The sequence below is a fragment of the Anopheles marshallii genome, chromosome 3, assembly GCF_943734725.1.
Source record: "Anopheles marshallii chromosome 3, idAnoMarsDA_429_01, whole genome shotgun sequence".
NCBI lineage: Eukaryota > Metazoa > Arthropoda > Insecta > Diptera > Culicidae > Anopheles > Anopheles marshallii.
The window spans coordinates 8,876,051-8,948,139 of NC_071327.1; the positions used below are offsets into that span (position 1 = coordinate 8,876,051).

The 72,089-nt window shown below is 43.1% G+C and overlaps 3 protein-coding genes across 3 annotated transcripts in view; 1 reads left to right on the forward strand and 2 right to left on the reverse strand.

The window, feature by feature from the left end:
• Positions 1-234: 234 nt before the first annotated feature.
• Positions 235-40,865, reverse strand: LOC128713502 (bromodomain-containing protein DDB_G0280777). The gene is made up of 4 exons (XM_053808362.1): positions 39,663-40,865; positions 9,226-9,363; positions 1,604-1,809; positions 235-385 (listed from the first exon to the last, which is right to left on the reverse strand). Exons 1-4 carry the CDS (start codon positions 40,863-40,865, stop codon positions 235-237), a joined length of 1,698 nt encoding a protein of 565 aa, XP_053664337.1.
• Positions 40,866-47,537: 6,672 nt separating this feature from the next.
• Positions 47,538-72,089, reverse strand: part of LOC128713381 (dedicator of cytokinesis protein 9) — a 67,933-nt gene continuing 43,381 nt past the window's right edge. Inside the window, exons 2-12 of the mRNA XM_053808239.1 lie at positions 58,227-58,343; positions 57,839-58,149; positions 56,673-57,561; positions 52,884-53,574; positions 52,558-52,811; positions 52,152-52,490; positions 48,714-51,830; positions 48,496-48,642; positions 48,217-48,427; positions 47,856-48,150; positions 47,538-47,775 (exon numbers count right to left, since the gene is read on the reverse strand). Of these exons, the coding sequence (XP_053664214.1) occupies positions 47,538-47,775; positions 47,856-48,150; positions 48,217-48,427; positions 48,496-48,642; positions 48,714-51,830; positions 52,152-52,490; positions 52,558-52,811; positions 52,884-53,574; positions 56,673-57,561; positions 57,839-58,149; positions 58,227-58,343 (6,609 nt within the window). The remainder of the gene's footprint in view (positions 47,776-47,855; positions 48,151-48,216; positions 48,428-48,495; positions 48,643-48,713; positions 51,831-52,151; positions 52,491-52,557; positions 52,812-52,883; positions 53,575-56,672; positions 57,562-57,838; positions 58,150-58,226; positions 58,344-72,089) is intronic.
• LOC128713382 (UBX domain-containing protein 7) lies at positions 54,744-56,363 on the forward strand. The gene is made up of 2 exons (XM_053808240.1): positions 54,744-55,854; positions 56,038-56,363. Exons 1-2 carry the CDS (start codon positions 54,744-54,746, stop codon positions 56,361-56,363), a joined length of 1,437 nt encoding a protein of 478 aa, XP_053664215.1.

Genomic DNA, 72,089 nt, shown 5'->3' on the forward strand with positions numbered 1-72,089 from the left:
ATGGTAGCTTGATCGTTCATCTCTGACTGCGGGGACATTGCTTGCGGGTGGACAAGTGAACAAAACGAAGGACCGCTAGCGGCATCCCTACATGGCTGAGCTCGTTACTCGAACGTCCCCAGTTCATCAGACGACGCTGGTTAGCTCCTGTAGGGTGCTTGTGGCATGCTGGTACTTCTGCTGCTGGCCAGCAATCGACAACCGGACCACAACCTCACGTGGATGGCGGGAGCGTCAAGCCGCACCGCACGGCAGGTTGCCGCCGGCGTTCGCATTCGAGTTCATGCCGCACGCCTTTAGCTCGGTAAAGATCTCGGTGAAGAAGCCCGGTTCGGCATTGATGCGCAGCATGTTCGATGATAGCCGGTTCACGATCAGCAAACATCTACGAATGGAAAATAAAAAGAGAACGGTTATAACCCATGCTGCAAATATTACATTGCAATTTAAGATTTGTCAGAACTCTTTTTGGATGGTAAATGGTCTTGGTAAACCCTGATCAAATTACAAAACTCAAGTTCGAAATCAGACAGAACAGGACATGAATGTTACATGGTTCTATAATTAAAAACAGAATTCCTGCAAACCTACGTACATGCATGTCATGTACTTCAAAGCTGACACTATCTGGAAAAGCTTCACACGTGTTTTGGACGGGCCGAGGCGTCACGTCAGTATAAATCAAGCTTGCACACCAATGTTCATCATGGTGTCGGATGAGGCCGAATCCATGCGAATCGAACCATCATGCAATGGGGAACTCATTTTTTCCTGCTGTCCAAATAAATCCATCAGAGTCGGTTGAGTGGATCAAATTGGACACGTCTGTTTTTTTTTAGTATTGTTTTGGGAGATCGTTCATTTTATTCGAATTCGAGTTTTTATGGTTGAAAAAAAGTGTTTTTTTTGTGTTTTTGGATGATTGGGCCTTGAAATGAATTATTGAAATAAAGTACAATTTGTGGAAACTAATTTGATATAAGAAGAAATTGTAAAAACGTTAAAGATTAAATATTTTCCATGAATTCCTCGAAATAATTCAAATTATATTATGTAGATTAGATTTAATACATCCTTCAGAAGAAGCCATTTTATCTGCTTCATACTATTTACATGCACTTTAATTGATTTTGCTTACATCATCAATTAAATTTTAAATTGAACACACTTCCGCAGCCGAAAGGAAATAAATTTCATTCGCAAAAATTACCAATAAATAACTCCTACCTTACCGGAGACAGGGAATTAGCATGGAAAAATATCACTCTTCCTTGCGCCGTTTTCGAAAATCTTCAGTTTTCCATTCGACTTCGCAAAAATTACGACACCCAAACAGTATCACTTCGGGCAACGGGAACGGTATGAGTGAATTATGCCTGCGTCGTAAGTATCGTTCACTTCCGCCATGTTCAAGGTACGGAAGAGGAATCTGCCGACTGGTACCGTCCGCTGATCCGCTCAGCTTTATGCTTCATGATGAATGGCCCACGAAGGGTGGGCAAATTTTCCATCCATTGGAAGGGGAGGGTCTCTATATTGGGGAAGGGGTAGCACACTGCCCAACGTCACCCGTTCCGGTATGATGACAATTTTTCGCACTTACCTGTCCCAAAATTTATCCTTCGAGTCCTCCACTAGGAACGGTTTCAACGGGTAGCTTATTTCATTTCCCATGTACGAGTAGGAAAGGTACAGGCAGGTAAGGACGGCCGCTTGGAGCTCCGCTTCCTTCGTTTCCTCCCCATCGACCAGCTCGCGGACGAGCATGTAGACGAACACCACGTTTGCCGGGTTGATGAAGGCAACATCCTGTGTGGGAAGAAAAGATAGCACCGGAACAAAGAGGAACGTTGAGAATTGATTTAATCGTACCAATACCGTATACACCCATAGACACACACACACACATGCATGGTTTATAAATATTGTCTCTATTTATATTTCATTTATCTTGAAAAACTGTCAAGCAGCCATCAAGATTCGGGAGGAAGGATTATTTGTGTACCGGGAAGCTTTGATACCGAGCTGAAAAGCCGCAAAGTAAATATTTGAATCGCTACTCGTGTACGAAACACTGAATTGCGCTTAAGGCGAAAGGATTGTTGTAATTCGTCACAAGTTGACCTTGGCTTCCAGTTTTAGAGTTTAAGTTTAATGTGCGTCATGATTACATTCTTCACAAAACAGTTTCTTTTTGAAAAAATATGATAATTGTGTTATGTTTTTTTCCAGTGTGAATGTGGTCCACTTCCCATAATTGGACAATTGTCGGCGTGGTTATCCAAGCTATTAAACATTCAGAGAATCGGACATCAGACGATGAGTTCGTACTGCAGGTTCAACTAACGATTACTAAGTACTTGGATTTGTATTTATGATTCTTCTTTCTTTGCCAGGACAATTCTAGATTTCTTTGACTTGATTTACTCGTAGCTGGATAGCCAGTCCTGCGTATCAATTTATCTAACAAAAGTCCCCCTGTAATTGACGATGAATATTCTACAGTGTAGAACAACTAAATTTAAATTTTCTTCGAATTTTGTTCAGAAATCTAACGCTAGTCTGTTACAGGGTTTTTGAGAACTATATTGACAAATTCAGCGAGATGTTGTTTTGTACTATGCCAATACCATTAAAAACAAACTAGATCATTTAATTGAGTACATACAGCCGATTGTGATGTAATGGGTTAAGTTGCTACCTTCATTAAGATCAAAGTATGCGTTTTTTTTAACACGGATCTTTTTACAGACAAACATTACACCAATACATAATGGTCTGATAGAAAATAGCCGTTTTAGCGTAGAGTGCCACCCCTCCTGAGTTCGTTAAGTGACCACAGAAAGAAAGCAGATCTTCTCAATTATTATCCGAAATTAATCGGAGAGGTAGCTAAAGCAAAGCGGACAAATTCGCAAACTTATCTTTTAATAAGTCTTTAATTTTAATTGACAGGCTGTCATAAGAAGTGCATTTAGCAAAACATGTGGAATAAATTTGGGTTTGGATTTGTTTGTTTGAACTGATTATTTAAACTGATTAACATTTTGAGTGTCACATTGTTTGAAACTAATCACATCGATGTGCAAAATTACGTCCACAACACTACGAAAACCCTCAAACCTGGGGCATCTACATAAACATATTTGACAGAAATCTAAACATTTTCATGCAAATTGACCGATGCGATTCTCCATTTAGTTTATACAACCATGGGTGGAAAAGAGATCAGAAATTTGAAATTTTGTGTTGTCGATTTGTGCAAAGTGTTAAAGGTACAATGTCGTCCCAGTTTCGGTACAAAACTCTGGAACACCGATTGTTTAATCTCCCCCGTTTCCACCCGTTCGAATCAATCCCGTCGGCAAAGGTAACCTCAAAACCTCAAACATGCAACCTGCATTTAGATGCATCTGTTGTGACAGCCGGCGCCTGTGCGATTCGTTCTTATCAATGGCGATAAACCGGCCCGGTGCGGAAAGTAAATGATTGTAGCACGACGGTGTGTGTATCATGCCCGAATGCAAATGCAGAAATCTATTTTATCCAAAACCGTCAACACCGTAGCGCAGCGGTGGTTCGTTAGCTTCCCGTAATAACAGCGTTGCATACGATCGTCCCCGCGAAGGTAGCGAAGGGAAAAACGGTAGACAAACGGATTTAGATTGCAAATCCCGTGCCTTCCCGCACCACTTGTCTCTGCGGCACTGCGATATCGAAAACGTTCATCCTGTGTGCGATAGTGCTGTAATTTATTCATACGAGAACGGATTCAGGTCGTCCCGGTGGTCGTGTCCGTCTGGCAGCGATTTGGAGATTGGTTCCCTGTTTTTTTTTTGTTCGTTTGTTACATTCAACCGAGCGTACCGAGCGTTGATTTTTCAAATACATAGAGGGTTCGGTTTTTTCCCCAGTTCGCGCTGAAAACGTCACCAGCCTTTGTCCGGGCGCTGGTTGGTGGCGCGATAAGCAATTCATTTGGCTGGCATGCACCGTACCGGGGACATGTGTGTCACTTCCAAACAGATCGTAAACTCACACACTCGTGTGGCGGTTTTTACCGCTTGTTGGTAAAAAGGGGACCGAAGAAGGGAAGTTAAGAATCCCGCGGTAAGGATACTTCGTCGGTGGATGAGTTATTTAACTTTGGGCAGGTTGTCAAGAGCAATGCCACCTTCACCATCATCGCCACAGTCAGGTGCAGCTCCTGCACATCGTAATACATGGCATACTTCGTGGTTTCGTTTGAATATGGATAAAAATACTCCACTGTGCACGTCTGTCATCCGTCTGACAACGGTGAAATAAAACAATAAAAGGAAATATTAAGAAGACCATTCATAATTGCAAAAAGTGAACAAACAATGGCTTGAAGTTGAATGCGGATTCAGAAAAGAGAAAGTAAATCAAATATCATTAGCATCATTTCCCGTGCATAATTTCTTGAAAACTTTTCCCAACCAAGCACATGGTTGTCGAGTTAGAAGCAAATAAAGTGGAGCCTAAACTTTTAAAAACAACTTCCGTTTTTTTTTTTGTTCGTAAAGAACGTTCGAGCCATATTGCTTACGAAACGATTTTATATGTTTTATTCATATAAACATATAAACATAACATATTTTTTACATCTTTTATTTATTTATTTATTTAATTACTAATGTAGATAAGAATTTATAAACAAAAGCAATTATTGTTTCTGTTTAAAAAAAGCCGAAAATCGTGCGATTTACTTTTATAAAAACAATGCAAAAATGTTAAATTTAGTACAGTACTTATATTTGATTTATAATCGATCAATATGAAGGTGGTGGAATGAAATAAGCCAAGATGTTGGTAAGTCAACTGATAAACTCTTTAAAATTAGGAGAAATAACTAAGACAAAGAGAATATTTTCTAATCTCATACAAAAACCTAAAAAGGCACATTACTTCCGTTTAATAATATTTTTTGTCCATTTCGTTGTCTGATTGTTGGTTCTTACTTTAAGGAGCAGATCCTTGACTTAACACCAATCTGCAAGGTGCAAAGAAATTCGAAAGAACAGAAAAGGAAGCACATTAAGAATGGGAATTAAAATCGATGAAAATAAACAAAATACTGGAGATTCTTTAAATTTCCTTTCATTGATTCTATATTCTCCACTTGTTGGTTATCGGCAGCACTGCTTTTACTTATCAATTCTTATCCCGAGAAGAGGTAGAACAAACGGTTGCGTCTACTTAAATTGTATACCTTATTTGTTTTATCGTGAAGGCTTGCAAAGTCGTACCGGTGGCATAAATCTTTGCACGGAACCGCTTGACGCCGGTAAGCAGCAGACGTTAAATACACCACGAGATGAAGCGATAGTCCGATCAATATTGATTTTACCCACGATAACTCCACCATCGCGAAGGCTTCCTAGCCTTCGGTAAGCGATTATCGAGCAGTCTCGAGCTTAAACTTGATTCTCTTTCGCTTAAGTCGAGCGGCACACACTCAGCGGTGCGATGATTGAAGGAAGCCCAATAATCGAAAGATTTTCAGCAGTTACGCGCGTAATCGGATTTTGAGCAGAGTTTCATTGGTCAGACGGTGTAGTAAAAAAAACAAACCCTCATAATAATAAGCCGGCACAGAGCAAACAGAAATTTATAGTGTGGATTTTTCCGGCAGGAAGGACAACTTTTACGATTATTTCGTTCTTACAGGAAAGTGCATAAAAATCGCAGATTTCCGCTGAGTTGATAGGGGAAACTTTTTGTTGGGTAATCACTTGCAAGTTTCCACGCTACGATCACCTTGTCGATAGAGTCGAAAATGACCATTATTCGGTTGGTTGGCATTAGTACGGTAGTTTATTTGGTCGATCGTCCACCGATATAGGACGCCGTTGTCATATTTTCCCAACCCCCGTGTGTTGGCCCACAGCCAATGGAAATGCATTAATCACGATGACCGCTGGCCTGTGTACGTTGGTTTGAGTTACATTAAATCAACTTTCCTGGTGCAACAAAAAAAAAGCGTAAGATAGCACCAATATGAGGAAGGAAGCAGAAACTATTTTTCTTCCTGTATCGAGATAAATCAACAGCCCGGAGCAAAATGCGCTATATTTCGAGGCTAAACCACGACCCATAGAATGTGGGAAACAGGAACCGGCCACCAATACATATCGCCCCATCACATTAGGATGTCGGATGGAAAAAGTTCTCCATACCGCCGGTGTAATGAAAGCCGACCCGGAGGGCCATATTTTACCGGACTTTATTTATCTCTTGGGTCACAAAAACTAATTTCCAACCAGTCCACGATCCACGATGGGCGTTGGTGTGTGGTTGTACGAATCGTAGCATAGCTGGAAAAGGTTGTGTAAGATAATAATTTGTTTTAAAAATATGTTTGCTATTATTGCAATAATAGCATCGCATGATGAAAAACTACAAACGAATCAAACACACCGACTCATTCGCTGAAGGCAAACCAAAGGTACAAAACAACCCTGAACTAATGTTTATCACAATTGGAAAATCCGGTTGATGGACATTGATAAAGGTTGCGGTTCAGGGATAAATGGTTGGAAAGCATTATTAAACCTTCTTATCGCAAAACATTTTGACCCCCTTCCCACCCCACCCCACCGCCACCGCGAAACAGCTCCATTCAGCCTCGGTCCTGGTCATATTTTACTTCGTCACCCCAAAAGTTGGTCGCGACGATCCTTTTCCATGTTTTTGTTTTGCGCTTCAACCACGCGTGAACCGATGGGTGCCTGCTGTCGGAAAAGTTTCTGCGGCCTTGTACCGTAAATGGACGTACAAGAAGTACATGCGAAACACGCGCGCCACCCCCCGTCGCCGCCAAGCCGTGGTGTGAAATTCAAATTTTAACAACAGTGGCCGAGAAAAAAGAGCTCATTAAATTTTCAACAAGGATCTGATTCACGCCAGCCCGGCGGAGCGTACGGGAAGTACGGAAAGTCGCAAAATTAACCATTCGAAATCAAGCGGTTTAGTGGAACTGCGTGCCACGGGACGGGGTTGGCTCGTGGAGCAGGACGAAGAACGAGGGAGGGAGGACACATTTCTCAGCGTTGAAAGAGGCGATTCAAGTAAGCTTTATGATTGCCATAAAAAGCGACCCGCCGGCATTGCAGCCGGGCCGGGTTTTAGTCCTTCCGAAAAATGCTTCCACCACTCACAAAATTAGGACAAAACGCACTGAACCAGCGTTTTCGTGAAAGGATTTCGGGATGTGGGAGAACGGGAGGAGAGAAAATCGCGAACGAAAATAAAATCACTCTACCAGTTCTGGCATTGGAAGGCTTCGCTCGCTGACGTCGAAGCCTCGAACCGGTGGCAGATGAGAACAATCTCGTCGCGATCCCGTTTTGATGACTATCGTGTGGCAGTGATTTGTCGCTCACAAGCACCTGTTCATTTTTAGTGGTATGACCCTTTTGCTTTTTCCATTTCCCCACGTGGGCAGATGGAATTTGAGCAGCAGCAGTAGCCATTTTTTTTTTTGACATCATAGTAGGCTCCAATGTGGCGACCCTTTATTTTCTCAGGTGTCACATCCGACTGTGTCGTCACATTCCGGTGACTGCTGACTGGTGAGAAGAAAGACCGAGGGTGCTAGGTCCGGGATGCATGGTGGTCGGATGACTGAGAGCTTGGCCGACGTTTCCCTGTCTGACAGGTCAAGCAGCAACATTTAATTGGATGCCACATTTTTTAAGCAAAAACGGCCAAAGGGCCACGTTTAACCTACTTTTATGCTTAGAACGAGGCCTGTAGAGATTTAACAGACCGTGTGGCCGAGTAGTCCAAGGCCATTGAGCTAATGGGAAGCGTGGCTTCGTTTCCAAGTAGAGCATGGAACAGCTCGACGACTCCTAATCTCCAAGGCTAATGATGAGTTAATTTATAAATAAATAAAATGAAATGTTACAAGCAGCGTTAAAATTAACGAACTGGAATGAGCTGGAATTGGAAGTAATTTTCTAACTGAGAATCCTGAGGCTCAACCGCCATTATTTGTTATAACAAAAGATAACATTTAGCATTCATTAGCGGCAAACAAAGATTTTGAAGAGTACATCCGAGATCAATTTTGAGAATATGAAGATAATGATTTATATTTTATAAAGTTTATAGTATTGGAAAGAAAGAAACTTCAATAAATACCCTGCAAGCATACTTGTGCATCATTATAATCGGCAAGAGATGATCCGGTTTATGTTTTTTCCAATAACCAACAAACTCCATTCGCCGACAAAGCTAATGCTGAGCTGCTGAACTATCTGGCAAACTGCATCGCAGGACTAGCCAAACTTTGGAACCTTCTATCCCGGGCACCTTCTTGTTAGCCCTTGCGCTACAACAATGTTTGTAATTAATTTGATCATTAGTAGATTTATGACTACTCCAGGCAAGCCATGCTAGATCCCGGTGGCACACTGTTAAGCTATTTTTGAAGCAAAGTTATCGCTGAAAAGTTTTCGCGCGAAACGAAGGTGGAAACTTTATCTTCTATTTGCACGGTTTGGTTGTACGGTGTGAAGGACGGAGCATAAAACAAGAGGCAAACGGGGTGGGTGTTGGGACTAATTTTAGTTTCCTCACTGCTGCAAATCGCCATACTCTCCCACTCATAAGATAAGCGGCAGAAGGGAGCAAACAAGAAGCAGTGGCGAAAGATGGTTTTGTGTGTTGGATTACACGCGTTAATCAAAGTGTAGTGGTTTGTTCTTCGTTGTCGACAGAAAACAAAAAACCCCGTCACTACTAAGAAGTTAATGCCGGCAGCTCGTGACGACAGTTTTGATTAGCAGGATCCAATTTCGGTGTCACCATCATCACCCTGCAGCTAAAAGTAGCACCACTCAAGGGTCCAAGCCTTTGATCGAGCTCATTAATTCCGTGCGCTTACGACAAAATCGGAAGCAACCTGCGTGCTCCGGAGGGTCCCATTTCGACCGGGGGTATCATTATAACTGCAAATTAAATCCAACAAGCTGGCCTTTACGTGCAGTGCAGCTGTTGATAAATATCTATCGAACGGATTCAAATGGTATTTTCGTCACCTGGATCAGCACGACAAAAGGCCACGAAACAAAAGTCACGACTAACGGCCGCGGTGTACGATGCGCTGTTTGCTGCTCTGGCACACTCCGTTTCTTGGTGACCCAACGGCCACGGACCCAAACTAAACCTACATAGCTGAGGGCTGAGCGTACGTACCTGCCATCCTTGAAGCAGTAAACTTCTGTCGACGGCCCGCAGCCACATCACCGCGTCGCCGGCCTGGAAGTCGCGCAGCTTACGGCATCGGTCGTGCAGGAACATTCCTAAACACTTTAGCAGCTCTGACGTGGACGCCTGTAATTAGGAAGGGGCACAGATGGAAAAGCGAGATTAGATCATTGGTAAGCCATTGACGTCTCTGTTTGGTGGAAATTCAAATACAACACCTAGGGAACGGTGAATGGAATTGCTGTAAATGGATTTGATGTTAAGATTATAACAATTTTCTTGGTGTATGGAAATAAAAAATTCGATTTGGACAGACCACCACTAGAGAATTTGGTTCTACATAATCGATTTATTGGATCTTCAACATGCGAAGTTCTATATTTAGGATCTTTGCTGGGATTTTCAACCTGCTATGTCCAATACCTGGACCTTTTTAACCGTCCTATCCTGTACCTTCTTCTCAATGATCAAAGAATTTTATTATTCGTCTTAAATTTCAAACATGAAATGGCGGAATTCTTGTGAAATAACATTGTGCTGGTGGAAGTTCTGGAATGATCCTTTTATGAAAGAAGAAAAGTTAAAGGTTAATGGTGGAAGAAGCGACTTTCCAGTGTATTTGGATGCACATTAACGTATTTTTGGTAAAAACAAAAGATGGGGGCTTGTAAAACTACAAAATATCGAATAATTTCCAACCACCACCACCAACTCTCGACGGAAATAAATAAAGAATAAGAAAACTATTAATAAAATGCTATTTAATTTAATTTAATTTGGATAATAAACAAAACCAATGTGTCTACTGCACTTCCGGCACACAAGTACCAGTTCGCCGGTCCTTAAACGTCAAAACAACAAACCCCAAACCCAAGTCACCTGGAGAGCGTGTGCAAGTGATGAAGAATTCAATCAACACTGGGGCACCAAATGTCACCGACTACTCGATGCAACTTTTTCAGCGAAGCGAAAACTCCCTCCGGATGTACCGCAGACACCCTTGTGTGTATGTGCGCTAGCAAATGCGTAGCAGTTTGCTGTCACTTCAACCGATGGTTCCGCGTTGCTAGTGCAGAACACAACCCAATTCATTTTGTGTCACGACTGTCGTCATGCAGCGTGTCGTTGATGGACAAACAGGGAAGTAGCACAACGCGAAGAATGGGAAAGTGACCAAAACAAAACAAAAAAGGAATTGAGCACAATGCATAGAAGCGAAGTTCACCCCTTTGGCTCGATTATGTTGCGAAAAACGAAAAAGTTACGAGGAAAAACTTTTGTCATTCCATTTTCTGTTCCATCCTTCCATTCCGCTATTGGGTGGTGTAGGTGTTCCGTACTGGGAATGCATGAAAATGCAACTCACGAACGTTTGCTTTCTTCTGGGAGTGTGAACATTGAGTGCGGAAAATGTTATTTCTATCTTCCGAAGATCTTCCCCCGTGCATCAGACATATTGAAAAACGAGCAAATATCATGATGAGTTGGTTGTTGGAGGCGTTGTCACACGCTAAAATGGACACTTTTAGCCGATGCGGACGGTGCCGGGGCGGTCAATTTAATCACGGTACATAATTTATCGCAGCTCTGCCATTTTAAAAGCTTATTGATATTTGCATGATGGAATTAAATTTCAGCAGAATTGAATGATAAATTGGCTTGGAACTATAACCAACTGCAAAATGGATGGGTCGGTTATACAAGAGTAAAGAATATTGATTTGTTTCAAATATAAAGTTTGCTTGAGGCAGTTTAGTTTCCTTGGCTTAATGTACTTAACTGATACAATTTTCCAAAAATGTTCGTCTATATTGGAATAATATACTTGACTTTGTTCAAACACCTGGAAGTTCCTTCAAAGGTCAACATTTCGTTACTTCTATCACAACTAGTTCAATGAGTCCAGCACAGAGAAGAGGATTTGACACTTGGCAGTATCTTGTGTCTTTGTCTATTATCTTCTTTAACTAATCGTGATGGCAGAAGCGACTGCTAAGGTATCGAACCGAGATGGCAAAAGGAGCTTTATTTATCGCAATGTTGCTCTTGAAAGCTTTTTCCATTATTCGGTAAGATAAGGACTCGTACAAATTGGTACAAACAAATAGTACAAACCACTCTATTTGGGCGGAATTGTGTGGAAAACCGTTCGTTTTTTTTTGTTAAATTCCAATTTTCCTAAGGCTTTACTATTACGACTAAGAGAATCGCCGTGAGCTGGTACAGTGACTTGCGCCACATACCGTCACACCTAATAATCTTATTTTAAATTGATGCCTCCAGGGGTTACGCAGTGCTGTGGACGATGTACAATTTCACACTGGTCATGGTTCGTCGAAAAAACGTGGTCCAATTTTTCCATTTCAATGTAACGGTACGAAACGGCTCTTCCCCCGTCGCGTTCGAAGTTACCGAGCTGACAAAATAATCTAATTCTATTTAAAAATGCGAAGGGATTAAAATAGCGTTCGCCAAAAAAAAAAAGTTTTAAAATGAATTCGAAAAAAAAACGCCGACCACGGTGTGGTGCCGCGTGCAAATAACGAACCCGGTAAGGCATGTTTTGAATGGGGGTGCAAGAAAACGGTGTGGAATGGACACGGTACACGAGATAAGTGCCAGGAGCTAATGATGCTGTTGAGTGCATGCCGCAGGCAGGGATATTTTTATCGGCTTCACAATTTTCCATTAGATGCTCAAACTGGGCAAGAACAAAACATTGTAACGTTCTTTCCAGTCGCTGAGAGCGAAATTACTGTACGGTAGAAGTTTGTCCTTGCTTCGGCTCTTTCGCCTTCTATCGTTGGTGTTCGAAGCTGTTCGGTATGGGCAAGTTCCTTCCCGGTATACTTTACCATCTAATAACTCCAATCCGATCGGAACATGTTGGGCTAAGCAGAATCGGGTGTAATTAAGCTCTTACAAGCACGGAAAGGACCCACTGCCAAGCCAAGATGCCGTGGCGATAAGCTACATCCAGTGCCGTTTTACTGTCGCCATCGTAATGTCTTTGGCGTTATTATCGTGCGATGCGAACGGAACCGACGCCAACGTCAATATATTGCGCTCAGGCGAAGGTCAAGCAGAATTGTGACGCAAATCGATCACAATTTCTTGCGCGTATCGCTGCTCGCGTCTTAATTCCGCACCGGCTGGCACGTTAGTAAAGTGGCCGAACCATATGCGACATTTCCGGATTCTGAACGAACCGAACCGACCGGAAAGAGTGGTCACCGTTTTCCAAACCATAAAATTAATATCGATTATTATGAAACGCTTCATAGGTGGCCTAAGGGTTGGTCTGGGGACGGGGCAAAGTCGGAGCGGTTCGGGTTTAGTTGACGCAAACAACCGTGAATCGATAAAGAATTTATTGAACCGAACGTTTGCTTACCGGCTGGGTGAGGTTATGTAATCCAAGAGCTTGTATTCTTACTTCAACCGAGACGTTGAAAAAAACATAAGGAAAATTAGATTTAAAAATGGAAAGTTTGATAAAAATAGAACAGATTTTCAGGTTAATATTTAAATAGATTTGAAGTTCGTTTGGCTCCTTAATTTATGATATGTTTGTTTATTTGTTTCGTGGGATAGATCTTTATCACCGTAATGTAATTGACTACTTCTTGAAAATATATTTAAAAAAAAAAATGATTTGCAAAAATTTTATTGTTGTTGTACACAAGCGGTAGGATATGCAATTTTGGAAAATATGCTGAAATCTCATCCGGACCAATCCCTCAGCAGCACGGACTGACTATCCGGCTACGTGGTAACATTAAATCTAGTAGGCCAGAAATGGCTGGCATAAGGTTATAAAAGCTCCTTACGCTAAGAAGAGAGAGATAATGTATCTGTCTCTTACTCATCTCAGTAACCTGCTCCTTCATGACTTAAATACCTGTGAGTAGCTTTAATTACAAATGAGTTTTAAAAACTCTTTGACGAGATTCGATTTGATGAGATTAGAATTGACAGACTCATTAGAGACTCATTGACAACTCACTACGGTACATCACTAACAGGAATGTCTATTCGGTTATAACAATATGGCCTTACAATGTTTTAAAAATATATAAAAATGATTCTGATTTAAACAATTAATTGTGTTTCGAAAGTCTTAGAACACAAAGTTGCATTATATCCGGTCCGGTACGACATTTTTCTAGCTTAAGGAACATTTGTACGTCAATTTTGTGTAATGCAGCATAGCCTAGCTGCTACCTTTTTTTCGCCTTGCCTTGTTGAAAATTGATACATAATTCAAATCCTTTCGGTGAAAAATAAAATTCATTCAAACCCACCCCAAATTAGTACACGACGAAACCAAGACAAAGGATAAGGATTCGAGGTCCTGCAATAAATCAAAGTAACACTCTTTCATAGTTCCCCAGCGGTGCGCGTTCGGCCGATTTGAAGCGCTTTTCACCCATTTGTTTTGCCAACCTTTCGGTGCCGTGCCTCCACCAGCTTTTTCTGTTCGGTGTATCTTTTTACCTTTCCTGCTGCTCTATCTCGCACCCAACAGCGATGTATCACGATCTTTTCCCCACGGCCTACGACATAATATTCCCTCGGGATACCAGCGCAGGCCCCCACGTACGCAACACCTTTTGACAAAAGCTTGGTCGAATTGAAACATTAAAATGATTTATTCTCAAGGGCACGACAAACAGCAGCGGCCGTTGCTTCTGCGAGAGCATCCATTGTTTTGGTTGAAGCTTCAGCTCGGTTGGTTTTTCTTTTCGATTTCCGTCATGTTTGTCGCTTACTCCGGTACAAAACGGTTTCGTGCGACGATGTTGGCGTTTGCTGCGGGACGTGATTTATTGCTTATTGATGTCGTGCTGGGGCATCGCTGTTTGTCTGGTTCGTTTATTTTTCGATCGATTCGAAACACTCCCCAGCCACGGCGCGTGTCCGTCCGTGTCGCGTACGTACGGGAGATGCTTCTTACAGGACATTGGTCACGGTTGAAATGTCCATCGATCATCGTACGCCCATCACGCGCGAACCGGATCCGTTCGCGAATGATCAAGAGTTTTCATTATTATTTCACAAAAATTGGGAAATTTGATTTATTTGCCCATGTTTTACACGTACGCAGGCCAATAAAACGCGCGAGCAGCGGCCACTTCGTCAATCGTACCAATAAACACCCACAGTAGTCCACCGCGCGCGAGAGTGAAATTCAATTGTTAAGCGACGTTTCATAACGTGCACACGACGCCTTTCTGTGCCCGGCAGTGTGGGAGCGTTTATGATTCGTTCGTTTGTGTGCCCACGGAAGGACGGACATACGGACATGTGATGTGTGTCGACCAGCGTCAACGTGGGTTGGTGTTTCAGCTTGTAGCTCCACAAATGCAATCACATTACTCTCTTCCGGTGAAGAGATCAAAGGAAAGTGCATGGTGGGTCGGTCGGTGTGTGTGTACGTGAAGGGTTCTAATAAAGTTAATTGATCTAAAATAGATGCTTGGGCGTGGGAATCCATCAGTCGATCAGTTTTATTATTCCGTAATTAATGATTCGTGTTTTGTTTGATGCTAAATTGAATATTAAATTTGATTGAGAATTCAATATTTTTCGATCATTTTTAGCAAATTAGAATTTTCAATAGTTGCAGAGGAATGACTTTGGGAGGAAATGGAATAAAATGCTTTTGGGAAAGTATTGTGCTAAGCTCGGTTTCAGCTCAGTAACAGTTTGCTTCAAACGCTCGCTAGAGTGCTTAAGCACTCTCACATGGATCAGATAAAGCAGCTCCACATCAATCCACTTTGTCATTCTTTCACTGTCAAAGAACGCAACGGCAAGACAGCTGAAACACGACGAAAGGGAAAATCCAACGATGAAGCAAAACCCTCCGACACGTGTACGGTGATGTAAGATAGCGCGCGGAACGATCTTCATTTCGTTCATTGCAAAAGTTTCCCCGCCCGGACATGGAAAATGCCACATTCATTTCTTGCGAGCGCGAGAAAAAACTTTTACCACTTTTGCGCAACGGTGCGCAACGTTTTCGCGGGGAAAAGTGGGAAAAAATAGCACTTGGCAGACACGTTGCTTTTCAGTCGGCAAAGGAATATTTTTCGTTTGCTTCGCTTAGGTGGAAATCGCCATCTTGTTGAGTCGCGAGTACGGTACCGCCGGGAACAAAAGCGTGTGGAAGCTCCAGTATTTGGATTATTGTGTGGTTTCATATTTTTAAAAGCTTGCACTCAAATAGTTTTTTTCCCCTTGGCGTGGAAAGAACATCGTTACAGTTTTTCCGGGATTGCTGGACACAGCTGGTGGGATGAATGGCGTGTGTGAAATTGTGGCAAGCGATAGCTATCTGTGTTGCGAAATTGTACGTGTTAGCTGTGAAAAAAAGATCTCCATTTTCTTCTCTGGGGCGGTTTGGACTTCTTCGTATTCATTATCGTCAGCGCCACCTGTACCGATCGTGTTGGAAATAATTAATTTCTCCATCTACCTGAGGGAAAATAGTGACTATTTCCACCGAAAACATCCCACCTGGATAGCAATGCGGTTGTACGGTTTCAGCAAAAATTTATCAATCTCGAAAACCCACTTGTAAGTGACCACCTCCATGTGGAACTCCAACGAACTTACAGGTTGGAAAAGTCATCGCACTCGAATTGTGGACGATTTCCTTTTTTTTGGGGAACTAAATTTAATTAGTGAAGATGAAACGCCCGGTACACCCCCCCCACGCTGGACCATTTTCATGCGCCATATATTCCATTAGCAGCTTACAGGGAAACGAGCGAATTTGATCTTCATCCTTACTCGGCGGCAACCCGAAACGCCCATTACAACCGATTCGATTTATCACTCAAATTCAGAACTTTGCTGTGGCTTGGGTTTCCGGCCCACGGCGCGCACAATAATTTGTCTTGTGGGCTGTTGTTCTCGTTCGCCTTGCTGCGATTCAAGGTACTGATTTGAGTGATTAATCATGTGTCTTCTCTGTGGCGGGTAATGATCGCATAAATTTGAGGGATTGATAAATTATTTGAACTTTTTATGTTTTATTATGCCCGGTCAGGCTTAAAACTGTGGCTCTCGTGCGTAGAGGTGAGTTCTCAGCCAGTCAAGTACATTCAAAGTTATCAAAAATCACAGACAACTAACCTTTAGGTATGGTCGAGGGCATGATAAAGATTACAGACTTCAATAAGAAGAGAGATTTTTGTAACAATAAGTTTGTCTCTAATGTTCCAAAATTTCTTAAGGTCTAATTCTTTCCAGTCTAATACTTTTACTACAGTTATTAATTTCTACGTTAAATTTTTCACTTAAAATTGAAATCCATTGTCGCGTTGTTCGTATGCATGTAAGCAAAATATTGTTTTACATGAAGAATGTGTTTAAAAACTGAATATTGATTCCCTGTTTATTCATTGCCATTTGGTCGTGTTACAGGCACGAGTGGCAAAAACAAAAAGGCATGCCCGCAACTTCACTGCCTATCTATATGATAATCCCGCTTATTGTGTGCGGTATGCTACCGACGAGGTGTGCAACCGTTCCCAGTGCTTTTAAATTGAAATTTATTTACAAAATACGTTCATTTTCTCGTCACGGTACGCGGCACGTACACCACCGGGGAGGCGCACACTGCGGGAGACGCCCGGGTGTTTTCAGATTGTAGTGTCTGGTCTTCGCCCCGAAAAAGATGTTAAGCCGACATTTATCATTTTGCTTTCCAGATTCAGCAAGCATAAATAACGACAGACGGTCCTGGTCGGTGCGAAAGGAACCGTCTCACTTGGATCCGTTTCATCGTTTCCACACATTGGCGTGCCGAACTCCTGTTTGGCGCAGCGGGAGGGGGTTTTCCGTTGCCGTTTCTTTTCTGTGGGACCCTTGGCGCTTAAAACAGTGCTCACATGATTAAAGAAACATTACAGCGGGAGGCATAATCGTTTGCACTTAGATAGGGGATGGGATGAACACGGCACTAGGAATGCTGCTTTAATGATACCACGGGAACACTGGAAAACACTGGAGAGAGGGTATTTCTCTTTCTTCGCCGCTTAACAAGTATTTAGAATGATTTATTGAAGAAAAAATACCTGTTAAATATAAGTATTATGTTAATTCTGTTAAAAAAAAGATCTGAGGATTCATGATATAACCGGAAATTAATAAATCTACAATCGATTGATTAGAATTTGTCGAAGTACTGTAATATATAAAAATGTTCATAAAGGAAACTTAACTTCGTTTGAGAAATTTGTGAAAAAGTGAACCGTATTCCAGGAGTTAAACTACGAGTACCTGATACTATATAAGAGAATTCACATTTAAACTTGTGAAACATAAATTATCAACGTAACTTAGCCAACACAATTTAATTACTTTGTTCTGGTAATTAAAAACAAGTAGAATTATATTTGAAAGTCGTAGATAAGTCGAAAGATATTTTCATCAATGATTCATTGTCACTTCAATAAGCACGATTACATTGATTGTCGTTCGGAAATGACAGCAATTATCGGGCGCCATTTATTTGACATTTGACATTTCATCGTTGACTGAACAACCTCGGCTGAGAGGAAGTGTCATTGTACGTCTAATGATTACACCAACAATGAGTATTATGTTGATGAACACTTCTATAATAAAGTTTTGTTTGTGAAAACATCATACACGAATTTATTAAATTATTTTTAAAATAAAACTATAGTAAAATAACACATTTTTTTTTAACGATTTCATACGTCCAGCCTTACTTTAAACGCGTTGCATTAAAGATTCGATTTATATTAAAATATTTTCACGGCACAAGCTCACACTTTTATCTCAACTCGAACATATTTACTTAGCATGAAATTTAAATTTGAACATGCATGGTGGCTCAATTCACTTACATTGGCATGCGTTGGGAATGCTTTTGTAAATCAAAGCGTACGTTCGCGATGGAAAATAAAAATCTGTAAACAAATTACGCTTTAAGAGCAAAAGCGAAAAACGACGCTAAATTAGTGCCATTTCTACATGCTTAAGCCGCTTGGTACAAACACTCGAGCGTAATCACTTGAACCACCGCCTTCGAACCGGATCGGAAAAATGAGTGACGTGCATGAGTAAAAGGTGTACAGAAAGCAGACGGTAACGATATGCGATGCGGCAGGAAATTGTTCTCGGAGCCTGCGGTTCGGTGAAAGCATGTTATCCGTACCGTAACGAAGTAGTAGTACATGAAGCGTAGCGGTACGTGTACTGATGTAGCAGCATGTGTTCCCCGTCACGTCTTTTCCTTCATTTAGCGATAATTAGTTTGCCCCCTATCCTGAGCAAGGGGTGGTACGGGGAAGGAATCTCATTGAACCCGAAGAAGGAAATTAACCACAGATTTGAGTGCATCGGAAACGCAGCGTACGGCAATCTGTCATGCATGGTGTACTTCCGATTATGTAAGCTGGGCGTTTGAGACCGTAATGAGTGCATCCGATGATGAGAAAACGATGCATGCTTAAACATCTGAAGAAACGTATAAATGATAGGATTCAAGTGTTATCGTTCGTAATTGACTTAAATCACCCACAATGTTTCATGTTCAGATGGGGACGCCTAGTCGTTCATAAAAAATATAGTTTTAAAATGTCCGCAATACGATCAGTTATTTGCTTTCATGGTTTTTTTTATCATCTGTGCATCTCCTAGTTCTATGCATTTAATGTTCCTAATTTGTAGTAATGATAACACATGAAAAAGCGGTATAGCTAAAAATATACACGAAAAGCTCACTTAAAGCTTATGTTTAGAGCTTTCTCTTTAATATAGCCAAAAATGCGTGTGTACTCGATAAAGGTTAGATTGTGTGAGATTATATTATTGCTAGTTTCACACCAGACGATGAATCTAGAGTTTATTACTCACGTTCATTTCTATTAGTTCATTCTACAAAGCTTCGCGCATTGCCTACCCGTTAGGCGCGAACAGCTTAAGACAAACACCAATCTGAGTATCCTGGCGTCAATGTGTCGGGTTCTTTTAGGAAGCGCTTCCCTTTAGAAACTGGGTTTTAATGTGTGGAATTGGGTAACACTTTGTAATAACTCTGTAAAAAGTTGCTGATAAATTTGCAATTAACAAAAGTGGCCATCCGCTTTTTTGGATCATGATTTATAGGCAACGAAAGTGTGCTTTTTGATAGCATTATTCATTTTTATGGCAGTTTTTTTGGTAGTAGAGAGCGTTATCCACCGCAAACAATTAAAAGCTCTTCAGCCAACGCACTCTTTCCTTTCGTTCTTACAACTTTCGGTCTTGTCTCCCAGAAGAGCACGACAAACTTGGCCGATGTATCTTACAATGTTGCAATAAAAATAACAAGTTTAATTTGCACTATCCACCAGCCAACGTTCCCATTAACTATTCACACATTGTTCATAGTTAGCAACGTGCACGAAGCCGTACAGTGACAAAAGAACTGTTGCACAGCACACTCCCCCCGTGTGGGAAGGTGCAAAGCAATGTTGCAAAAAGGCTATTCGCAAATAAATTCCCTTTATTGTCCAGACACGTGTACCGGTGCCTGCACTGCACCATAAGCGCATTATCTCTCGGCGCACTCTGCAAGGCGGTTATTGTGTCACGGTGTTCCTCTAAAAGGTGGAAATGGTGGGTGGGATGGGTGCGCATGTGAACGCTTGAAGGAGACAGATAAAAGCATCTTGTATGCACCAGCTAAATTGAGCCTTTTGCTGTAGCTACCCTCATCTCAAGGAGCTCGTCGCTTCACCCTTCAGCACTAGTTGTTTTCGTCGAGCAGCTTTTAAGGCACCCCCGAGCTGGACGATAGAATGTGACCGTGACAGTGGCGGCAATGGTAAGGACCTTGTAGTTTCCTGCTCCAACTTTCCTATATTAAACGCTGGCGGCATCGGCAGCTGCGGGAATGCTAGCATCATCTAAATGCTCACACGTGCCTTGATCTAACCGCAAGCGATGACCTCAAGCGTTGACACTCGGTGGCTCCTCACTTCATAATCATAAATTTACATAATCACCAAAGTATGCTACTTTACTGTTCGCAATAATGTGCGACCATGTGATGGGATGGAACACGACAGGACGCCCGCGTGGCTGGGCGTCGAATGGCGTAAAAACAAAGTCGCCCGGATCAATCGATCGATAGCCGTTTCCTCTTCCGTTTCTCTGCAGTACTTGCCGTACAGAACTGGGTGGGTTTTGCCACCCACGAGAAAAGGAATGTTCAACGACGCGTGGAAAAACTTTGTCCTGTTCTTGAAGACTCGCTCGAGCTTTCACAGCACAAAACGGCAGGCTGAAAACTGAACTTCTAAGCGAAAGACAGCACGTGTAGGTGTTGAAAGTTTCCGAAAATCTATTTCATGTTGTTTCGCTCCGTTGGCCCAGGACGCATCGGAACATTCACCCCTTGGTCGCAACCACAAGATACACACCCGTGTTGACACGGGGGTAATGTTGGAACATAAATGGCTGTTCTTCGAAAACAAAGCCAACTTTCGGTTCACATCCGCCGGAATGACGCACGGTAACATCGTTCGGGTAGCATCCGGTTGCGCTTGGACCACGTCCGGTTGTCGGACAAAGACACTGACCGTGCATTGTTGCTGAACGTCAAGGACATCCCATAGGGAAAGGTCCACCATTGGCGAACCATCATTTTGTTGCAATCTCAGCGTTTGGAGCGGATATTCTTCATTTAATTACAACCATTCTCACCGAACAGTGCTGGCAAGTGCAGGGTTCGCATTCGTCTCTCGCCAGCCAAAAGCCTGATCGGTCAACGGCCGGAAGTGGCGGAATGGCCTATGGAAGAGTGTGGTACCATCCGAGTGATGACATTAGAATCATGCAAGCTCCACGGGGAGTAGAACTTATGCAGAAATGATAGTTTATTATGAGTGAGTCAGAACGCTTACAACGTTGCACGTTTATCAGTGATCCATGACTGAACTGTCCATAAAATTGATTGTTCAGTGCTCTTCAGGAAGGAGAAAATCAACATATCAAACCGCACTTACCGCAAAGCGATGTAGAAAAGCATTAAGGATTGTTTAGGGCCTCTCACCTGAAATAAACAATTAAAATAGAATAAGTTAATACAAAGCTGGATAGATTTGTAATAATCAAAAATAAGTGAGAAACATAAGAACTGGAAATGTCTTTTAGCAATTAAAATCAAAGATTCATCAAAGCCACAGCTTCTTATCCCGCAGTTAGGATAAATTTATAATGTGCGAAATGCATCATTTGACCTCCGCTTTTGCGGGTATGCATTAAGAATGAAGGCTTTGGATCAATTTGGCCGTTCTGATTGAGGGAAAATGAAGCACTTTATCCGCCATCAAGAAAATTTGCTCTCACCAAAAAAAAAACAAAAAAGAAAAACATATCCCCAAGACCTTAAGGAAGAAATCAAACACCGCCAAGGGTGGGGCAAAGAAATGACCCGAGGCGGGTGGGCCGGCGGGCCCGATGTTTTCGACGTGTTTGGAATATATTTGTGTTCATTGTTATTTATTTATGCCAAATATCGACCGGTTAGCTTCCGGGCTTCGCACACACCATGGCAGCAGGGTTTGGGGGTGGGGTGGGTTTGAGCGTACGAGTGGGTTGCAAATACGATTTCGGTGTCGGATTTTCGGGTCGCCAATCACATACATCGCGTACCGTCCCGCGTTCGGGGCGAAATTCCGGCACGCGGTAGCAGGTGAGTGAATGCCGAAGCATAGTTACGTCTGTCAACTGTTTTGTGCCGGTCAACAGCGCAAGCGAGAGAGAGAGAGAGAGAGAGCGAAAGAAAATGTGTGCTAGAATCTTTTCCCGTGCCGCATGCCGTTCTTCGATTGCCCCGAAGCCGTTGCGCTTATTTGTGAATTGTATCTCATCCCATTCGCACATGGCAAAAAAGGGTGGCCAAACACTTTGATCGGTTACCATCATCGTTTGTAGCCTCGGCGTTCCGTTCCACAAACAGGCTCTTTCTCTCTCTCTCTCTTAAGCGTTCCGGTCCGGATCGAGTTTGTGTGTTACAACCAACAACCAGCCACGGTAACGGACCCCGTTGCTCGTGGGGAAAATAAAATACCACTCTACGGAGCCCGTCACAATTCGCTGGCACAAGTCGGGAGGTTTATGCCAACATTCCGATGGACCGGGGCTTTTTTTCTTTCTCGCAAACATCGATGAGTCACTGCTGTACCGTGGCTGGCATAAGGGAATCCAAAATGCGAAACCAAACGAAACAACGTGTCCACGTGCTGGTTTGTGGAAGCGCGAACCAAATTGCGCTGGGATGTGAATTTTCCACCGTCCACACGTATTGTCTTTCAGCCGTAACGTGTGTGTGCCTTTCGAGGGTCGCTCGGTGGACGGTTCCTCACGTGGCACACGATTTTGTTGCGCAGAATGATTCACCAGACACGAACAGCGAGGGCAATCGGAACCGTACCACATAGGTTCCGCTGTTTTACTGCGATTGCACTTTGCGTATCGCCGGAAATGGGACGGATCGAAAGGGGAATGGAACGGGCACGGCACGCGAAAGAATAAATCCCCAATCACATTCCGCCGCACGCATTTCGACTACGACGGCTGTTCCGATTGGCACATGCCGGTAGAGTAAGCATTTGCATAGCCCCGTCACAACCGGTTTGGTGAGTGGTGTGGGTACACGATTCGAAGACATTTCTGCGAAGGTGATAAACGATTTGCCCAAGTCCAAACGATTAGTCATTTTCGGAACTTCATTCCGAGGATGAGAAAATTGGCGCGTTTGGATTTGTTTGCAAGCTGACATTGAACGTGTGGTTTTTGGAAAGAAAATGTTTTATGGTATGCAACATTTTGTGATGTTTGCAATAAAATATATAACAGCTTAATGAAGGAAATCGCAATTTTTTGTGGATGATGGTTAAATAAACACCCATAAAATGGCTTATTTCGCTTATTTTGTCAGGTGCAATGCTGTAGTAAGGGGTTAGCAAGGTTGGTCCCTACCAAGGATATCATCCTAGTAGTCATGATGATGAGAAGCCTCTCATCTCATCAGCCAAAATGAGAAAGAGTCATCGTACAACCACATGGTAAAACCACCTTTAAAAGCGCATCTTGAGTCGTAAGGAGTGTATCACGGTAGACATTTTTAATTTGAAGATACAAGAATGAAGCTACACTTTACTCATCGTTCATCGTTATAACATACAATAGAACATTTTGTCTAATGTTATTCAGCACATTAGCACCGAAAATTTTAATGTATAAATAAAATAATTAAACAAAATTTTATAATTTGCGGATATTTTGAGTGGCAATTGTGGGATTAAAGAACATTTCGTCGATTTCAATCACGCTAGCTGCAGAAGACAGTGTCAGTCTGAAGAAATCCTGGACCAACTCCGAGATGACGACTTGAGTTGTCGAAATTATGGTGGCCAGTCTTTCGACAAAAGGAGTCACATGACCGCAAAGCTTACTAGATGATGGCATGATTATTGGGAACTGACCAGCTCGGTGTATTATCTTCGTATTCTACGCCTAGCTTCAACTTTGTGGGATGCCATAGAACAGTCCTTTTTGTAACTGATGACAGTTAACTAAACGATTTCTGACCCAGATGACAATCCAAGGAGCACGTTCAAACCGAGTAGATCCAAATGAGATTCAATCTCCCACCGTCAGTGTATCAACATTGACGCCAAATCACTTGGCCGCCATATTTAACCAAATTTACCTTAGTAGGACGAAGTACAGATAAGATCTTTTATGTCTAAAAATTAATTTAAAAAAAGTTAAAATATCTAATTTGTCTATCAACATCAGCATAATGCAAAAGTCATAATGCTTGGTTTAATATTAACTGATGATGAAAAACAGTATTTATCTTTTCAACTCGAGGAATCACTGGACGGTCAGGAGGATGTTGGTTGACATGTGAGAAAACAACATGCTATGCTTTCCTTTAGACCTTCAGAATGTCTTCGGGAGATTGGAGTTCTATCATCCGCAGCGGAAACTTTTTCACTTACATCAGTAACTCCTGAACTTCTTCGGATTCCAGGGCACTCTTTGATGTGCTTCGTTATGTGCTCTTGAAGTTCTAGAAGCTCTGAAGAAGTTTTCAGTTTCGATGTATACGAAATATTCAGACGTCACTAGCCCATTAACGATTTGTTCGCTGACGACATTAATCTCATTACATTAAACGTACTTGTAATTACATCACAAGTACATTAACGATTTGACCAATGACGTCCGAATCATTGGTCATTGACGTTTCATCATTATTTCGGCACCGAGCCAGAAGAAAGAAAAAATCCAAGTATCTTAATGGCCGTTAGGCGAGATTTCACCCATTGCAATTGGATGTTTATGGAACACATTTAGATGTTCTCCTGATGTCAAAACTCATTTGCACCGCTTTAAATAATATACACATTATTAATTGCATATTCCACGTCATCTGATAGCATTGAATCCGACAGGTCTACCAAATGACAGGGCTGCACATTGTCCTTACGGGCAACAGAAGTAAAACAGGGCCGCCCTTCACGTGAATCTACCGAGCGCCGTGAAGGTGACCGATTGAAGTCCTCGCTTTGCCAGCGGCCAAAACATCTGAAGTCCTATTTCCGAAAAGGGGATTGGAATTGATTAGTGGGTCATTTATTTATCCGTCCTTCTCAGATGGCGCGAAAAAACGATTAAACCACCCTTAGCGGGGTTTGGCGTTTTTTTGGCCGAACGACCGAACGGTTTACCGATAGCTTGTCACCAACGAGTCAGGAATCGGACATCAGCCCGTCGGTGGTTCATCGTTCAAATTCCCGCAAAAAAACAAAAAAAAACAAACAAACCCCGTCAGATGGTGGTGTTCGAGCAAGGTGAGCAAATTAATTTTCGCCCTCGGTCGGGTTTCGTTCGTGAGTACCGTTGCAAATTCAAGGCACCTGATGTCGAGCGGCATTCGAAGGTCCATCAAGAGCTTGTCCAAAAATCATGTTTGATGTATTCTTTTTTTTTTTTTTTTGGTGTTGCTTCCTTTGCGCTGGTACTCGTCGCCATTCACCGTCCACTGCACATTGGGTGATTATATCGATTTTCGATTCCGAGGTAAACGGAAATGAAGCAAGTCGGCTTTTCTATATTCACCGTGGGTTCGTTTTGGGCACTCGCTAGCTTAAAACTGTGCACGGCCGCTGGCATTGGTCGCTGGTTGGCTGTGAATGCCAGCATTTCAATGTCACTGGCCCGGCGTTCTGACGTCAGACGTGGGAGCAGCGATGGTCGGTAATAGCTGATAGTTAGTCAGTGGAGCGAGGAACGCGATTTCCAGGATTGTTTGGAAGATACACGTGTTGGAGAAAGCTTTCAAATTTATCGGACAATGTAATCACGTTTCGAATTTGTTGAAGATCTTTAGTAGAAAGTTCTATTTTTAGTACAATTTTTAAAAAATCCCTCACAAAAGCTTAACATCCCATCGCTGTTTCTTATGGTTGTCGGCAAAAAAGGTATCCACACAAAGCTTCGTGACTGAGCAAATATTAGATGGGAAATCGAATGAACGATAACGAACCATGTTCCATTCTGCTGCATAATTTAAATAGTCTTCTGTTGCAAATCCACACAACGTGCAGCAGCAGCAAAAACCAAAACAAACAAGCGAGAACTTAGTTCATTTGAGGCGACGCTGTTTTCCAAAAGTGGCAGCTGCTCGGACAAGCAACAATTGAAGTTTGATTAAATAAGAAATAAAGACCACTTCCAACTGATGCTGCCGTCTTGCGGTCTGCTGTCATTGGCTGTGTTGCAAGTTTTTTTCTTCTCGCAATAAGGACGATTGTTCGTTTCGATCTGCGAAACTTGCGGGGGTAAAAACATAATGTCCACGATGAGATGAACCGATGGGGAAAGGTTGGGTGAAGCTACGTCTACCATGCCACAGTTCTTTTCGTTTTCTACGCTGTTGATTCGGCCAACGCAGTTCTATCTCTTCCGACACCGTCTTAGAACCACCTTTTCCTTTCCGGCAGTAAGGACTTTACTGCCGGTTTGCATTAATGTAATTCACGCTCGAGCGGGTGAACTTAGGCGATTCCTTTTGTGGAAGTAGAATTGAATAGTTTATTTTTAACTCGGTTACTTATTCATTGGTCCCTTAGCGGTGGACCAACACAAGTTTATTTCACGAGCACGCGCGCACGAAGCACTGGAAAAGCAACTTCACCACCATGGGAGTGTTGTTGGTCGCGGGTGGGATGCGCAGGCAACACAGCTAAATGAAACTCTACCACCAGCAGTCGTAAGCATTCTCATCGAGATATGAAACGATAAGCGACGGCAGTGCCGTTGGCAAGGATTGTAAAATGGTACCGTACTCGCTTCGTCGCTTATTTGGAATCGCTGTGTTCGGTTGAAGTGAACAAGATGCGAACCATAAAACGGGCTGAAAATAAATCTTAACAATCACTGGGAGGTTCCTATTGCATGGTTATACCAAATGTATAATGGTTTGAAAGAAGGAAAGGAGCCGCCTGGTTGCTGACACTGGGCAACTGGCTGCGTACTGGTACGTTTAAGGTTTATTAGCGTAAACAATAGCCATATCTTTCTCCCGGATGATCTATTTCAGCGTCAGCAAAGGTTGACCTCACCTTTCACATCGATGCATAGCATGTACAACTCATCGTTTTAAGCATAACGGGTGGATTTGTTAAAAGAACGCAGCCATTTTAACCGTGAAGCGCCGGAATGTAGGCAATCTCGTGTTCGAATAAACAATTTGCTATCTGAGAATGGGAAACAAACAACAAACAGCCATCTAGTACGCTGTTACTTTGGCAACATGCAACAAAAGGTTGATTTTTTCCTGCGGAGTCTCTCTCACATTTTTTCTCATTTCTACGCAGGAAAGCAAAGGCGTGTGGCGTATTACGGCAAGTCATGTAATATGGGAACTTTCTCCGCCGACGCTCTTAAACTTAAAATGTGAACACAGCGGCGTTTGATTTGGTCGTTATTTTCCCTTCAACGTACCCAGGCTGGAGCAAGGAAGCCGTCAACATCATCGTTTCGGTGAACGCTTCATTGGTTGCATGTCAATAAAATTATCACTGACTCGTGAGCGCTTAAAGTTGAAGCGCGCCGCTCGTAAGGAACCGGCTAGCAATCACCCGCCAGTGTTGTACAATGTAATTTAGAAGGGAGGCAAAAGTCAGCATGCCTTACATTGGTGAGAGGCTGAGTGATGGATCGTTATGAGATAAATCACATAAATGTTGGAGCTTCCTAATGAATGTTACACGTAACGTGGCATGGCAAGCAAATGAACGCACATGGATCGGTCGAGCGTATGGGCAAATAAATAGATTGGCGGTTGTGTAATTTACATGTGACGGAGATAATAAAGCTCTTAAATTTATTTTACATGTGCAAGCAGTTCGGCCAAACGTCATCATTCCGCTTGAACAATATTTAAAACACATTATGCAATCAGTGCGGAGGTCATGTCGTTTTTTTGCCACATGACAAGACGACTCATATTAATGGACCGACAAGCAGGGCAAAGACAGTCGCGCCGGATCACATCCTTGCAGAGCAAATAAAATTGCACTTGCTCGATATTTCATTCCCAATTTGCATGCCACGTGAGGAATGAGCATGAGGTGAGCGCAAAGCAAAGCACTACTCACGTGCAGTGTGTAGATGTTTTTGGGGAAGTACAAACAGCAGGACGATAAATCCACGTCCATCCATCTGAGCAAACAGACCTTGTGGGATGGCAATTGTGTAGCAAACAAATGAAAAACTGGAACTACAGATACGATTTGGCTGGGGTTTTTTTTCTAGAGTTCATTTTCGAACATTTTCATTCATAAATCAAATGCTAATAAATGTTTGCAATTCTTCAAAAACTTCATTTAAATGTTGTTTAACCGGTCCGCAGAGCTCAGTTTCTAAGAAAACTCCTCATTAACGCTACTGCATTGAGACGTATTCTCCATTCGGTATGATTTGCTCGAAATGCAGCATGATTCGCATGGAATGAATACTCGACGCATAATTTAAATCCTTTTTTACGGTGCGCAACACCACTCGACAACGGTGAGCACACATTACGGGATTTTGTTCCATTTCGAACGGTAGAAACGGAAGATACCCAAATGACACTCGAGCAGTAACGCAGCGAGGACTGGCACAGTGAGGGAGGAGGTCGTATTATTTCCTGGATTATAGCACCTCATGCAAATCATTGTGCCGAATGGGGAAAAACCAGCACGAGTGCTGCTTTTTATGTTTCCCCTGTTTCAACTAACGCACAAACAAAAGGCTCGCCCCGGACGTTAAGAGGCCCGGGTCTCTCTATCGACGAGTGGCTCTTCAGCCAGGCGCGTCGACTTTTCATTGAAACACCTCTGGAGAGGATGGATGGAAATGGCTAAAAGCAAGATCGCGTTCCATAATCAGAAAACAGACCCGCCGACTGCTGGGTTCACTGAACTCCTTGATGATAATATCCACAATGGAGAGGGAATTTGCGCGAATGGGAATCGAGATGGTGGTTGATACAAAACCCGAAACTAGTACGCACACCCACACAGTGCTGTGGGTCGGTGAATGGGTCGAAATCAATCCGACAATTTGCCTTCCTGCAGGGGACACGCAGACAGAAAAGGGAAAAGTCGGGCCTCAAAAAAAAACAGAAGGAATTATTCTGTGAGTGTTTTACTGAAGCGTACAAAAATTCGGAACAATGGTGAGCAACCCTTGCAGTTCCGCTTCCTGAGACTGGCAAATGTGCAACGCTGTGTAGGTTTGCCATCCGAACGGAACGGAGTGTTCCCGGAACATCCTGTTCGCTTTGAAGGTTTTGCTGCACATCGACCGTCCCACCTACAAACCCCTGCACGGCGCAACATTGGTTGAGTAAAAACCTATCACCGAACCGTGAAATGATGGTGTCGCGTTGAAATATTGCCTACAACGCCTTCATCTGGTGCTGGGAGGGGGATTGTTTGTACCGTGTCTGGCTGCAGGGGTAGCGGCCCTGTGCGGAATCACCCGCTTCTAGACGCAAACCCAGCATGTTTGGTTAATCCAACCATTCGTGCTGCTTGCGTCAGCGCATGAAAGCGGGGTGGGAGGCAAAAAAAAAGGATTATTACTAGAGATTGCCTTCCGTACAGACGGTCCCCTTAGCGATGGAATTGACAACGGGCGCACACGGTAGCGAATGTTTTGTCTCCAACCATCGGATTTCTTGGGTAGTGGCACAACACGAAATGCCCAGACGCAGGGAGATTGAAGCGGTTGGTTGGGTTGTACCGTTTGTCTGGCTACCGAGGTTCACACACACACACACGCAAGGACCTTAAAATTCCATTCACAAATCGTAGACAACCATCCCGGGGCCTTGCGCCGTCCACCCTTCGAGGAAACTGTTTCGCTCCCTACGCAAGCGTCACGTGCAGCAAACACCCCATGCATCACGTTCGAACGCCGCAGGCCGTTTATTAGTGTGCGTTTAATGAATGCAAATGCATCCGCTTGTGTGTGCGTGCGCGTCCGGTCGCGATGAAAGCAAGACTATGACTTTATCGATGAACACACACACACACACACTTGTCAGGGGAATGGGGTGGATGATGCGTTGCAAGGTGCAAATGAGCAACGTAATCGAAGGAGTGGATGTGGTGCGGATGGATGGGGGGGATTTTGGTTTTTGTTGCTTTGCGTACATGGCGAAGGAGAGGCAAGCAATTTTCTAATGCCGACAACTATTCGATAAGGGTGTAACAATGTGGAATGGCAGGACGCTTAGTTCTGAGAAAGACATAATTTCCCCTGGGGCGAAAAAATCGAAAGAAAACAGATGGTGCTGATGTCTAGCCGGTTGAGGTTTAAAACAAATATGAATAAAATATATTCTACATCTTGGTTGAAGGAATGAGGAATTCTTTTATAGCAAAAGAAATAGACGCAAGGTGCACTAGAGCACGGAAAGAAAGCTTCTAATGTCCTCCACTCCACCCGGGAAGTAAGGAAGACCTGCGGAATTATAATTGAATTTAAACGAAATTTCCACCTAAACACTTTACCGTGAATTGCATTAACAACATCGGAGAAATCGCTCAACGCCCCAGAGGAGTGAACGATACGCGTAATGAATTGCTCCCACCGGGTAGAATGCCAGAACGCCAGCAGGGGAACAACATAAAAGGTCCAATAAAACATGTAACAAGAGAGAGAGAGAAAAAAAAACGCACACTTAGCAGCGGAAGATATTGTAGCGTAAAAATCTTCCAAGCTGTTAACGATCGAACCGAGAAAAGCAACCGTTGGAATTGCGATAAATGTAAACGATTTTCGAAATTCGGAAAGATTTTTCCTTTTTGGCAGTTGGTAGCTTTATAGTAGCACTCAGTGTGGTGGAGAAACTAAGCGCACGGAACACATTAAGAGCTTTGCTTCAAAAGCTCGTATAAACATTCAATGCACGTAGCTACATATTTAAAGTGGAACTCTTAGTAGTTTGAGAATTTGATTTAGATTTTAGTAAAAAGTATAAAAATGTCGCCCAGAAAATTGTTTATTTTCTTATTTCGAACTCTTCCGCAGGCCGAGCGAATGATATTGATGAATCCATCAATGTGGAGCACTGTGAAACAGCAAAAAGTGCGAAGAAATGTAATAAAATTTAAAATATCGAATGCGGCCACGGTATTTCAGTGCCGCCATTTCAAGTCAAACAACCATGGCGTGCTGTAATTTAGCACATGCCATGCAACACCATGCAACGCCATACAACATGTTCCGGTGCCCAATCGCAATTGCCCACTCACGACGTATCGCTAATGATAATTAGAGGGTGCACGCGAAACGAGCAACAAATTACTACCTCCGAGACTCCCTAATGATGGCCGGCATCATCGAGAAGTCAATTCCCCAACCAGGCCCTAGGAGAAGATGGCGTCAGGTCAGGTGGGAGGATCCATCCCTTGGTGTATGTGGATTATTTTTATCGAGAAACGAACTCTCGTGTATGACGCAGCAACGATCCTGCATGGCAATGACCGTGCAGATATTTCTACGATGGTACTTTCAAGCCGGAAAAGCTGCGGAGAAAGCTTCAAACATTCACAATATCGGTGAGTGGAGAATTCGGAACGAATAGAGTTTAGTTAGTATTTGGGTTGGTTCCTTTCGGGAGGTTCGGGTTAAGAATAGCTCCAACTGTTTCCCATACTGTAACTCTGCTATTTTGTTGTGACCTGTTTCCATACCCCTGATAAGGCGTTGAAGTTTTCCCGACCACCGGTGGCAAAAGCTTTTCGTCTCACAATATCTCGTTTCAAGGATCGATATAAACAATTTAACTCCGTTGCCCTCTGTAGCACACACACATTCCCATCTAGAGTGGTTCCAAGTATTTATCGTTAAGGAAACTAGCACTGATAATTGATAACATGTCAACATTGATAACATGTAACATGATGTCCAACGAGCTTCTTTGCCTCGAAAGGAACATGGTTTCGATCTTTAAAGTAAGTTGCTCTGTCGAAAGGCAGTGACTCCATTTTTCCAATGCAGATTCACGAAGGGCTTATAATTTCGTTCGCTATTGAAATACCTACCGTCTGCTGTTTGCAAGAAGCTATTTTCCGATCGACACGTGATAAAGTTATCTCGTGTTTGGCACTGTTACTTCGCTGGTTTATTAACGTGACTCAACCTTGGAAACCCTTGGTCTAATGTCCTGCGGATTTATGTGGAAAATATCTCGTGTTTCCATAGATGAAAGTTTCTTTAATGTTTTAGATAATTTGATATTTGTTTTGTAGAATTCTACCACTATAATCCTTTGAAGTTGCTAGTAATTCACAAAATGCTAAAGGAATTCCTTTAAATGCGATATTGTCTATTTCAGGGTGATGTAAAGTTCGCAACCAATTTTTAATTATATTTTGATTTAGTTTTGCTTAGAAAATCCATTGATCTTGAACTTTAAGAAAATTAAATGCAAATTAAGAAATTATTTCTCTTTATAGAACTAAAAAAATTTTTCGAATTTGATGTTGATTTACGCAAGTGAATAGCGAACAGCTCACTCGGAAAGGAAACTGTTACACAAATGCATTGGTTTTATGTCGTTAATTTGAAGAATACGTTGCAGAAACGATGCCCACCATGGATTAGCTTTAGACGAGAGCTAATCGCTTCCGGCTAGAAGAAGTTAAAAATAATAGCTCTCCCCACCAACGCGAAACCTCGGCAAGACCCAGCGAGGCGTGAATCAATTATTCTTCAGCCAGCTCTAACAAGGACTCCTCGCACCAAAATCAAACCCGAAAAAGCAACGATTAGCTCGGATCGTCTAGCTACAATACCCATCCGGTGAACCGGATCTCTTGGTCGCAACGCGTAAACCGCGCTGGAAAATGTATCCAAACACAACGAACGCGACCCATTCCCATTCAACCGGATAATGAGTCGTGAACATAAAATGAGCGATTTTATCTTCGCTTGGCAGGTTTTCTTCACGACCAAACCGGCCCGATCTGATAGGATGGTGTTTGGGGGATAAACGTAAAGTTCGCTCGCTTACTTGGATGCCTTATTTACATTTTCGCAAGCAACTACAGAATGTTGGCGGTTGGCAACATGGTTCGGGACTTTATCGTTTGCTCTACATCCCATCGTGTTCGTGCGAGATTGAAAGAAAATACTGCCGACGATAGTGGATGCCGACAGTTTCGGGAGCTACGAGAAGGTTTAAGATTTTCAGCCAATACTTCTCCCATTGGTTCTTTGGCTTTTCGCTTGCCAGCACCGGCTCCGGGAGCCCATCATCACCGATCCGTGGATGACATGAAAATTAGCTGGGTTGGGCAATATTTCGAATTTCATTGACGGCAACCTCCCGGATGGACGGATAATGGTTGGAGTCCTTTTTTTTCTTGTTGTTGTGATTTACCGGCACAAGATGTGATGAGATTTTGGGGTCACGGAACAAAAGACGGTGATCCATCGTCGGAGTTGGGAGAGCTGAGGTTGAAAAGATTCGGTTTTTTTTTTTTCATTTGGTTGGCCTCAGGACACAACTCACCGCGCACTTATCCTGTTGGGTCACAATCGTTGAACCAGATTGTAAATTTAGCTTTTGAACCATCAATGTCAAATGGGATGAGATTGGGACCGGATTTGTATCAGCAGTTTGTTTTTTGGGGAGCAATTTCCTTCCTTTTTGTTGTCCCGCTGAGGGATCCAGATGAAGTTAAAAATATAGCTCTGGTAACGAATAAAATAGAAATTTTTTCAAACAACCTTGTAACGAAGTATTTCTCGGCGCTGTTGCTCACCCCCACGAGGCAAGTTTTATAATCGGTCAAAGTTGAATTGAACTTGTTTTGGCCGGGCCACGGTTTTCCATTCCATCACCGGTTCGGCTGTCAATGCTGACGGTCGCAAATTACAAAGTTCAACAATTTTGATTTATTGCGACACTAACAGCTGAATCAACAGTTCCAACGGAGGCACTGCACGCTGCAGACCCGAACGGACTTCTTTTACTTCTTTGCCTACCCAGCTCATCCTGGGGAGTGGGAGTTATGCCAAGTGCTTGAGCAGCAAAGTATACGCGAGCCAGGAGAGCCATTTATCACTCGCAGGACCAGCAACTGCGTTTCAAAGACGCCATAAAACGATAGTGATTATTTATAAATACATCCACAAAAAAACTCAAATCCTACACCACTTGTCACCCGGCGGCCCGGTTCGTAAACCTCCTCGAGTGGATACACAAACAGGCTCCAACGGGCGAGGGGGGCGGACCTCGGTGCGGAGCATTCGATTGTGAAATCGATATGCAATGGAATACGCCGTACGGAAAAGGTCAGAGCAACCATCACGCCATGCCAGTCGGCCAAGGAGTCCCCTGGAAGGTGACGGCTGGTTCCCAGAGCTGGAGAAGTGTTGAATAAAAATAGCGTCAAAAAAGCATTGTAATGAAAATGAAATAAAACTCGCCTCGTCTCGTCGGATCGCCTCCCGCCCCACACCAAGCGTATCGTATTTCTGCGCCGAAGGGACTAGGACCTGGATAATGACGATGAAAAAGAGGCACTTCATAGCGAAACGAGCAATAAAGTCATTACTTGTTTTGTTGGTGTTTCAGTTTTTGTTACTATCTAGCCATTGCTAAGTTATGGGGGATTTCTTCGAAAATGGGTGTATAATGTATAAGAATAAACATTAAACCATATATTCGGGCAATTGTTGAAAATCATGTGTATCAATCTTTGTTTTGGCACTCGACTATAATATTTCGTGCCGGATGAAATAATCGGTCGATTCCTTCTGTATTGGTGCGTTGAAGGAGCGCTCCAATAATCTCGGTCTTCAACATTTCGTCTAATACACAGGAGGTCATGAAATGAATCGCATGTGAACCGAAAACTCTTATCAAGAACGCTAATCTACTTGACTATGTTATAACAATGAGTCTTGTACGACATTATATGGCAAGTAGGTCGTTACCAGTTGCTTGAGATTGAGGGTTTACTAGCTAGTAGCTGCATATCACATAATCCTTTTTGGTTTTAGTTATAGCTGGATCAGCATTTAAATTGAATTTGTTTATTTGAATTTTTTTTAACCTTTTTAAAGTTGACCCAACAAAATTTTCCTCCTTCTTACGAGTCTTGAACGGAGACAACCCAAACAGAAAAATCTACATGCTATCTCACTTTGGCAGGATTGGTTGCATGTTCGGCAGAGCGAGAAAGCATGTTTCTGTCAGGGTTGTCCGTTAGAAAATTGGAATAAGAGGGATTATGCTTTCACACGTTGTAACGCAACAATGTTTGTCTGAAAGATCTCAAGAATGCTTGCTTATTGCAGTTTGAATCTTTAATATTATTATCCATTAATAATCTTATTTTGCTTGAATTCTTTCCTGTATATCACTGTCTTTGTTTATAATCTGTCACTGTGTCTGTCATAATCTTTGACAGCTCGTGAAAGTTACTGAAAGTTGCTGTCATTTACGTACGTATATATCCTTAGTGCCTTTCAGCCTGTATCTGTGAAATACTACAGGTACCGGGCTGCAACCTGGTCTAATCTGGTTCAGACCAGCTAGCAAAATGGTTTGTTTTGACATTTGGCGAGCAGCTGACCGAAGCTTCCAATAGCAAAAACAATCTTATCTTTTTTACTAGGCTTAACTCGACTTGTCATTTGTATTGGGAGCTGTATTCGGATAAGCCTGGAAACGTCAAACCGCATACAAAAAAAACTGGCTTAGAGTATCATTCCAGCCATTGCAGGGATGCTAAAAAAAAGTAAAATGATACATTATACTTCAAAGAGTTTCAAGCTACAAGTACGTTAGCAAACAAAGCTGCGATGGAGCTAAATCACCAAGGCAAACCACCGAGACACGGGAATTCTTCACCTTCACCATTAGCCGAATGGTCTTCTAATGGTCGTTGGCTTCGGTACTGGTAAAACATGGGAAACGCTTACTTTTTCTTTCGCCCCTTTATTACCATTTATGTTGCCCGGTTTAACCGACCAAAATAAACAAACCTAAAACCAGCCGAAGGAACCTTCACAAACCCACACAAAAATTATGTTATTCACGTGTTCCCACCGTACGATGTAGTCCATTGCGGGTTCACATGATTGTATTTACTTTGGCCTCTAAGTCAAAGTACCGGGGAGAAATTTATTTATTTATTTTTATTGGTTAAAGAAGTTGATTATTTTTTCTCAAAGGATTTATCTTCATTTATCAGGATATTTATCTATTTATTTATTTATTTTTTTTTTCGTTAGAACGGCCTGGCCGTATCGACTTATTTTACCACGTAGCCGGATAGTCAGTCCTTGCTACGGGGGATTGGCCCGGATGGGATTTTGGTCCGGTCCGTTCGTGTGAAGACCGGCGCCGCTACCATCATGTCACCGGGCCGCCATCTATTTATTTATTGATATAGGATATTTATTGTTAAATGCTAGCGAAGGAGGACCAATTTGTAAAGTTCATCCGAAAAATTATGGCATCATATGTACTCCAAAATGCATCCTATTGCAGTATTCTATTAACTTGTATGGCACAGCATAGCATAGTTTCTCATTGTCATGGTTTATCAGTTGGCAACGGAACACACACTCACACATCGAAACAGTGATGTGTTTTCTAATTTCCATATTTTACAACGCACCATACCCACGTTCTTACCGCTTACTGCGCAGGTGTTTAGCGTTCCGTTTGGGTGCTATAAATAACACAACAAACACCGCACACACCGAGCTCGACGAAGGATGATACAGAGGCTTACCGACCAGGACGATAAGAACCCAACGGTACGGAACGCCCAATGATGGAATAAAATGGAAAATCTATCTGTTTATGCGCCTTCGCTTCATCTAGCATATTCCCGGTTTTTACTCGAAGCTCGTTCTAAGCACTGCTGACGTACGATTACTTTGTGCAAATGATGCTGATGTATCGAACATGGAGCAGCATCAATATGGCAACGCGTGTCGAGAGTACCCGCCCTACTTGGATTGGTGATGGTGGTAAGTGATGGTTGACGATGGAAAGAAAAAAAACAAAACAGGAACAACGAAAGGACACCGTACGATGTTGGATCAGACGTTCGATGCATATCAAGTGCGAGATCCATCATACGGCCGGTGCACTGTGTGTGTGTGTGTGTGCACAAGCGGGTCCTTCAGGGTGGGCGGAAATTCAAGATGCTCTATCGTTCCTTCAATTGTAACCTATGAATAGATTTTACAGCACTCGATACGACGCCATTGATAGTTTCGCATGTTCGCTTCCTATTTCTCTGCGAGTGTTTGTATGTTTTTGTGCTATTCTATTTGCATAGTTGCTTTTATTTATATAACAGTGCTAGCAGTTACATGGTATATAACCATCCGAGAACTAGAGATGGGAAATTTAAATCTTTTTTAATGATTTAAATCCAAGTTGAAGCGTTAGAATGAAGGTTTAACTCTTTTACTCAGTATTCTAGATTTCAATAATTCAAAATAAATAAATTAATAATAAATAAAATAAAAGATAAGCAACGGGAGGGGGGGGGGGGGGTGGGAGGTGTGCTGCGTCCTTCATCTAATGATTGTGAATTAATTTGCGATTCAAATCGTGAATTTAATGGTTCCGTGAAGAATTAAATCGCGAGCCAACTCGCACAAGAATTAACTCATGCTTTAAATCCTCGTAATCCGTTCAATCCCCGCACAATTGAAGGTACCCATGAAGAATTAAATCTTAATAATTTTAAATTATTTAATTCTTTGGGAATGAGTTAAATCGCAAAGAGTTATAAATACTCTTCGTCGAGATTAGAATGAACTCACTCCCTAGAAAGATTTAAATCCTTAATTCATTCTGAATCATTGTGCACATCACTATCGAGAACCAACTCAAGAATGTAACACAGTTTTATGCAAAATTGTTAGCAAAAGTCACATTGGTAGTGGACGATCAATCGATCCGGCATCGAGTGCACGGTATATCGAGTGCGTCCTCAAGCGTGGAAGCACAAATCAGGTTAATGGCGTCTAGGCGGTGAGCGCCTCCCTGTATCGCACACGGAAAGTGGATTCGTTGAGCACGTTGCACCACGCATGGACGATTTGGAGGAAATGTGACCAACCGGGAAGGGAGGGGAAAGGACTGGCAGACACGTAGAGAAATCACTTCAGACGGCTTAGCTCGGGCACGTTCCTTCCGATGGTTTGGTTTGTGGTTTTCAGTCCCCAACTATGTTAAAAATGGAACGTGATGCGCGTGTGAGTGTCTGTGCCACAATCTTTTTATATTGTCTTTGTTCCATTTATTTAAAAAGGTCCTTTTCGGTGTAATTAAACATTTTTTGACTCATTATAAAAAAGGGTTTATGTATGCTGATAATTACTGTGCATTGCATTAATGATTGAATCATGAGCCATATGCACATTTCAACCGTTCGTATATGCATCCAAACGTATATGCATATTTCGGTATGCGGAGCGATACATTTGCATACCGATGTCAATGTCACATCGTTAACAATTCATGCTCATTACCGAGATACACAGATTGTAATAACGACCAGATAGAAAAGCAACACAAAAAAAGACAAGGGAAAACAAACCAATGAAATTATTCACGGAAAACTGAGTCCGTGGACCGTTGGAACGACTGAATAAAGCTGTCGTATCGTTTGGTGCATTTGGTGCTTCCAGCAAAGATAGATTCAATGTCACAGATATCACCTGATAATGGAACGCCCATTAGGCAAAGGCAAACTGTCTGCGAAGATAATGGAATGAAATATTCAACGCGAAGAAACAATAAAAACGAGGGCCCCAAAACGGGGGCTCTATAAATGAAGGGCATGTCTTTTACCGGGAGCAATTGAAAATATATTACTGCTGATTTTTCCTTCCCGTGTCTGGGCCGCTAATTGGAGTTACAACGACTCGTTACCATTTACTTTGTTGAAACAACACCACCCGGCAAGAGTTCTGTGGTATTTCCAGCACATTACGAAAGTGTAGTGAAAATAACTTATTGAAAATAACATCGTCTCTGGAAAAACGAGAGGGAAATATATGAAAGTAATTTAATTAAAATTTTCCACTTTTGGTCCAAAAAAATTTGGTCTGTAAAAATATTCCCCAGTTCGGGGTTTTGCCCAACTTTGGCGAAGGTTAAATCAACTATTTTCTTTTCATCTATCCATCCACACTAGGGGGGAGGTTTTGTCACAGTGTGTGTCTGTGTCTGCAGGGTAGACATTTGGCAAACCAAGGATCTTACCTTGGTCCAGAGGTAGATGATTTGGAACCTTTTGAAAATAGAAATGTTGTGTTTCAATTTCGAATGTAACACAACAAGCGACTGAGAATTATTCTTAGCTCGGCGTGTGGCAATAACATTTACAAATGAAAATTAACGCCAAAGTACAATCATCACATGCGCTTTGATTTAAATTAAACTGTTTATTTATGCTACGAACGGCTGAGACGGACTTAGCTGATGAATTTTAAAATAACGTAAAACCTAGTAGGCTTATACATCTTGTAAAGCAGCAGCAATCCACATTGAGAGCAAGACAACAAGTTTTGTGGCCTTATCCTTTCTGATCCGTGGCTGGATAATCAAAACCCTGTGTGTACGATTGTGAAATAGACAGAATGAGATTAAGAAAAGGGGCTGTTCGTGTGAAAACCTGCGCTGTAACTATTGAAGCACTGAGCAACCCATGATCTGGTGTATCCATTGGCCGTGTGTTTCTTCCAGACACGAAATATGAATAAGATATGAATATCAAGCTTTTTAACGCCTGCTTTGCACCAGTTTTGACATAAACGATTTCCCATCCCAAACCTACCTGAATAACAGTTTTCCTAGGCCCGTGTCCATGGTGCAGCTGCTGGGCCATCGGGATGTTATGCTGCTGGTTCACGATCGGCTGCAGTGGCATGGGCAGCTGCAGCGGCAGCTTCTGGGCCAGCTTGTCCGGTTGCGACAGCGGGTTCGTGTTGTTGGCCCGCACGAGATCCAGCGCCAGCAACGCTTTCGGACCGCGCGGTGTAAAATAGACCGCCTGTTGCTGGTGCTGCTGAGCCACCACCATCTGGCCGTGCTGCTGGTGCAGGTGATGCTGCTGCTGTGGCTGTGACTGCGGGTTGGCCAGCCCCACGGTGGCACCCGATGCACCCAACCCCACCACCGACTGCGAACCCCCGCCGGTGCTCTGCTGGCCGCCCACACCCGAGCCGGACTGGCTCAGCACGATCGTGGCCGGTTGCTGCTGCTGCTGTTGCAGCTGCTGGCTGCTGATCGTTTGCGTGAACGACTGGGACTGCTGCAGGTTCTTGTTCTTGTCCAGCAGCGGGTGAATCGTGTCGGTTAGCGGCGTCCGGAAGCTGGTGGCCGTGGCCAGGTTGGCCGATTTGTTCTTGTTGTTGTCCAGCTTCTTCTTGCCGTGGGACGCCGCCAGTCGCTTCCACGAGAGCGCATTGATGAAGAGGGAGTGCTTCTTCAAGTTCTTCTCGAGCGCATTCTTCTCGGACAGGATGCGGGCACTGTCCGCGTTGTTGTTGTTGTTGTTGTTGCGCTCCTGTATGCTATTGCCGTTGTTGTTATTGCCGCCGCTGATGTTGTTGTTGATGTTGTTAATGTTCGCACTGCCGGTGATGATGTTGTTTTGGTGCGTTTGCTGCAACAGCAGCAGGTTGTTGCTGGTGTTGTTGTTGTTGTTGTTGCTATGGTTATTGTTGCCCGGCCCGGCATTGTTGTTGCCATGGGAGCCGAGCAGGTTCGCGCTGCTGCTGTTGTTGTTCTTGCAGTCATCCTTGCTCATGTTCAGCCCGTGGCTGTTGTTGTTGTTGTTGTTAGGCACCGTTTGTATCAGGTTCGGCGGTTTCGTTTGCGCGCTTTCGCGATTCTTCGCATTGTTCAGCTGCTCGTAGGAGTAGTTGTTGAGCGGAAAGTCGGCCGAGTTCGAGGAGGACAGTGTGCCGGCACTGTGATGGTGCGTCGAGTAGATGGGTCGACGCTCCCGGGGGCTAAAGCTCAGTACCGTGCCCATGATGCTACCGTTTGCCTAGCGTTCGTCCGGGTAGCAATAGTTTTGATTCTCGTTGTGGATTTCCCCCGTCACTTGGCAGAGCGTTAAAATAAGACCTCGCAAGAGGGTGAAGGAGATCAGTGGGATGTTTCCTTTCGAACTTTACTTTATACAAAAAATATATTGGTCCTTTGGCAAAGGCTTGTTCCGGTAGTGTCTTCTGCGTGGACCGAGTTTACAAGCTTCCGTTTAGTTTTGAGTGAGTAATAATCTTCCAATCGGTTGTTTCCTGCGTCCGGTCCCATAGGGAGTTGCCCGTTCCGCAAACAGGGGAACGCAGTGGGAAATTTTCACACGTCCTTCTTGCGGGCTGGAGTTTTCCTTCCCGATTACGTATTTGCCGTTTCGATGTGTGCGTGTGCCGTGTGTTACGCAGCACAGGATCACGTGCGTACGTTTGTGTTGGTACGCGTATTGTTATGGTGCTGTGTATTGTTCACCGATGGCGATGAGATTCCGATTACGTACTTTCCTCGCTTCGACCAACCATCGCTACCTTCCAATTCACAAAAGGGACGAAAACGCACCACTCTATCGCACTCACACGCAGCACACTAGCACAACACACATTCGCTCCCCCTTGTCGTCGTTCGGACGTTTTCCCGCGATTCGGCAAAAAATTCCCGCACTCCGGACCACGGCACAATCGTCGTTTGCTGCTCGGCCGAATGTTGTTCTCATTCGAGGTTGGACGAAGCACGGGGCAGCAAACTATCGTATGTTGGCTGTTTCCAACGTGTTCACTGCATTATCATTGTCAACTGCACTACCAACACAAACACCGCACACACAATCACCAAGAGGACACGAATGTTTCATACAAAACAAGAATGTTGAACCAGGTAAAACGATACAAATCCTGTAAAGCGTAATAAATAGAAACAAAGAAACAAATTTAAAATGCTTCACGAATTAATCCTCGGACTTATTCACAATATGCGCATTTAAATAATCATTTCAAGGACCTTTTAAATCCTTCAAATTCACAGTTAGGTTGTATCCCGAATCGATTGAAAAATTTTCCACTCGCAGCACAGTTGATGTTTTATTTTAACGCGTCTTGCGTCTTGTTGTCTTCCATTCATGGGATTTTTTCTGCCTCGATGGTCATACAACTCCCCACACGCACACATACACGCACAGTAAGGATCCACGGCACTGTAAAGGAGTGATATGTCCTGTCAGGATGTTGCGAAAAATTCCCCACCAAAGCTCCCCAGGCCACGTAACTATTCCTCGAGAACGAACGGGAGCTCACTCACACACGTGCACATTATTCGCACACGCTTAATGCCTGCTGCCTGTTGGGAAATTGTGCCCCATTTCCAAGCACCGAAATCTGTCTCCGAAAAAAAAGCTGTCTCATATAAAATATTGAACGAATTGGCCTACTGCAAGTGTGTCTTATTTGGTTGGAATATTATGATATTGAGCGAACAATTTGCTATACATAAAGATTTTAATACACATGCTAATAATAATGCAATTTCTTTTCAAGTTTGATCTCAAAATGATTGTAACACATTTGTTTTTTTTTGTCAAATTTACATGCAAAAATGCCCTCGAATAGGGATGCTCTAAGCGACGTGTTGTGAAGGAAAAAAATCACAGAAATTACAAGCATTTTCCATCAAAGAGCTCCGGGCGCTAAAGATTGGGTGAAGGCATTGTGTCCTGCTTTCTCTTTCGCTCCCAAGCAGCACGGATGTGTCATCGAGTTTTCACGTTCGTTCTCTGTCACACACGGAACAGCATTGCGAAATGCGCTAGAATGGAGACACTTTTTCTTCAGTAAACAGACACCACGTATGTTTTCGTGCTGCAACTCCTATTGATTGGTTGCTTTTCAACCATTCCAATCGATGGCACGTTTTGCGAATGCGTTTTTCTGTTCATTTCCCACCGATGTCACATAGCGCTGGTGGCATCTTTCGGGAGGAGTTCACAAAGCTTATCCATCACATTGCTGGTATGTAGGCGTATTTCCGTACCTTTAGCGATCTTTTCTCTGCTCTGCTGGTTGGGCCCAAAAACGAGATTCGTGCAAACCCCCAACTGGGTTTTCCTTCACTGCACCCGGGGCCACACTATCCACCAACAACACTGCCACCCGCTCCACTCGCACACAAACTAGCTACCGTCTGCCGTAAAGAGCGACCGGACCGGGGGTGGGGCGGTGACGAAAGAAAATCCGACCGACCAGACACTCTGGATCTGACTGAGCCGTTCTTTTGCGAACCAGCGGATGGGAAGCCTTTACATTTTTCCGGATTGCTACAAGCGCAACCGGACACCAATACATCGATGCATCGTGGCTCTCTCGGGGTCGGGAAAAGCAACCACCAACCCTCCCCGAAGGAGAGCATGAAATCAAAAAAGGGTTTTCCGTGATTTGCCTCCGTACAATCGGCGAGCGTTAGATGGACATTTTCTCTCCAGGATACTTTTGTTTGTCGTGCCCGGCGCAGGAGAGCGAATTTTGCCAAACAAGTTTGCTCCGATCGATTGGCAAGTGTTTTGGGCGCCGGCGCAAATATTTGAGGCTCGAAATTGTCACTGGTGCTTGGTGAAGTGCTGTACTCTTTTTGGACTCTGTTTTCAACCCTTGGACGAGCAGGATTATTAGCCGAAAGTAGGCTACAATCTTTTTGTTTAAATGTGAAATTTTATACTACCTTTCTTATTAAACAGTTTAATTTGATATGAAAATATTATGCAGCGCGCCATTGAAATACTGCTATTTGTATTAACATAGATGCGACTAGTTCATCTTCATGTATATTCGTTCGTTTTTATACTGTTCATAAGAGTACCTTAAGGAGGCAATATTAATAATTAATATGCGTAAATAATTTTAAACTATTATCATTCAGTTCTTCAAATAAATTTTGTTCAAAAGGATAATAATTTACTTATCTTTCTGAATAGCGCGTGTCTAGCAACGCATAAATAACAACATTCAAAGGTTAAAGTACTTTTGACAACGACAAGTGCCACTATTATACAGCGCAAGAGAACAAAACATTCTCATTCGTGTCAATACTTCTCTCGCGCTCTTCCTAAAGAGGGAAAAACAGTCTACTATGGTTACCTGCATACACGCACATTCTGTTGGGAAAATGGCAGTAGCTCGCAAAGGATGGTCGCAATTTCCACAATATTCACACAAACGCTCACACCCCGTACACACGACCAAACTCACACAAGTACAGCATACGAATTTGGTGCTGTGTGCGTGTGATTGTGCTCACTCACACTTCAGGTCCTGAAAGGATAATCACCGTAGCGTTGCGTTACTGCGGCTACCTAAATAACACCAACAAACTGAATACACGCTATACACAAACACACACTTGCACTGTTCTGTTCTATCGTGGTAGTGTTTGTTTGCTCTAAGCATGTAGTAGTTCGCATACTACAGAACGACGCGAATCCAGGACAAATGCTTTGCGGACGAATAATTTTACATCGATCGATTATGGGTTAAAGGGGCGACACACACAAAACATTACGATGTATTGTAGCCCACGCAGGGCACTCACTCAGTCGTAGCAACCGTAGCAACCCACCAAGCGGAACTCTGTATCCACTTCCTCTTGTCCACCATGTGCTCCGTTGCTTTTACCGGAAGTTACAAATATAATTTTCAATTTTCCGTTAGCCGTCCGGTGTAACTGCCGGGAAATTAAGTTTTATGCAATGATCGGATATTTAGCTTAGCAAAGCCCACGAGGCAATCGTGTATTCCAGGAGTAATGTTTCTACTATTGTTTATTTGATAAACCCAACTGCGGTGTGCAGTGTACAGAGGGAGAAAAATTGTAGTTTTTTGTTGCGATTTGTTGTGTTTGAAATTTCCCGCGCAGCGTACATTTAGTTTCAATTACGGTTTTTCCATTTTTTTTTCTTGTTCCTAATTTCAACCACTTTGCTGAAAAAGTGTATATAGTTTGCAAATGTGTGTATATATCATTGATATCACCTACTTAATTGCTAGCTGAGTAATTCCACTTTGCATTGGTGCAGTCATGGGTTTTTTCTTTGTTCGCTTGTATGTAGTATATTAACGTTGTTGCCCACTGTGGAATATTTGCGTAACATTTAAAATATTACCATCCGGCGCAACTTTTTGGATAAATTGTTCCATCGGAAAGCGTTTGTAGGTTTGTTTTTGTTCAGCCAAAAGATAGTAATCAGACAAATACGGTACAATAGCATGAAGCAACTGAATTACGCTGCATTAAACCCGCTGTGAAACGAACAGGAAACATTGAATAACAACGACAATGTGCGCAACGACCAGAAACGCACCTGATCACGGTACAATCCGCAAAGCGTTTTACACTAAGTGTGGTCCACAATCGGTACATAATGCTAACGGAAATAGCCATACAATATGCACAATATTTAACAACAAATGATTATAATACATACGCATTATACTATAGATTGAGAGATTCATAAGTGCTGTAGCTTTCGTCGGTAAGGACGAAGAGAAGAATAAAGGAAAGCGATCCAGAAGGGACACACGATTACGTAACAGCAATAATAGCGAACTACATTAGTTAAAGCAACTTATACAGCATCGCCTGACTAGCCGCAGACCGGTAGATTCATTGGGCGGTTGTCGGAAATAGTAGGTTATATCGTACGAATTTAAAAGAAATCTAAAAAACATACACACTTACTCCAGAGCTAACTACTTTTCGAGCAAATATTTCATAAATAAATTTCCCAACTCGCGCGAATCTGCTATGGAGTACCTTAGTGAAAGCGCTATTCTTTTAAGTTCTTACGTATTTTATAAGCTCAAACAATCAGTATCTTGAGTAGGTAGATGATTATAAAGCTAAATTAAAAATATATACTATATGCACTAACTTTATAAAATAGAAAAAAACGATACTTTGTGATCTGTTGCGTCTGTCTGGCTTCGTCTGGTTGTGCCGCTTGTTTGGCTAACCTTTGGATGCCTCATACAACGATGCAGACTAACGATGCACTGTCCTTGCTGGTGTTTTACCTTACTGTTTCCATGCAAAAGCTGACATGGCTGGCACGTCAAACTTTAAAACATTATCTATAATTATAAACTACCTATATAAAAACGAAAATCGGGCACAAAAAATGCATTCCTGTAACGGTATGTCCGTATAGTAGTAAAGGTATGTGTAGAGTGGTAAATAGAACGGTTTAAAATCGGTGCAAAGATTCTCAAAAGGTGTTTGTGTAAGATTCGATAAAATTGAGTCATTAGTTCATCCCTTCAGCTGGCAGTCTTTACTGTCCTAGACGGCTGTGTATAAACGGTTTTAACACTGCGTCACACAGTAAGATAGGAAGCATTACATGTTTCGATAGGTTTACCTTTGAGCGAGCGTCTTTCAAAGGACGTTCAATGTTATACATTCTACGGTATAATGGCTGTGACTTTTACCGGCATATTCTTACAAAGAATAACAAAATACTTAACACAAAATGTACAGGAAATCATTACACATATGATACATGCACGGGAAACCTAATCATGTACCGGTGGTATAGTACCTTCAAATTAGAAAGGATTTTCCAATTCTATGCTTCTGTTGCTATCTGATTTTGCTTCACTTGGCAAACACGGTTTCAGATGCGGGCACACCCATAATGCCCTCTACAACTGCCTGACTGATTGTTGTACGTTCTCGGAACGTAATCATCTTTTTTACGAATAATACGGCTTCACTTTCACAACATAAATATGTACAAGACAGTTTTGTTTTTCTTTTTAATGCTACGATTCATTTCATCCCTAGCACTAACGTATGCGTTCTGATCTTCGTACGTTTCGTTTTCCAATTACACAAATAGGACCACAAAAACTGAAACTAAGTTATGCGAGGTAAGTTCCAATTTGAAAAATCCAATCCGTATCGACCCGCAACCGTATCGTAGTTGATTGGTTCGATCGTTTTTAGATTTTTCTCCTAAAGATTTGAATGCCTTTAATTAGTGTTTTGTTTTTTTTTTCTTCTTCTTAAACTCATCTTAATGCTTTTGCTATGTCGTTCCCAAGAGAAATGTAGGTTTACTGTGTTGGATATGGTGTGGGCTTCAAATATTGGAAGTTCCCTGTGGCGATAGTCAGTTGCATGAACGTGAAAGTTGAAGACAACGTGTTCAAACATTAGAGCGAAAGAAGACAAATATATCCGCTCAGCGGTTAAATTTTTTGGAATTTTCATACAATATCAGAATAATATCAGAGAGTGTGCTATGCTAAACTTTCAATCGTTAAACCAACGATAAAATTTGATTTTTAATCTTTCAAACGAAACAACACGAACTACGCTACCTTCTACATACGGCTGGTAATAAACCCTCACGACCACAATGAATAATGGGTTACATCGGGATAGAAATTGACATCTACTTTGTAGTATTGTGTGAAGCATACTGTAAAAGTTTTCATATTTTTGTGGTAATACACTGCGCTGTTAAAGCAATAGCAAACGTGTTAATGTGCTGTCTGTGCCAAAGTTCCTCACTCGTTTCACTGGAGAACCACAGAACGGTTCCACACGATCATTCCTGATTGTTGTGCGTCTACTGCATTTGCTCAATAAAGCGATCCATTGTCAACGGTTAAAAACAAACTTATGCCGTGCTGGAATTCGTCGGAGCTCCACTGATCGCACTGAACAGTGCCAAACTGTGCCGATGAGCATTGTTGTTTCCATCGTCCAACGGGTACACGATTTCCCCCAGCAGATCACTCAACGCCGAGCAAAGATTTTCATAATTCTCCTTCAGTACGTTGTGGTACTCCCGCTGATCGGACGATATCAGGTTTGCGTTGATTTGAAGTACCGTGTAGCAGATTTTTATAAAATCACTAAAAATGGAAATAGAATACAGATGAATAATTTCAACCGTTCAGTTGAATTCAAACCGCATTCGCAGATTTCGACGTACCGAAATACTTCCTTGAGCTCTTCCACCTTGTCCAGCGCGTACTTTTTGACGCTCGTTTTGGCCGGATCCAGAAAGGCGGATGCATATGCAAGCGGCCCGGCATTAACCGTCACGGCAACACTGCCCTGCAGACGTAGCTGCAGCTTCTTGAGATCGATCGGACCCATGACAATTTCCTCCAGCTCGGCAAGTTTCGTCTGCATCTCGTCTATTGCCACCTCGATTGGGCTGAGTTCTTGCGATTGCCGATCGCGTACTGGGATACGCTTCAAAACGTACGGGAAACTGTGAAGCGCTGCAAAACAAATGAATTAATTAGTACAGTGCTGTAAAAGTATGATGTTCAGCTTGTGCCACATACTTGTCAACACGGTTCTTCGTTTCCATTGATCTTCAACGGCACCGTGGGCAGATCCGGAAGGTGTGAACGGTGTTTCGTACATGAACGTATCCACATCGTGGTTCTGTTCGAATTCTGTAGGCCTCATTTCTAGCTCGTCTTTGCAGTAGTAGGGCGTAACATGCGTTACCTGAATGTAAGCGATCTTCGGATCGAGTGTCGACTGATCAACCTGTGAATGACCAAAACAAACAAAAGTATAACGACCAGGATGTTTCGTTATTGCAGAGTTTAACTCACCGGTGCCGAATCCATCAATATCTTCACGTTATCTGCTCCAAATTTATCCCGATACTGTTTGTGCAGCCGCTCCGAGATTTCGCTCAGCGATGTTACCTTTGGTTCTTTGTAAATGTACTCAACGCCATTTTCCTCTTCAAAGTACACCTTTCAACAAAAGAAATAAACGTTTACAGCATAAAACTACCTTCATATTTCGGTTCCAATCTCCATCGTACCTGGCTGAAGAATATCACTCGATAGAATCGCCCGAGCAAACGCTTTCCCGACTTGTTGAATTCAATCACACGGTTGTAAGCTTGCGTGAGATGCTCGTAACACTGCGTCAGTCCGTGATAGTCCCGTCGCGATTCCAGTATCGGAATGATTAACCGATACAGTTCACCCAAACATTCGAGTCGTTCCGAACGATCCAAATACTCTGCACACTCCTTCAAGCGTTCGAGCAGAAACTGTTCCGTGTACTGTGAGTCCTGTGTGCCACTGTCCAGTTTTAAGCCCTTCTCGTCTCGTGGAATATTGCGTGAGATGCGCGCGAAGGATTCCGCACCCTGGGCTACCGCACAGCAGCCCTTCAGCTTGAGATATTCGGAAACCAGTGCGGCTATATGCAGATAACAGCAGGCAGCTTCGGAAATGTTGCCATTCTGCAGATGATTGTTGGCCATCGTGGTTAACCATGTTTGCCGTAGCTCCGGTGTGGAAGCATACGAGTTGGCAAGTGAGTGCTGCAGCTCCAGCAACCGCTCCGGATCCATGTGGTGGGCTTGCATTTGTGCCGTAGCCATAAGAACGGTACGCACACGGCGCGTCAGATCTTTCACCTCCATCGGGAACCCGGTTCCTTTCATCGCCTTGTCACTGCTGGCATAGTTATTGATCGTGGACAACGATTCCTGAAAGCGTGCATTGTTCAACCCGATCACATTGCCGATCATCTGCGACACCGAAATGATCACCTGCAGATGTACACGCGTGAGTCCTTTGCGTCCGCTAAACTCAAAGTTGCTGCGCATCAGAAGATAAAGTACGGCACATGCCTCCTGGCGCAAACTGGAAAGCCGACTGTCGCAACACTTCAGCAACTCGTACACAAGCTGCCCACACAGCACGGCCGTGCCTTTAAACAAAGCTTGCGAGAAGTTATTGATGAAGGCGCGCAACGCCGCAAATACATGCTTCGAAAGCGACTCCGACTGGCCGAGCTGTAGAAAGCGTAAATAAACCCGTGCAATCTTTGGCAGGACTGTTCCTTCTATCATCGAATCGCGAAACTGCACCGAGTAAAGGCCCATACAATCGAGCACGATAAGTCCGATTTCGGTCGCCAAGTTCGATTCGTATAGAGCCTGCTTCAGGCGCAACGTTTCTTCGACCAGGTTCTCCCGGTTTGCTGTATGATTTAGCGTGCCCGATTCAAAGCCGGACTCGTTGCCATTGGTCATGTTCGGTGGTAGTACTCGGGCTGGTAGAGTGCTTGCCTTTGCCGCTTTGCTACTCTTCGTATCGCGTCCTCCTTCAGCCGGCACTTGTATGTGCTTTTTGCCCACGTAGCGGAAGTACAGCAGGCACAGATCGAGCACGGTGAAAAACTGGACCGTTTCACTCTCGGTGCAGTTGTGCCACCACGCAATCATGTGCTCCGGTGACAGGTGCTTTACCACGAACAGGAAGCTAACTAGCAAATCTTTGGTTTCGGTGACAGAAAACTTATCCGTCCGCTGGATGATGGTTGGCTGGGTCACACTCACCGATCGTGCATGGCTCGGGCGGGCCGAATTGGCGCACGATTCATTGAACTGATTCCGAATAACCACAGTGCCGTCCTGGGACAGTGTGGAGCACTCAGAGTTGAGCGAACTGTTCGAATGACCGTTGGAGAGTGCTGGCGATTGTCCGGCTATTGCCGCCAGAAAACTCGTATCCTTCAGATGTAATGACGAACGAATTGGACTCGTGTACTCGATGAACATCGTTACCCGGTTCGAACGGGACTTTGGTGTGCTTGTCTGTGAGGTTACGGTTGAGGGTGTTGCCGTTGGCAGTGTGGGCAGCGAATCGCGGGCAAACACGTAACTACTGCTACACGACATACGGTTCGTACCGACGGTGTCATGTTTTCCCTTCCGTTCCATGCTATCGGAAATGCGGTTAAGATTCTCCAGCACAATCCCCAACCACGGTACGTAAAGCATCGCTAATCGGCTCAACTGTCCCTTGTTTTGATACCGATCGTCGAGGTCGTGTTTGGCCAACAGCTCCTTCAGTGCGATCAGCCCCATACGCCTGATATGGCTAACTTCATTCAGTGAGCTTTTGACCTCCTGTAGCAATATGCCCACGAGAAAATGCTGTCTGCAGTACTCCTCCGAGAGACAGAACTGTTGCAGCAAGTCCGGTGCACGATTGTTGGGCGTTAGCATGAAAGGCAGATTGAGAGGAACGTAGTGTTCATGGGCACAAACTTCCCGCAGGAAGCTAAACTTGTACTCCTGGAGGATACGCGAATCTCCTGGACCCCAACGATCCATGTACAGTCTTATCAGTCGAAAAACGAACCCACGATCCATAAACGAAAGGCAGCGCTTCACAAACACCGAGAGACTTTGGTTCAACTGTTCCGTTTCCATTGGAAGATCTTTATGTCGGGAACTTATGTACGGGACGAGCACTTGAAACAGTGCTTCGATCCGTGTACAAAACTCTTTCGGGAATCGTTCGTTCCGTTGCATCTTAATGCGTCCAGTCGAGAGGAGATACTGGGCCATACTCTTAACAATTACTTCGAAGAAAATTCCGGAAAATTTCATGAACTTATTCACCAGCAAAAAGTCCGTATTGTTCGGGTGCAGTAGCGTTGGCAGATGGCGACACAGTTCCCCATGCACGGTGTTCACACTCTGAGACGTCGGCGAGCTTCCGCTTACTGGTTGACTGTCAATACGATAGACGTACTTTACGTACGCCATCAACAGTTCCTTTCGCTTTGCTTCTTCAGCTACCATGTGAAACAGATTGACCAGCAGACGAATGATGTTTACCCCCACTTCCTCGCTGTTTGTGGCAACTATCAGTGAAAACAGTTGATTCAGTATCGTTGGTAGGAAGGTGATCAGTGAACCACTCTGTATGGCATGGGCAGCTTTCAGGATCTTGCACGTTTCCGTTGTGTCCGGTGGAGCTACCGTTTTCGAATGTTCCAACAATCGTTCGGCGTGCAGGAAAAGATTGTGCAGATGCTGATCGGTTGTCAACACGGTTGAATCCAACCGAAGGCTGATGGTAAAGATCGGTCGTTGGTTATCGATCCACTGCACATCGGGACCGGCATTCTGCTAAACGAATGGGGAACGGTTTGTAGCGGATGGACCAGAAAGTGTTTCGAGTGTTTTGCGAAAAAATGAAGACAAAACCAACCACACAGGCAAATAAAAACAGACGAGAAGAGAAGAGAAACATACACATGGAACGAGGTTAGATTTTTCTACCAGTGTTAATGAAACGTTCGATTTTGTTTACGCAAACTAATGTTCAATCCATCCAGAGCTACGGGATGGATCGGTATTAGTACGGTTAGCATCTCAAAATGATCATGCAATACGATCGCAGTTTTGTATGCGTTTTTCGTTCGTGTTTTGCCGAAACATGACACTTACCCCTCTTCCTAAACCGAGCGGTTGAATCGACAAATATCCTACGGGCAACGTAGCCGCCAGTGGAAGGCACTGTTCCTCGACATTAATTTTGCCCTTCGCGAGCAATGGCAACCATGCGAATCCGACCGGGGTCTCCGTGCTGGTGGTGGTAAGATCTTTCTTTTTCGCAATATTGCACGACACGTGGAAGAACGAAAACAGCAGATGGTGCTGCGCAGTAATGTTGAGCGGAAGACGCAACTTGATCTCCTCGTACCAGGTTGGGCTTGTGTTATGATGCAGTACTGGGCAAGACATCTGCGAGACTAGCTGATCCTGACCCGGACGTCCGTAAATACACTGAAACAATGGAAAGCATTAGTGAGCATACTGGTTCGCTTTACGATCTTTGATGTTCGATTCTTACCTCAATAGATTTGGCTTCGGCCGTATCGCTGTCACGAAGCTCTACGATCACAGCCAAGTTACGTGCACGGGAGAAAATTTTCTGGCTATCATAGTTCAGATGCAGCGGATATACGAACAAATGGTTCACAAAATGGACGAACGGATGGAGGTGTTGATCGGAGCTGTTGGCAAATTCTGTGATTTCTAGCGTTGGGTCAGCTACTGGTGGGATTGGGAATGGATTCAACGGGACCAAACTGTTTGTAAGGCAGTCTAAAAAGATAGAAGATACAATTTGAAAAGAAAATAAAACACTGAATGGCAATTGCTGTAAATATTACTCACTATTGGGCAGTTCGTTGAGCGCTTCAATGTAAATCTTCAATGAACCTGGTATCACAGTCAGTTTGCTGAATTTGTCCGGTTTCCTATACTCGGACAGCAGCTTCAGCAGCTCCTCATCCTTTAGCTTTGTGCCCTCCTGCCGATAGATGGCGGGAAACTCGTACGACGTGTCCAGATCATTGCTGTACAGCTGAAACAGTGGCCTAGCGGCCCACGCAAACGGCATTCGATAGTGGCCACATTTTTGTGCGTACTGCTTAATCGCCTTCTGCAGTTTGCATAACACCTTCGGATCTTTGGTAGTCTTTAGGTATGGCTCGACGGAAGGATTGATGGCACCCTGCAAGATTTTGTCTATACGCACAACGATGAATATGTCCGCATGGGGAACGGTTACATTAAAGACAGCTTGTTTCGCACGGGCCAGCCACTCTTTCGTGACTGCTTCGGAATGTAGCTGCAGTTCGTCACTGGTGTCGCATTTCGCCCGCGCTGGTTTCCATGTGCCGTGGCCATTTTGGTGAGATTTATTCGTTGCCTTCGGCGATGCACAAAGGGGTCGTTCTGCTTTACAGCTGTCGGTTAGCAGTTTTTGCACGTGATCCTTGTTGAGGTCGAAGTAGAAATTTTCGCTCAATTTTCGACCAGCTCGGGCATCATAGAGGGCCACACTAGTGAGGTATGGTTCAATCTGTAAATGAAATTTTGTAATCGGAATTAGGAATTTTCTTCATCTCGGTTTCAAAAATCTTGACGGAAACGGTCTGGGCGCAATGCCAAAGATGCATGTATACATGCGTTGAGTACTCTATGTGAGAAAAATAAAAATCATTTTTATCCAGACAAATAAGGAGGAAACAAATTTTCAACAATTTTGTTCCTTACTTGGTATATTTAATTGAATAATTTAAAATTAATAAATGAATCGTGAATAAACGCTTGCAGTTTGCTTTTTAGACTAGCGCCCTCTATTGATGGTTCTTACTACTGTTTAAGGTAACAAATAAAAAATATAGTAAAAAATAGCCAGTTGGCTTAACGAAAGCATAATAATATGAACTATGCAATTATAATTTTTTTATATCAATATATTGATAATAAACTAATTATTATTCATGATATTCCATCATTTCTTCACTTGATGCTCATAAATTATTTTACACTTTTGGACAACCTCTTATCCCATAGTTTCACAATCATGCACCGAGTAAAAGAGAACTCGAATTAGAAAGAGAAGGCGAACTGCGTGACATTCGAGCATTCGAGTAGCCGCGCTCGAATGGCGCGCGCGTTGTTGCTGTCACTGTGCCGTCACTTTTTTCCTGCCGAAGTCGGAGTCGGTTTGTTTCACGCCAGAAATAAGGTGGAAAATTTGTCAGCGCAGTGTGTTGCTAAAGTGTACGCTTTTTCCGGAGCACAATCGATGCAATACCATGTTTCCTTGAAGGAAAAACAACCACCGAGGGTTTAATACACATACGTAAAACGTTGTGAAGTTAGTGGTATTCTCGCATGCTTCGGTAAACCCCGCAGGTTTGTGCTTGGTCCGGTTACCGAAAAGAAGTGTTTTGTGTGCAGTGGTGCTACTTAATTGTATAAGTTTAATGTTGGACGAATGAAAAAGTTAGTATTGCATCGATTGAAGAACAGTTTTCCAACAGTATTGCAGTGGCCTCACGGTTTAGAAAAGAAATAAAGCCCAGTTGCCACTTTCACCAAACAACAATTACCGCCGCTTACAACAGCAGTGAGCTGCTGTGAATGCTCCACAAGCGGTAAGGCTAATATGAATCCGTGCGGTCGATTTCGTGCTACACTTTTTGCTAACTTACATTATCTGCCACAATTCCAATGTTTCAGATGGCTAGCAAAGATAATGTGAAAGCTCTGGTAGAAATAACCGGACTGAAGGAGGACCAAGCTACTAACCTTCTTACGGCGTACAATGGCAATCTGGAGGGAGCAATAAACGCCTTCTATGAGAATCCCGAAGGCATCCTCAACCCGGAACCGGCAGTAGTGATCGATGACGATGACAGCAGCTCTGGACCATCTTTCACCCCCAGTCGTGTTACTGCCAACGACGACGACAATGTACGTGCTCCGATACCTCGCAAGACGGAGATTTTGCTGCCGCAAATCGAACTGAACCGTGCCCGGATTGGGAAGCGTCGGGCCGCTGTTATTACAGAAGTACCGTTTCGTAGCTTTGAGCTCGAGGGACGCATTCAGGAGCAGATGCTGATGCAGCAGGGCCAAGGTCCATCGGCAAAGAAAGTGACCCGACTCGAGGCGCTCTTTATGCCGCCGTTCGATATACTGTTTTCCGGTGGCTTTGATCAAGCGCAACGGCACGGCAATTCGGTCGATCGATGGCTGCTGGTTAATTTACAGGACGATCTTAACTTCAGCTGCCAAACGCTCAACCGCGATCTATGGTCGGACAGTGATCTTAAAAACTTCATGCGCCATCATCTGGTGTTTTGGCAGCAATCGAACAAAACCACTGACGGAGCAAAGTTCAAAACGTTCTACAAAGTGCGATCCGAGCCGTACATCGGCGTGATTGACCCACGAACAGGCGAAGAGGTACGGAATCTATCCGGTAACGACCTTACGCCAGTGCGATTTCTCGAAACGCTCAAAGCCTTTCTAGTGGAAAGCAAATCACCGCACGGCAAGGAGGTTAACGTGAGCAGAGACTATCAACTCGGTATGGGCCCGTCGACCTCTTCGAACGGTGGATCTAAAAATGTAGTCCAATGTGGTGCCGGAAGTAGCGGCCAGAGCAGTTCGAAACCACAGTCGTCCTCCAGTGCAGCAGCTGGATCAAGCAGAAACCGTTGGGTTACGGTGATCGATGACGATGAGGACGACTTTCAGGAGATTACGGACAGTGAAAGTGACAGCGAGGAAAACGATCGACCGCGAACAGTTGGTAGCGGTACGAGCAACAGTAATAGCAGTAGCAGTAAGACTATAGCTGCGGATGTCCCAAAAACAGGCACATCGACACCTGCTTCACCAATGAAACAAAAGGAATCGACGTCGACCACGGAGCCAGTGAAAAGCACAAATGACTCTTCCAAGGAAAGAGAAGAACCAGCACAACATCCATGGGAATTGGTGGATACTGTTGAAAGGCGAAGTTCAGCTGCTGATGAAACAACGCCTGCAACAATGCTCAGTTCCGATTCGGAATCCAGCTTGACGCCGGATCAGAAGACGCGCATCCTACTCAAAATGCCCGGCAACGTAACGGAGCGATTATTTTTCCGGAGTTCCCGCACGCTCGAAGAAGCAACGGCAAAATTGCGACAAAAGTACGAAAAGCATTACCGGTCAAGTGACGCCACCATCGATGTACGGTTCTTCTGTCAAGCCATCAAATCGGATCTGTCCGCGCTCGATTCCTCCAAAACACTGCTGGAGTTGAAAATTCACCCGAACGCTGTGATTCACGTAACAACGGACGATTAGACGGCTGTGTTACGGAATTTTTAAACCATGTTACAGATATTCTTCCCCTGCTTGTTTCCCGCCCTTCATTTTCCTTCCTTTTGGATTTTATATTCTGTCTTTTTTTAATGTAAGATACACAAGTGTAAAGAATTCATTTGAAATGTACTGTGTACTGTAAACTAAATTATGCGTACAAAAATAGTTTACGTGTTCTTGAATGTTGCGGGTAGTTTTTCATCCGAAAACATGATTGAAAGTCACTTTTTTATAGTTTAGATGTCAATAGATGAAGTTATATAAGTATCAAATAAATAACGAACCACTTACCTGACAAAGCGGAGCTTCGGAATCTTGCGCTGGAGGTCCATCTACTCCATCAATTGGGCCCAACAGTCGAAACCGCAGCGAATCACACTTGATCAAAATCCGTTGTCCAAACTGCACCCGGTACGGTTCGATGAATGCTTCCGATTTGCTTAAACCCGGCGTCACACCACCACCGGCCGTGGCCGTAATTTTCGTACCCCCACCGACATTCCCACCGGATTGCAGGTAGAGCAACTGCTGTCCACCGAACAGACGTTTCCGATTGTCTCGTCGTGCTTGTGCGATCGATTGATCCGTCTCCCGGGCGTATCGATTCAGCTGTGGATTCATACTCTGTTCCAGCCCCTTTAGCGTACCGTACTGCATCGTGCTTGGGCTGGCCGGCAACAGTGGTGCAGCGGCACGCTCCAGCGAAGCAACACGCTTATCTTCCTGCAGCTTGTTCTGTTGCAGCACGGACGAGATTTTGCGCAGCCAGTCCTCCATCTCGCTTTCATCGTCCGCTGCCAACGTGACCGATTTGCCGTGCTGGCCTTCGTTCATTTTCATCTTCAGCTCAAAGCAGAAGCGACCCTTCTTCGGGTTCGGTACCACTTCGGTGCAAAAGTCCATCACTATCGTTGCCTTCGCTTCCGCCTGCTTCTCATCCTTGTGCAGCTCGAGGATGTACGTGCCGTCGATCTCCTGGCGCAGATAGCAGTAGCGTTTCTTGAAGGATTTTGACCCGATGTGGGCGAACATGCGGTCGGAGTTGGTGTCCGGTCCTTTGAAAAGATAACCCTGCTTGGCGATCGTGTCCGCCTGGGATCGTGTCATCTGCTCATCCAGCCGGTCTGGATCAGTGTCTACCTCGTACACCTCTTCTCGCAACTCTTCCGACGGGGACATTCTATAGGGAGTAGTGGAAAGATAATCCATCCCCGGGGTTAATTTAGCGACCAAGTGGTGCGTGTGTGGAGAATTCCATGAGATTGTGTATTTAAAACAATAGTAAACTAAAAACAAAAATACATCCTCGCAAAGCCAACTCAGACGCGCACAGAAACACTATGCTCCATAATGCTCCAGATAACAATGATCAATCTTATTTTGCTGATCAATATCAACGAATATTTGTGGTTCTTTCGGATGGGTTTGATGTAATGCGTGTTAAAGCACATTCTTACCGTGGCAGATCGTAGCATGTACCGCCGTATTTGCTGTATTTGTAGTGGATAAGATGGTTCGGCGAGTCGTACGTGTGCAGTGCCTGCCGGGTAAGCAATAGACCGCCAACCGTCGGTACGCCGGTACCTGCCGACACCGACGATTGCGATCGGTTGCTGGTCGGTGTGCCGTTTTGACTGCTGGACGCCGAACCACTTTCACTACCGCGTTTACTCGACCCATTGGTGCTGCCAACCGATTGATGTTTGGGCGGCACGTGACCAGGAATGTTACTGTGTACGGTGCGAAATTTCTTTGGTTGTAGAATTTCCTGCGAGGATAAAAAGATTGCCATTGCGTTATTTATTTTGCACCAATAGCAAGGAAATATCAGTGCCGTATACATACCGATACGTCATCGTTTGGATAAAGGAGCAGCTCTCGCTGGGGGTCGTTCTGTATGAGGGTACGGTTTTTCAGCACAAACGCTTCGAAATCGATCGGTTCTACTATAATTGGTTTGGTCTGCAAAAAAAAAAGGGAACAAACACAAGAGAGATGATAGTCGTAAGTATATTTCGTCGATCGCAAGCTTAATTTAATTGTGCCCCGAAGGTGAATTTAAATAATGTTTCTTCTTCGCTGTTTCAATTATAATTTCCTCTACCCGCGAAGGTTCGATGCCATGCTACGCGTTCCGCAGGGGTTTTCGTACTGTGAAGCTGCCATATTTGTTTCGGTTCGTTTCTTTTTTTTCACACAGCGAAAGAAAAATCGAGGAAGGTGCATTATGGATTACTGGAACACGTTCTAAAAAATATATATATGTATACATGGACTGCAGTTTTAGTTTCCTTAAAGCTTTACGTTGCGCATGGCTTGATTAAGGACGAACACGAAACCGAACAATCATTAAAGCTTAAATTGAAAATAAAAATCCAATACGTAATAATTTCCGAAACATCCGAACGCGCCGTTAACAGGCATCGAAAGGGTAATGAAGGGCTTGTGAATGAGAATGCATGTGGCATGTGGTTTAAACTATTTTCTCCACCGTGGTTACTGCTCGTGTGAGGAGACTGCGATTATTGTAAAGCTTTGAACCATAATTTTCGCCCATCAAAAAGCAAAACCAAAGAAAAGAAAAAACTTTGAGAAACTCGTTCAATTCTGCCAGATTGTCTGTTGGGTTGTTTTTGCCTGCCGCGGTCCAACGTACAGGGCCGCACGACAAATTCGTTCTTTATTCGCTCCGCTTCTTATCCCCGTGTGGATTGTGGGGCGATCACTTTTTTGTGCACCTATTACCTATCGCTTTGTGTTTTTTTTCTCTGGCTCGATGGAAGCATTTACCAACAGGAAGAATGCTCCCCAGCAGGGTATGGTGGTGTGGTGGTGCTTCAAATGTATCATATTTAGCTCGCAGCCAAATCGATCAGTAATACACCGTCGTGGGGCACAATGGGGAGTGTGGAGACGCATACAACAATAATGATAGTGATGATAATAATAAAAATCTTCCCCATATACTACAGGTACAATCGGCGGAAACGAGCAGGCGGCCACTCGTTGCGAAGGAAGTGCATCCGGTGCATCCGGGATAATCGGAATTTCATCGTACACCCGGAGGAGCTTTCTCCCGTTCCGATTTGCTTCGATCAACCGATACCGTGTGGCGCAGGGGGGGTTCGTCGCTTTGAGTCTTTCGTTTTTTTGTTGTGTTTTTCCGTTACCATCTTCTACCAAACCGGACCAGAACGCAGCGGTTCGTCCTTGCGCCGTGCTAATTGTTCCTACAATGATGTTCATTATGGGGTGTGCAAGCGATCGTTGATTGCAAACTCGCATCCATTCATCATCGCGCTATCCGATTTCTTCCGATATTTTCGTCCCCGCTGGTTGTGTGCTTCAACACGCAGGGCAAGGGCCCCAGAAAGGCAAGCACATCAAGCAGCAGCGGGCTGAGAGAACAGATTTTCTGAGCTCCCAACCCAAACGAAGCACCACACACTCGCGTATATTTTTGAGGTAAATAATCCTTGCAAACGCATGCTAATAATGATGGTGATCGTAATGATTATTGTAGTGTCTGCCATCACAGACCCTTCGGACGATTTGGGACCGAGATCGCCCGAAAGCACCCCGAGCATAATAATGATCACTCTCTTTACACCGATTAAAGAGTGCGAACCGAACGGGGCAAAGAAAAAAAGCTTGAGCTTACGTGTATTCCTGCTTATTGATACCGAGGTTTATAAGCTGATCTGCACGGTTCCAAGGAAGGTTTGTGCCGGACACTATCACATTCGATCGATTACATTATCGATGATCAATTATTAATAAAAAAAAGTATTTAATAAAAAGAAGAAAAAAAGCCTATGTAAAATGAGTTTTTTTATTGTGCCACTAAACAGATCAGTGTGGTGCCTATCGGATCGGGCAAACAGACCGACATGCGCTTCTTACTCTTACTCCGTCGCCCCCAAAAACAATGGAACTATAATTTTCATCATATTCGCAAGATATGTCAACCAAACACAAACGCCCCCACAAGATGCAACCATAAATTGTAGGAAATTAAATTCATAATTGATTCCCATTCCTCATTTAAATACGTATCGATTGGACTGGTGGATGGGGGTAGGGGCCTGCAACCCCATTGATGGTTCGTATGGGGAACGTTGGTACTTTCTCATGAATAAAGCAGTGATGTGGAACTTGTGGTTACCAATGGGCAACAAACCTCGTTATCTAAATGATCCCACCGCAACCTTCTGGGATGGGGTGGACGGTTTGCTTCCGTATGCGTCAACATACAGCATTCCGTTTGCGTGTCATGCTTGCACCTATTGCCTGTGCCGTTGACAACTGTCATACGGAGTAATATGTTAACCGCTAGGAATTAACCCCCCAACTCCCCTCTCCCACAAGTCTTATTAGAGTTTTTCCTCGCAGTGAAAATGCTTCCGCAAGTCGAATGAGTGACATCGACCACATCACGCCAACAATTAGATGCGCCACAGCCACATCAGTTGTGTAAGTGGTAAACTGCTGTGGTAAGTGCTTCTACATTTGCCTCTGTGTTTTCTGATGTTGAATGAAGTTTGTGGCGGTTGGTTTGGATGTGTCTTATTAAATGCTGACAGGGAAACTAAAGCAACTAAGTGCATGGTTCACTTTTCATAAATAATCAAACATTTTATAAAAGTTTGCGGTACCGATACGCTACTACGTACAGAAATGTCAGATCTCATGTTTAATATATTTATAACTTTAACATTTGTTACCACTAAAGTACAATTACTTTTTCTTTTTTTCTGAAATTTATAGAGCAGAATGTATTGTTGAATAGAGTTATCATGAGAGGTTTAAATGATTCAAAAGTAGAGATTTTGATTCAGACAATAAGAATCACTCTCAAAAGGTGGAATTTTTAAAGATACATGGAGTAAGAGTTTACTCAATCTTTAAGCGCAACACAACCATCATATCAATACATACATCAAACGCTTTAACATGGCTAGAATAAGAGGTTAAGCACGAAAAAGTAATTTTTAATCATGAAAATGCTCAACGACGCTATTGCAGCTCCAGTCAACATTTCTTTGGTGAATATTGGTTGGGAAACTCTAACTCGTCCTCCTTATAATCCAAACTTGGAAACATCCAACTACCATTTGGGTTTTGTTCGGGAGAAAAAGTTGTATCACCTCGAAAATCCTTTAAAAAATCTATGTAATAAAATCTTTAATTTACTTAAGAAAATCGATAGAATCTTATTTGTATATCCAATATCTAAATAAAATGCTTTGTACAAACAATGAATTATCTTCTAATCTAATATCTTCTAAACCTTTTTTTCTAAAAATATCTAAATTGTTTTGTATTATTCATGTTAGAACAGCCCGGTCGTACATCTAAGCCCTTCATTAGTCAATATTTTTCCAATTATAAATAAATTCCTATCAATAATTAAGAAAAAATCTTCCCATCTATCCCGTTTCGTCGTCGAATGAACCTGTACTAAACATCCCGTAGAACACCCATTTAAAGGCTACACTTTGTTGCAAACTTGTAAGAAACGAACGATTCGCTCTGCTCCCAGAAATGCATAATGCTTCAAGCGTCTGTTCGATGATCCATAAATAGATCGTAACATAGCATTACCCTTCTTCTAGTAAATGGATCTAGTAACGTGCGATCGGGAAAAAATTATGGCCCATTGTGTTACCGCCAAAGCGGCAACTGCAAAAATTGGTGCACCTCCACCGGCATTGGCATTTCGTGAAGATCGTCCGCAGGGGCGCCCTGTGATTAAATTGTAGTTCACTCTAGAGTGGAACAGGGGTTGTACAAAAAAAAAGGTGGTGATACTGGGAAGAATTCACATTTCGCACTCCTACCAATCCGTGACGCGCAGAGGACGAATTCGCCCAGATTTCGGGCGCCATCCTCCACCAGCATCTATCCAAGATCAGCACAATGATGTAGAGGCGCAAGCTTCATTCTATTGCTGCTATCGTATATGCCTGTACATGCCTGTGGTGAAAATGTGTGGAAAAATATTTTATCACACCATCATACTAAAATTCTTCCACAATTGATGCAACAGTTTGTTCACGGGCGGTCAAAACGAATGGTAGAGAGTAGCGTTTTTTTGTTGTGGTAAATGTTAACTACTTCTCGCATTCGCTTCCCTCCAATGTTACGAATTCGATGATGTCCTTTTATTTGCGATTGGACATTTTCGATCCCGCTCCGTTCCTACCGCGTGTCCGTCTTCCACCAACTGCACGCCGGTTCTTTTGTTTGCAGATTATTACCGGAGCTGATCGTGAACGTGTTGTTTCTTACATATTCTGTTTTTTTTTTGCTGGCCTGCACCACTTCCAACTGCCCTTTTGCGCATGTTGGCTCTCTATGCCGTTTGTTCTTTTCGGCCCTTTTTGTCAACCAACCAGCCAACCTTTAGCCGCGGCACGCAGATTGTGTACCAGACGGTGAGAAACGCTGTGCTGCTGCAGAGCATCGGATCTGCATTCGTTATGGGCACCAGTTGCCGGAAATGGAGAGTGGCCCGGAAAGAATGAGGCAACACACAGAGCGTGGTCACAAAATGGTGACGTTGCGCGCTTTGGCACCCAAATTTTCAACGCTCGTTTCAATTTCTCCCCCCCCCCCCAAAAAAAAAGAAAAAAAAAACAATGTTTCATCGCTGGGATGTCGCTGAGCCGCGATGATCAGCTAAATGTTTCCCCCGCCTTTTTTCACTCTTGCGGCGATCGCGCGTCCAGCGCGGCCTGGATACACACAAAAAGAGAGGTCATTCAATATTTATACTGCATAAATTCATTTGAATCAGCACTGCTTGCAGATGCTCGGGCCAACGATGGTTTTTGTGTGATTTTTTCTCCCATTTTTCACCCCGGTTCCGGCCCCGTTGGTTATTGTTGTCGCTCTGTAACGACGAATAAACCATTGGCCGGGCTCATTGTTGATTCAACTTTTCTGCGGCCAGGGACCAAAAAGAGGGAGGTTGGTCCGATGCTCTGCCGCCTTTGCATTGTGTGGTACGCGCTTGCATTTCGCGATCAATTTTCGGTGATCTTCTTGTGCAGTTGCTCCCTTGTTTTGTTGTATTTCTCTGCTTGCAAAAAAAAACCCCGTCAACCTAAAGCCACTTTACGACCACTTCCTGGCAATGCCGAGGAACTTGGGATGACAACCCCCCCCCCCCCCCCCCCCCCCTACCGCTGCTGGCATTCCCTTCCGCTCCATATCCACACTTTCCGTGTTGTCATCAATGAAAGGTTTCATTCGAAGAAAATCACACAACGAGCCCATTCTTAAAGGAGAGCAGAGACCTGGACCAACCGATGTGGCATCAATGCACACATCGGTTTCAATGGTGCATCGCTGGACCATTAATCTTACTTTCGAGACCTGAACCCTTTCGGGACACTCCTCGGTTTAACGAGACGCTTGCACACCCGTGGACAAAGAAGGCAGGCAGGAAATATGTTGCGTTGCATTGTCCACCGAGCACACAGATTGATTGCATTGGAATTCAATTTATGATTTCTCACAAAAGCCACAGGAAACTCTCTAGATGATGCCGACGTACTACTGCGGAACCCACTTTTCCATCCGGAGCAAAAGGATCGGCTGATTAGCATTCGAAAGTGTAATCGTGATCTGACCCAACCGGTACGTTGGTTGGCTCCTTGGGGACGGTTAGGCACACTTGCAGTACGTACTCAGAGCGTCTTTGCACGTTTGTCCTGTACTGTTTCTTTGGCCGAAAACAACAGCAAAAAAGTGCAATAGCCAACAAAAACACAACAGGAAAAATCCATCACCGAATGGTTGGAGTTTTATTTTTTGTTTGTTTGGTTTCGCAAGTGAACCCCGAAAGGTTCCCGAAAGTACCGCTCTTCAAAGGAAAATGCCTTTGGTTTCCTCTCGTTTTGTGTGGTTTGCAATGTCGTCGGTGTGTCAAAATGTCGGTGGATCATTTCTGTTGCCTTTTACAACCACCGCGTTTCCACCACCCAAATCGGTACCATCGGTACACGGACGATTTGGTCAGCCGTTGTGCTGAAGCACTCCGACGGGGAGTGGTGTGGAGAAAATTTTTGATTGACATAATGTTGCTTTAATTGATACTTTGCATACTGAACGAGTCCACAACGGGGGGGAGAGGCGGTGGTATTATTGGCAGGAGCGACATTTTACAATAACCCTCGCAGCGGGAAAAACGAACACGCATTTTGATGAGCGGCATGCAACAAACCGTTGCGCAGGAAAATCAATGGCGAAAGGAGCAACAAAAAGTAGTAAGTAAATTGTATTAATTATAGCAAGGTAAACGACTTTCTTAAAAAGTACCATAGCTTGCGAAAATTTTAATGTGGTTTAGTGTAGAAGTATTTCAATTACGATAATTTTCCTTTTTTTAAGGAAAAATATTCTATGCTTCCCATAAGTTATGGTCATATTCTTTGAACAAATTGGCAAACAGTGTCGATTTTTATTATTTATTTTGATGTATTAATATTTTATTTTATGCGTTTTCTTTGCTTTTTCGAGTGCCGATTCTTAATTTTTCAAGTTTTGAATATTTTGAATTAAATAAATAATTGTACAATGATGGTACTTCGCTGTATTATCAGCCGCATGTGGGCTAAAAACAGTACAATTTTCTCAAGACATTTCCTCCTTGTCATTTGCCTTATGTATTTTATATTATGTGCATTTTTTCCGGTGATGTTAATTATTTTGCAATAATTATAATTATTTAACTCATTAGAGGAAAATGAGACTATAAAAATCATTGCTTTACAATTAATAACATTTCGACACAACTAGATTATGTTTGGTTAGAATTTGATGAAGAAAAAGTGACTTAAAGATTAAAAGTGCTTATGAAAAACTGTTTTTTGAATGGTTAAGAATAACATTTTACCAGAGATCACCAACCCTGCCAACGGCGCTCTATTGCGAAGGACAGAACTTTCTCGAACAAACCTCGTGGGATCCAATAGTATCACAGAGACAACACAGATCACAGTCACAGATCAAGAGATCACAGGAATAATTGATCGCCGAAGCCACGTAATCGGATGGTGTTATATTATCCTAAAGACACATTAAACATTAGATTTAAGCTAATGCTACATTTCCTTCAACCAAACTGAACCTGGACTGAACTGAATTGAAAGGAAGAATACAAGGTTATAGCTTAATTCACATTTGTCACAAATTCTCTGCAAATTTTAAGCCAATGTGGTCTTTAAATTGCATTCATCATTTGAAACACGTTTAATTACGCGCTCATAATCGATGGGGAATAAATAATTTTACATCCCTTCACACTTCTGTTCCATGAACTTCGTCGCACAATGAGGTAACGAGGTTAGATTGGTTCCCACACACAGTAAAACAAAACGTCATTAATAAATATGCACACAAATAACGAGTGGGTTGGATTTCGCGTTATGAATATTAATTATTTTCCCCCCACTACTCAGTTCTTACTATCGGCAAACTGTGCGACAAACCCCGGTAGCTCCCAAAGACTTTCTTCGCACGGTCATTAATATGTTATGCTACCGACCGGCAAACCGTTGTTCTGAGGTTTTTGCAAAAATTAGCAAATCGTGTTCCTGTTTCGTTGCCTCAGCAAAGGCGAGATCGGAGTTTTGATTGGTATGTCGATGGCACGCTGGAGTGTGCTGGCTCACCTTTTCTCTTCGCGCCACCATATGCAAACACGGGAACAAGCGCACACTCAATGGCAATGGTTGTATTATAAATTGGCACTACGTTTCAGCGGTCATTTAGGACTGCAGTCGAGACGATGAAATCAGAAGGAGCAGAAGACCCGTGAATGAGCAAAATCAATGTACGATTGAACATTCCGCATTATGATAGACCGCGGTGGTTGTCTTCAACTAAATGAAGGTGAGAATCGTTCCCGGGGAGAACGGCAACGATGTGTGCTGTTATGCCTTTCCCATTAGTAAGCGTCATTTCCACCGCAATTCGCATGCACTTTCGATCGATAAACATTCAATCATGCTGGAGGATGACCGCCAAGGTCGGTGAACGATAATACGAATGATGACTTCTTTTTTCTCTGTGCCCCTCTTCACCGACTGTTTCGTACAGAAAAGGGACAAAAAGGACCTGCAATTGCGGTGCGCAGGATTAGAGAATCACGGATGCAATCAAACCTTCCCGAGGAGTGTCCGTTAATTGGAACTTTCGAAGTGTGGTACAAAATTCCAGCTAAACGCCTTCGGTATCGTGCGAGATGTTTCTGCACTTAATTTTAGGACGAGTATGCAACGAGTTGGCAGCAGCTGCATCATAATTGCAATATCGTGCGCATTCCAGCCAGCGTGGGTAATTAAGCCAACCACAACATAGATGCGTGATTTACGGTCCCTGGGGGCGCATTCGATGTTGCTGCAACACACCAGCAACCGATGATCTAGCGAATCGGTCCATCCCGACATAACGATCAACCTGATCGATCGTATTGAATGCACATCTATCAGGCGTCGTATGCGAATTTCCGACCGAACCGGGGCGATACAACAATTCGTGAGATCAACCCGAGTGCGTAAATTAAATGATATCAGATGCGATATTACCATTATCCCGCCTGATGCTGGTGCTTTATTGTGGGTAATATTGCCCGCAAGCACAACAAATACCTAGCTATCCGTTACACAGCCTGTTCGGAAGGGCTATAATTAAAGAACGATGAAGCGTAATGGTATGAAAACACGGTGCAAACAACGTGACTTTTGGTGTATAAAAATCAGACTGACGTATTGAAAGAAAAGTTTTCGTTTATTTTGTCTTAAATGGCCGACACTACGCGATTTAATTTTCCCAAATCATATGAGTTATTCCTATTGTTTGAAGATGGATGTCTATTAGTAATGAAATATCCAAGCTCTTTTCATCAGAAGTAATGAACACAATTCAAACAGATTTGCTTTTCTTTTAAAGAAGTTTTAAGTCAGTTTGATTACATTCGTTTGGTTATTATTTTTTTCTTACCTTTATTATTATGCTTTATTTATTCATTTCATTTTCATTTTGTTGTTAGTATTAGTTTTTGTATTTAGTTTATCATTTAATAAATTTCTTTGTTTGTTGTAGTTTTCTTCAAACATTTTTTTATCATTTTCCCTCTGATATTTTTTGTTATTCGACAGCTAACGACGCACGCCATTTTCAAACGGTTATGATTCAAATAAATTCTAAACATCATTTTAAGTCAACTTAGTAAACATGTCTTTTCTTAGGTCAATCTTACCATCCAGGAAATATTGATGATACAAAACAACTTTTCCATTGAAGCATATTTCTTCCCTACGAATTCTTTTCCCACCCGATGGACAATCTGGGTGCCTCTCCCCATTTCGAATGCTTTCACCATGTGCAGTGAAGTATTTTTTTTTTTTGTTGCCTCGAGAAGGACCTCAAGACGAATCACAATTATTGCACGCAGCGCGTATGTGGCGTGTGATGGAATGTTAATTGATTTACGCCAATCACGGATCGACTGCACCCAACGAGTGCCGGGTTATTTTATTGCGGTTATTGACTTCTCTTCCATGGCGGTTCCTTACCGGTTGAAGCTGGTGTTACTGGACAGGGAAAACTTCACTATTATTTGCTTTTTAAGTATCCTTGCAGGTGAATTAATCTTTGATTTGTTTAACCATCGCTTCGTCCGAATGCTTTTGCTGTGCAAACGTCATTCAGTGGTTCCCCGTTTCCAATCGTATTAACTACTTTCAACGCACGTGCCATGAAAGGGTGCGAAAATGCGATAATTGCCATCGCATCCCATCCCTTACACAGTTAAAAAAAAACACACACACACACTCAATCTCAATCGAGCGTACTGCACGCAATGCGTTTCGCGGGCACGTTGAAACAATTCATCGAGGGAATTAAAAGCGTCACAAGAAGTGTGACAACAGTTGTTATTTTCACCGGCGATATGTGCATGTGCGGCATGTAACTGGCATTGGTGATGATGCCAACTGGAAGGCCAACTCCCGTACATGACACCGCAAAGGTACACGACGAAGCAATGTTGTTACCGGGGCGGCCCTGCCGACAGTTACGCTTGCAGTCAATTAATCGATCGGCGGAGGGATTGAAGTGACGTTATTTGTATTTTCATTTGTATGTTAAGATAAATTGTAGTTTTCCCAGGTAAGAAGTGGTAAGAAAAATATCTGAACACACATATTTTAAGTATACAAAAAAAGCAAAACCTAATGCAACAATAAACAAAAAACCCAATAATTTTTTTCAAATTATTGGCTTCATTGCACACATATTGCTGAAAATTCGGAATGGAGTTACGAAATGTGTCATAAAATACCATATATTTTTCTTCATACAAAAGTTTAGAACAATAGCATTTTTTTTTTGCAAATTCAACTTTTTTGCGGTATTGGAAACGCAGCGTATCACCTACATTGTTTTAGTACATGATTTTGAACTTTCCTGAATGTTTACTTGGTCTTAGTATCTTAATCCTTGAATATAATCAATAAAAAAATACATAAATTTACCGAATAATTATCACAAGTAAAACAAAATTATCATCGTTCAATTAATTTGAGCTTGATTTTAGTAGAAAGCACAACGAAATAAATGCGAAATACTCAATTAATCAGTCCTTTAATACGCCCACTATTCGCGCACATTGTTCCGTTGCTCCTACACAGCATCGGCACAGGATTGGTAGTTCATGCAACGCGTGCGAAGCAATGAAATTTTTGCAATTTCAACACTAATGGTGAACACCAATTTCACAACAGGGGCGAATCTTTTGCCGGTGTTTTCTTTCTTGACACTTTTTTTGGTGTCCGGTTTTACTCGCCTTCGACTGAGGCTCAGAAGCGACATTTAAAAAAAAAAAGAAAGACAATCCGCGTAGGAGTACTAGTTAGCGTGAACCAATACGTAACGACTTCGTACGCATAACAACGAACGAAACGAAACAACAAATACAACGCCGTATAAAACTACATCCGCCATCATCAGAACACCGTCGACAACAAAATGAAGAGAAAAAAAACAGACGTAAGGAAACAACAAAAAAAAAAACAATACTTATAATCCCAATTGAAATGGCATCCGCAAAAAGCGAAACAACTCGAGAACGAGCTTGAAGATTACGAACTCTTTGGCCCATCATCGAGCATATCGGCCAGCAGCAGCCTTAAGGTTGGCTGGTGATCACGATCGCGAAACGATGCTTCACGCGCGAAGGTCAGCTTGCCGGGGACCGTAAGGCGACGCTGTACCCTTTGTTCGGTTAATAGGGCACAGCGTATCAGAAGCAGCAGTATGGGTGAGGTTGGACCCGTCCCTCCGTAGGGTCCTCGAGGTCTCGCGCGGTTCAACAATGATTATGGCAATGATCGTGATGAAGCCCCTTGACCAACTCGATTGTCCTCGTCCGATCGAAACGAGTCATAAGAGATCCACAGCCGCAGCAAGGATGTTTGCGTTTGCCTGAGAGTTACAGTGTGTGCCAAGCAAACTGATATTGAAATTCGCATCGAGAAAGGACTATTAGCAGGGTTGGCCCAATGTCAGAAATTTATATTAATCGTAAATTAATGCTCGATTCCGTTTTGGAAAAAACTAGAATATTCAAATAAATAAAATATTTAGCGATTTGTATGCCATTTTATTACTAACAACAAATGAGAAAACATATTTTAAAATGTTAACAGTCTCATCGCATCTGTTCAATTTACGTGTCATTAAAAAAGGGCCAAAAATACAGCAGTTCTACAGCAAACATACGACTGCATTCTGTGCTCGGCTGGCAGCAATGTCTGTCCCGGGAGAAAACCAACACGACACGGAACACTTCACTAAATGCAACAGATAAACAAGGCAACTCCGCCCTCGGTTCCAGCCCACTGTTGTTTTACGCGTTGTATTCGCGTTCGTATTGTATGCAAGGCATTCGCCGACCATCCGCCGCCACTAGCCAATTCTCGCCGATCTTTGAGAATCTGCGAATTATTACTGACCAAGTGTTTTGCTGCATGTGTGCAAACTCTTCAAAGGTCATTGTGTAAAAGAACTAGAGTTTCTTCAACGTATAAAACAATATTTTATATGCATTTTATGTTTATTTTTATACTAAGTTGAACAATTTTGAAATTAAATTTGAACACAGATTTAAAGACAGGAAGGCTTTTACTAAACCTCCCATTCAGCATCTTTCGATATTGCTCCCTCCGTTTCAACAATGTTTCCAAAGAACAATAAAGCATTAGCACAACGCAATTACGGTACATACCTCTTTTTCTTATCAGATTTAGACCGATTTAAGTCCTTCCGGACCGGCACCGTTTCTTGGTGGAGTCGGAAAGCAAAAAAAAAAACACCACCAACTACGCACGCCACGGAGGATCATCACCGATAAGAACATGGAGTTAGTTGCAGAAGCCATTGTCGAATCGAATTTGCGAGGATACGAACCGGTGCGCATTTCTTTCAGCGCCATCACTCGCCATCGAAACGATACGATCCGTGGGACAAGCGGGGTCCGAACCACGGGACCTTCAAGGGGTTTTGGGCAGAGAGGAAAGTGAAAGATCAACTGCAGCTCTGGTGCTCCGGTTTGGTGCTCCAGCCATTGCAGATCTCCAAGTGACCAAGCGATCCTACGAGCGCGAGCGATTCGCGAGCGTGTTCGACAGCCGACCCGCGTACCCGCACACATTAGCTCGGTGATAAATGGGCCTCGACCAAGCGCTAATATGCAACGCCCATTCAACGCCCAGGAAACCGTCGCGATTTTATTTTTATATTTTTCAACCCGACGTGGAGTAAAAACGGAAAAAAATATTACGCTGTGTCACAGTACCATTCCACCTCCTTTGCGTTGAGAAATGTTTCTTTTCTCTCGCTTACAAGAAGCACTGGTACTCTTGGGTAAAAATTCGTTTTGCCGCACAGAGACTGGAAGGTGCCACATACACAATGGACACTACGGTCGTGTAAGTCGCCAGGTGAAAATTGTGTTATAATAAGAGCATACTCTGATCTATTTCAAAAATAAAACGTATAAGATATTATTACAGGGTTTTTCGAGTTCGTCTAGCAAAATTTAACGTTGGAAGGTTTTTTTATGCAAACTGACAAATAAATTTAGCATGAGAAATTGTGAAAAGCAGCATCAAAACAAAACATTTTTCTTGCCGATTTAATACTCGTATGTTAGAAATGGTAAAAAGAAACATAAAAATTTTATGGAAATTACTCCTTCGTGATCGTTTTATACAGATCAAAGTTACGATCAAAACCAAACAGAACCTTCAGAATGATGCAATCTGGTTTCAATTCAGGATTTGCGTTTTGCTCCATTGTTTTATTTTATAAAATCTTCAAATTTAACTAAAACCATCATAGGCCCCTAAGTCCATCTCTGGATATCTAAATTCTTTTCAACACTAAGCAGACTTACTGTCTAAAAAATGTCTAAACAGAAAGTTCCTGAGAGTGGGAAAGACTCCTGATTCATCTTCAGTTCAACTTTAACAGAATCGGGAAATTGTTACGGCTTTGCAAGGTGAAGGCGAAACCCCTGCATGATTCTAATTATTTGCAATTTTATCCATGTAAATATCACAAAGGCCAACCTAAAACTATAAAGAATTATATTTTTTAATACTCCTTTTTTGAAGGCAAAAATAAAACTCTCCACTG

What these genes read in the sequence shown, in the direction of transcription:
- LOC128713502 (XM_053808362.1), bottom strand. Translation starts at nt 40,865, where the DNA reads ATGGGCACGGTACTGAGCTTTAGCCCCCGGGAGCGTCGACCCATCTAC. An exon ending in CTAGGAAAACTGTTATTCAG is followed by an intron (nt 9,364 to 39,662) that starts GTAGGTTTGGGA and finishes TCCTAATTACAG; the next exon opens with GCGTCCACGTCAGAGCTGCT. An exon ending in TACTGCTTCAAGGATGGCAG is followed by an intron (nt 1,810 to 9,225) that starts GTACGTACGCTC and finishes CTTCCCACACAG; the next exon opens with GATGTTGCCTTCATCAACCC.
- LOC128713382 (XM_053808240.1), top strand. Translation starts at nt 54,744, where the DNA reads ATGGCTAGCAAAGATAATGTGAAAGCTCTGGTAGAAATAACCGGACTG. An exon ending in CAACAGTAATAGCAGTAGCA is followed by an intron (nt 55,855 to 56,037) that starts GTAAGACTATAG and finishes GGCGAAGTTCAG; the next exon opens with CTGCTGATGAAACAACGCCT.